The following is a 61,080-nucleotide window of genomic DNA, read 5'->3' on the forward strand; positions in this document are numbered from 1 at the left end:
TTGAATCAATTCATCAATGATTGCCATTAAAAAACTCAAGCCAGAACGACTATTACATACCTCTCCACTACCATTCAAAGATAGACAAGAGGTTGTGGAGGTATCACATGGTACATAGGACTAGACCATTCATTATACAACCAGTGCTCACTTATTCAAGTAAGCCTATCAACTACGATATACTAGGACATAGTTATAGGCTAATGTAAAGAAAGATTACATTTTTTTCTTGCCCTTCAAGTTAGGGCTAGGAGGTTTCCCCGAGTACAGGACACTTAGAACATCTTCAGCTGGTACCTTTTTTTATTTAGATGGGTTTTTGTTCTTCAACCCTAGAGGCCTGCCTTTTTTCTTTTTATGCTCCACCGTGACATTTTCTTTTGTCATAGCAGCCAGAGGCAACATCACCTCCTTTGGTTCCAACATACCCCCTGGAGTCTCAACTAGGCCCAATGATTTGGCCGTAAATTTGGTATGGAATTCAGGCACTATTACCTTTTTTGTCACCATGTCATGCACTTGGTTGCCTTGGCTTTCTTCAAAGAGAAGTTTCAACTTCTTTGGGGATGAGAATGAGGATGTTGGAAGTTCTTTTTTTGAACTGTGCTACATATCTTCAACATGTACCAAAGCCAAGTCCTTACTGCTACTGTTCAAGGCCACGACATTTCTGCTTCTAGGCAGACTGTACTACTCTTCCAGACATTTAGCTGTAGGTTTGATAACCACAGCCTTGCGGCTTTTATGAGGGCCACCATTGCCAAACAGATTCCTTGCCACAGACGGCAGTACAGGAGTTTGTATACCCTGAAACCTAAAAGGCCCATTAATGAAGTAGGGTTTGAAACCAGTAAAAAGACTTAGCAACTCTAACTGGGCCACATCAGACTTCTCCGATTTGGTACTTTGCGCAGTTTCAGTTGTTGTAGCTATGCATGCTCCATGGTCATGGAAGATGAGGTTACAGGCCTTGCACTTGCCAATCAGATTTTCAAAGAAGAAGAAAATTTGTTCGATCACTCCCGACGCTAGCTTTAGGGTTTTCTTCAGACATAAAGGTTTTCTGATATCATGCTTCGCATGCACACAAATCAGACTTCTATTATCAAACAGTTTCTGATCGATTTCCAGGTATTTGCCCGCAATAGATGCAACATTCATGATGGTTTCTTTCACCTCAAGGTGTGGGATGTTTGTAATCCTCACCCAGAAGAACAGGGAGTTAAGTGGGATGGAATGAAGAGCAGCCAAATCATCATATTCTTGCAGAATGACCGGTGCCTTATTAAAATACCAAGGACCGTCTTTGATCACCTTGTTTCGGTCCTTTATGAGATCAAAAGAAAAAACAAAATCTGTGTTGTGATCTGTCTTGGACTTTGAAATCCTTGTCCAGCACCCATATCCTCTTGAAATGACGACGTTGCAGATCTGCAGCAGCGTAGGGTTTTGTTGTCAGTAGACGTGCAAGCAGATATGTTTGTGATCCACGGCGGACGCCGGCGCAGTTCATAAGCGACAAATCAACCACCTCATTCCTTGCAAGGGCTAGAGAGGCGGCGAAGCTGGCGGTGAAATCCTCAATCGACATCAGTGTGGCTGGGGAGGACGATCTAGTAGAGATTGTGAATTCGGGTTTTTGGGTTGGGAGGCGGTAGCAGTCGCCTTCGGGTTTTTCTCAAGATTTACCAACCTTCTATGATAGTTTTCTCTTTGCCAAAGAAAATTAACCTAATTCAATGAGATAGATCTTTTATGAATTAGGCTTGATAGCTTAAAATCGACCATATAAATGTCTCAACTTATCTACACAGAATACGAGATGCACATGCATCAGCACCAAAAAGTTGTAACCTCTACAACCTAACGTTCTAAAAAGCGCTAGGTGCTAGTCGGGCGGTCGACAAGGGACTAGCGCCCAAACGCCTAGGCGGGTGCTTAGGCGGCGACTAGGCGGTTTTGTATTTTTTTATTTTAATTTTAATTTGAATTTTTATAGCATTTAAGTAAATATTTATTTAGTTAACTATTTTTTTAATTAAGTAGATGTAGCATTGCCGTAGTATTCAATTATCCAACACAAAAGAGAAGAAGAAGCAGTATTAAATATTAATTATGCTTCTTATTGGCCTGACCACTTTTGTGCCTATCTGATCTTTTTTCTCTCTCCCGACTTAACAGCAACCACACAGTTTTTAATTCTATTCTACTTTCTCTCGCCTTGAAACAATAAACTACCCCATTCATTTTCATTCCCTTCTCGTCCTCTCTTTCGCGAAACCAGTAGGTAGTAGCCATCAGCACCGCATTCTCTCTCATATCTCTTCAATAACCATTCAAAAGAACTAGACACAATAACGACGACGGTGACGATCATATTCTGACTTTGTGGTTTAGCTACTCTCTCTCTCTCTCTCTCTCTCTCCCCCTCTCTCTTTCCTGTCAAACTCCATGAAACAACCTGCAGATCCACCTAGAAAGGCCGCCTAGCGCCCAACCACCCCCGCCCAGGAGCCTAGTCGCCCGCCTAGGCGGCCGTCCAACCCTAGTTCGCCCACAAGAGCCGATTTGTGATTAATCGAGTCGGAGAGCAGCCGCCTAGCGCCTAGGCGCCACCTAAGCGGCTTGGGTGGCCGAGTTTTAGAACACTGCTAGTACAACCTAAGTTTTGCTCTCAAGAAATAATAACTGGTTTTTGTTATTATTTTTTTTTTATGGTTAAATTATAGGAATCGAATTTTTGCAGATGGAGGGGATAACGACGGAGAGCCGGGTGGACGGGATTGGCATCGCCAGTATTTTTGCAGATGGAGTATCCTTTTGTGGTTGGACCCTGGCAGCAGGCACTGCTATCCGATCAGACCATACGGTGGAGAGATCGATGACGGCAAAGGGTATCATGGTCGCCGGTGAGAGGAACCCTACTTCTGGTGGGGTGTCCAAATCATTTGGGTGGCCCCTTTCTTGTGGGTTGCCTAACTCAAACAGGCATGTTCATGTTGTTGGGTTCTGGACCCAAGTGTGGCCCAAATTGAAAAGTTTGGGTCCTTTAGGGTTTCATATTTGGCACCCCGGAGAAGTCTTCCACTTCACTAATGGGCTCAGTTCTTTCGGGTTTCGTCTTTGGAATCTAGGAGGATCGGCTCAGAGAATCACATTTACAGTCTTTCCAAACCTCCCAGCCCTAACTGTTATGGGAAAGGAGAAATTTATTTTTGTTTTTTTCTTTCGAACTATGCCTAATTACTATGTTTTACTTTCATAGTTCTTAGGCTCGCTTTTGAATAAGTGAACACTGGTTATCTAATGGGTGGTGCTAGCATACCACGTCCTAAACTTGTCCTTGGTATGGCAAGGGAATGTATGTATCCGTGCCATTCTGGCTTGAGTTGAATGAAATTGATGATTTGGATCAAAAAAAGAAATAAAGGAATCGAATCCCTAATCTAGTTTAATTTTAATTCTAATTCATTTTCGGATTCCCGCTCACATGCCACTTGGAAGAGATTATAAGTTACATTCCCCCTCTCCCTCCCCCTCACCAAAATGACATAACAAGTGACGTTTGCTTGTGAAACACCTTATTGATAACAATCATTATTCTTTTTTTTTTTTTTTTTTAGAAGAGATAACAATCATCATTTAAACCTGGAAACTGACATAATTTGGAATATGACTAAGGTCATAAGCGGCATTGAACGCAAGAGAAGAATATGATATGTCTTTTTGGTAAAGGAAAATGAGAGATTGTTGTACCAAATGGAAAAGGTATTATATTTGAGAAAAAGATAGACAAACCAAACGTCCAAATCCATAGGGAGCCTATATCTCTCACTGACTGACTGCACTAATTAAGTCACTACTTACTTACTCACCTGCCCACACGTTTCTATTTCCCACTTGAAAAAGGTGGCAGCGCCTCTATCTTCTCTTTCCGCGCTTTCGTCTTTGGCTATGTTGACGTCGGAGTTGATTCCCATGCGGCTTGCTGTTCATGACCAAGTCATGCACCTAGGTAAGGTAAATTGAGGACTCTTTCTTTGCGTGTGTTTTAGCAACAAAAGTGAGTGATTAGTAGGTCCACTTTGTTAACATAACCCATCCAATTATCGTCGAACAAGGTAAGGTAAAATTGAAGACTTTTTCGTTGTATGTTTTATGAACAAAAATGACAAATTCGTATACTTGTTAATCGATCTAATCATAGAATATCATCGTTCGACCATATTCGTAGATTTTTTTTAATTTTTAATTTTTTGTCTATGAGTAATTGAAGAAAAGCTGTTCGAATATAATGAAAGTTGAATTGCCAAAAAAAAAAAAAAAGTGTTTGAAATAGTATCGGCTCAAATCGTCTTAACAATTGTTTTTTTTTTTTTGAAGACTGGCAAAGGCTCCCGCTAGGTTGGATTAGTGCTACTCCCTCCTATATTATTATTGCTAATACTGGGAAAACATAACGAGGGGGACATAGAGCCTAAACCTTGTGACATAATACAATCATCTTCGATAAGCACATCCTGAATAATATCGGGAGTTTCATTCTCCCAAAATACATTCATAGCGGATGTCCTAATAAGATGTGCAAACTTATTTGCAACACCATTTGCTTCACGATTGATATGTATAATAAGAACAAAATGGAAGGCGTGTAGATAATCTCGGCAATCATTTACAATAGTACTAACCTCAGACAAATCAATATCATCTTTTGCTAGAGCATTCATCAGCAAGGCACAGTCGCTTTCAAACTCCACTTCATCCCAGCCTTGGTGTATGGCAATAAATAGACGGGCCCGAAATGCCTCAGCCTTGGTGTATGGCAATAATCGTCTTAACAATTTAACAAGACAATGAATATGAATTGTCTGGGATTAAGTAACCAAATTCATTTCTTATTTAAAACATCAATTCAAAATCCTAAATCCAACATGTTTACTTGCGTGAAATGGAGAAGTGATGAGTGCGAATAAATTTGTAAAGGTATTACTCACACGCTCGGCTCTAATTGAAGAAATCAGAGAACTTTCTGTTTTTAATGTCAGATTTCTTTAAATTCTGATTCCCTTTTCAAGTTTTCATTCCTCAAAGATACAAATACTAGTATGATCTGTATTGTACCACTTGTTTCAATACGCAATGCGTGCAAGTAAAGAAAAGTTCTATTGATCAAAAAAAAAAAAAAAAAAAAGCTCTAATATCAAAAGATGATAGCCATTTATCGTTTCAAAAAAAAGAAAGATGGCCATTTATTTGCACTATGCACAGACAAACTCGTAGACTATACGCAGTCACGTACGTAGACCACGCGGGTATTAGTACTATAGTATTTTAGTATTTCAGAATAGTATAATACCACAACTAGTACAACGCCACGTCACGTCCCCCGATTTATCCAACCACCGGCTGCCGTCCCCAAAACACTCTCTCTCTCTCTCTTGTCCTAAGCCTCTCCGCTGAGCTGTGCCTCACTGTTCTCCTCTCTGGGCCCCACTCCCCCCTCTTCTCTTCTCTCTCTCTCTCTCTCTCTCTAAAAAGTCTTCGCTTCTTCTTCTCCCATATAAAATCAATCCCCAACCCCAAAATCTGAAGCCTTTTCCTTCTCTCTCTCTCAAATTCTCCCCCAAAATCCCCAATCCTCTCTCTCTCTATTTTTCCTCCATTAAATTCTAGAAATTTCTTAGGTATGCCTGCTTGGTGGGGAAGGAAGTCAAGCAAGACCAAAGCGGACCCGCCGGAGAAGTCACTCAACCCTTACAGCAACCGCTACGCCGTCACCGCCGCCGTCAAGTCGCCGCCGATCAAGACCAATAGAGACAGGAGCTTCGATGAGCCGACGCCGCGTGGCTCGCCGAGAGTCAGTAAGGATTTGGGGACGGTTATAAACGGGTCGTCGTCCGGCTTCTCGGGTTTCGATTCCGATGGCGGCGGCTCCAAGGGACATCCGCTGCCGCGGCCGTCGGTGTCGTCGCCGCAGGGAGTGGGAAATGATCAGGGGATTGGGTTGGGATCTGCGACGGGATCGGTTTCCAGTGGGACTTCGTCGGTGTCGTCCTCCGATGAGCAGCCAATTGTGCACGACCCCAGTCAATTTGGGGCTTTCAGGTTGGTTTGGATTTTTGGGGCTTTTTGCTTGTTTTTGATCAAATTGAGTTTCGCTGAATTTGATTCAATTGAAGTGAGTAAGATGTGCAGAAATGAACAGTTTTGGCTAAAAAGCAGTTGTGAATTTATTGGATTTGGTTACTGTCAAAATTAGTAATTTGTTGGCTGAAACCTGAAAGTAATGGGTTTTCGCTGTCAAATTTGGATTTCCGACTTACTTACTTTTTCTGAGTTAGCAAAATTAGTAATTTACTACTGGAAAAATCGAGTCTTTTGCTTTAGAATTGGTTTGGTCCTTATATGGGGATTTGTTATCAGTTACAGTCCAACTCCCCTTGTTTCCGATTTTTGTTTTGGCCTTTTTCAACTGATTTTTCCTTCTTTCTGCAATTGGTGTGTCTTCATTCGAAAACAACATCATCTGATCCCGCTTTATTTTCTTCTTTTTGAGCGTCTTATACTGATTTCAGTCTCAATATGGTTGTCTCTAGACTACGGATAGGCTTTGTTTGTTTGTTTTCTTCTCTATTCCCACAGAAGGTTGAAATGTAATGGAACAATGAGTGGAAGAAGTATTTTTGTATTTTGTGCATTGCTGAATGTTTACCAATGTCAAATATTTTTCCCAGAGTTAATGCTGAACCCAAGTTCAGCATGATGCCGAGGAGTCCAGGTCCAGGGTCTAGGGGGCCGACTAGCCCAACATCTCCTCTTCATGCACGGTTGGGGGGCATGAGTTTGGAGTCTCCAACAGGGAAGCTAGATGATGGGAAGAGTGTATGTCATCCACTTCCTCTCCCTCCAGGTTCTCCTACCAGCCCTTCTTCCTTGCCCAACAATAGAACTAGTGGAATCACTGAAAGCATAGCTTCTGCCCTATCAAAGTGGAAGAAGGGAAGGCTTCTTGGAAGGGGGACTTTTGGTCATGTTTATGTCGGATTTAACAGGTAAGTTTTGTTTTCTATGAGGATCATGTAGAGCTTGATTGATAGGGGTGCTAACTTGGATAATCCTCTGTTGGACATGAAATATGTAACACTAGGCATAAAAATGATTATACAGTTGGCTACACTATGCAATTACACTGGAAAGTTTAAAGGAAATTAAAATGGATTGTAAATTGTGGGTATCAGAATAACCATGTGTAATTACCTGGAATTTAGACATGCCCTCTATTTTCCTTTTATATCTTTATTTATTAATTTATAATTATTATGTATAAGATAATCTTTTCCTGAATTTTCATTTGCAACTTTGACAGTGAAAGTGGGCAAATGTGTGCAATTAAAGAAGTCAGGCTTGTTGAAGATCAGTCATTAAAAGAATGTCTTAAGCAACTGAACCAGGTAATCTAACTCTGCATATGTCATGCATAAACATTATGCTTTGCTCCCATTCAGTTTCAATTCTAAGTTGGCAATAAGCACTTACTATCTTAGTTTTTTTTGTTGTTGTCAACAGGAAATAAATTTGCTAAGTCAGCTCTCACATCCAAACATTGTTCGATATCACGGAAGTGAATTGGTAAGAATTGATGTGAATGTTGGTTTCTGCTTAATACTAAAGAGATTATAATTGGTTCTGAATATTTGTTTCTGCTCAATACTAACTCTGATGTGTCACGTTTTCAGGGTGACGAGGCACTTTCAGTTTATTTGGAGTATGTCTCTGGTGGCTCAATTCATAAATTGCTTCAAGAATATGGTGCCTTTAAGGAACCTGTCATTCAAAATTACACCAGACAGATATTATCTGGTCTTGCCTACTTACATGGCAGAAATACAGTTCATAGGTATGTCGTTTACAATACCAATAGTATCATCTTTGCCTTTTTTTTTTACCTCGCTCAGTCATAGGGTTGACCATAAGTCTTAATTTTTTTCTATATTTATGATATGCAATCTTATATATATATATATATATATATTTTTTTTTTTTCAAAATCTCTTGACTTGACTTAAATTTTTTTTTTGTTGATTTTCTGTCTGGTCTTATTTATTATAGCTTTTTAATTAAATTACTGGTTCTGTTATCCCTTTATAACTTTTTTAGCTTTTTCCTTGCAGGGACATTAAAGGTGCAAACATATTAGTGGACCCTAATGGTGAAATCAAGTTGGCAGACTTTGGCATGGCTAAACATGTAAGTTTTATCCACCTTCTGTGCAATACATTCTTAATGAAAGTAAGAGGGTATAAACTTGACAAGGAAGTCAAACATAAATGTCCCTAGGAAGAGTAAGTAGGAAAGTTTTAGCTATATTATGCTCCATTTGGTATTCAAGAAAACATGGGGGAGGTTATACAGTTCTCTTCAGAACAATCATTTGGATCCTATATTTCTTTCATTCTGTATGTTGGATATTGACTAATTAAATATAAGATTACTGTGTGATTGTTATTCATCCTTCGTAGTGCTCTTAACTCAAAGTTTGAGAAACCTGATGATTTTCTGTTCTGAATTAGATTACAAATGTTGCTTCGATGCTGTCATTCAAAGGAAGTCCTTACTGGATGGCCCCTGAGGTACTCTCTTCCACAAAATTGGTTCTCCCTAATGCATCGTCACTTCCCACTTCTGCCTTCCTTTCTTTGGTAGTACAAGTATCCGGTTCAATAGGGTGGGAGTTTCTCATGGTTCATGTAATCTTGACTTCAGGTTGTCATGAATACAAATGGCTATAATCTCGCAGTGGATATATGGAGCTTGGGATGTACTATTCTTGAAATGGCGACTTCAAAACCTCCATGGAGCCAGTATGAAGGGGTGAGATATACTGTTCAGAACCTATTTCTTTGCAAAATTTCTTTTCTATCACCAGTCATGAAGTCTTTGATGGAGCAAAAATTGTTTCCTTATGATGGATTCAACAGGTGGCTGCAATATTTAAGATTGGAAACAGCAAAGATATGCCAGATATTCCTGATTATCTTTCCCATGATGCAAAGAATTTTGTGAGGCTGTGCTTGCAACGTAACCCATCTGACCGTCCTACTGCTTCTAAACTGCTAGACCACCCTTTCATTAGAGAGCAAATGACAACAAGAAGTTCGAACATCAAGCTAACCAAGGATGCCTTCCCATACGCCTTTGATGGAAGCAGGACTCCGGTAAAGCCTTTAGATCTTGTCTCCTAAAATTTAAAATAGATTTAAATGAGGGGCCAAATCTGAAATTGTATGATTAACCCCATTCTAACTATTAATACAATGTATATCTTTTTTTGTTCATCCCTCCATGCTTCTTTACACTACATGCTATCTGTTGACCTCTCTTCCCCTTTGGTATGAGACTTTTGTAATATTCAAGATCACATCTTAAAACCGAAGGTTTCTAATTTTTTTTCTTTTTTTCTTTGCCATCAAGAACATCCGGAAAAAGAATAGTAAATATAATTGTTTCCTAACTATTTATTCTACAAATTATTGGCATATTGTAAATAATGCTGACTTCTAGAATGATAGACTGTTATCTTTAATAACTTTTTATCAGAGTTGGGACATGTCTAACCTGATTTCTTTGCATAATCATTTTTGAGCAGCCAATACTAGAACTGCATTCAAACAGAACGAGCACCTTGTGTGATGCAGATCATACAACAAAACCTGCAGTAACAAGTTCAAGGGCTATATGGAGCCCCAGGTAAAGATACTCAGCTTTTATATCCTCATTCTGAAGTCTCCACTGCTGATGTTATAATGTACATAACTTCTTATCATTTCTATGTATGCAGAGAGAATGCGAGGATGATTACATCTTTGCCCGTATCTCCTTGTTCTAGCCCTTTACGACAATATGGACCGGCACACAAGAGCTGTTTTCTTTCTCCTCCTCACCCAACTTATGCCTTGATGGGACAGAGTAGTTACAATTTGAATGAGTATTCATCATATACAACAAGACCAAACACATCATACACTCTCGAACCTTGGCGGGAATCACCTATGCTTAGACCCCAAACACCGAGTGGATCACCAAGAACAAGACCCATTTGAATGTACATACCATGAAGACAAAACGTTTTCCACTGTCTCCCCACAATGCTTGATGAACTGGAGTCAATACTAATTTTAGAAGGAAATCTCTTTCATGCTCCCCATTTAGCGATTTTGTTTGTATATGCTACATTCCCTAGGAGCTACAGGATTGTTATGTAAGGGAAAGATGGGAGAGATGCTGGAGGAGGCATGGGGATATGCTGGATTAACAAATCCAGCAACCGACATATATATCATCCTCATTGTTGTAAAATGTAAATGGAAGCTGGTCTAGTTTGTAACATTTATGTCTTATATTGATGTTAATGATAAAAGATACTGCATACCAGCGGTTAATTGTTAGACACATGAAATCTTATTGTGCAGCTACAGCAATATTTGTTTTTCTGATTACTTTGACGCTAAAGCAAGTCCACCCGTTGAAGTTGGCTAGTCAAGACTATTCACTGTTTTTTGTCTTTTATTTCCATCCTTTTTCTTGACCAGTTAGATACTGTTCACAAAAAGTCGTCAATTGGCAGGTCAAGAAATTGACCCAGAAAGTGACCCAGAGTGACTTTTTGTGAACAGTATCTGACTGGTCAAGAAAAAAAGTGGAAATGAAAGGCAAAAAGCAGTGAATAGTTTTGACCAGCCAACCTCAACGGGTGGACTTGCTAACAGGAGTAAGGTGAATTCAGATATTGTACCAATGTGATGTGTGATTGTGAAGTCGGCTCACTAAATAAGAAAGTGGTAGAAGTGGGTATAAAAAAATCATTCAGTAATGCCTCCAATTTCTCCTACTCCTTCACCTCTTTTTGTAGATAGATTGAAGTCTTCTCTCATGGAAGGCTTCTTCAAGTGTCCCATAAAAACCTATGTCAAATCTCAGTTGCAGATTAAAGAGAGTTCTACCAGTTTACCTTGCTCATTGTGTATTAAGGAGGAAAGGTTATATCAAACAGTCATAAAGCAAACTTTGCTTCTTTCCTAGACAATTTCATATTACTCTACTAGCAGTGCTCCTTTTTAAATCCAAACGATGTCCTCAAGGAAAAAATCACAATGCTTCAATCAAATGCCTGTCTTTTCTATGTTCAATTTCCAAATTAAACCATATTTCTTCAAAATATCTTGTGGATAAGACCATATCATGCATCACAAAGACACAAGTTCGAGTGGTTAGGGTTAGGTCGTTCCCAACTTAATTAGGAAGGTAATTAACAGATTCAGTAATTGATGGAGCCTTCGCCGTTACAGTGTCTACGCCAATCACTGATCTGGTATCTACTCTTTCATGATATTTTGGATTGTTAGTTATTTCAAATGATCTTGCTCGGTGGGTCTGCTTGAAACACATGAACGTAATATATCCAATACAAATGGTATTGCACCAACAGACCAACTGCGTTTCAAATTGCTTTGTTTTTCTTCATTGTTGAAGTTTTAGTTTTTGAGATCACATGCTTCAGTTGAGTTATATATTTTCTCTTATATGATTGTTGGGGCTCCAACTCTTCATAGACCTCTCTCATGAAGTCGGTCACTGAGTGGCTTGAAAACCAGTCAGTGATTCAAGAATAGCTTTTGCTTTAACTGATACCCCATATTGTATGCATCTGTTCAGGAGCTGCATGTGATGTTCTTGTTTGAAGGCAATTTCGATAGTATTTTCCACACATAACTGAGCATCTGCAACGTCTACCATCGGAGCAAAAAAGGCAAGGTGTCCACTTGATTATGTTTTTTATAATTGCACAATTGAAAAATCCTATCAGAGCTTCCTCCGTGCATTCATTCATTCAGCGGTTAAAAGTGCAGTCACTTATGTATCTGCTGATTTCTTTTGACCAAAACCTCAACTGAGATACATGGACGAAGCACATTGAAGCGCATAGCTAGGTTTATAATGGCGTTGGAGTTGTCAAGATGACAATGAGGTGCTACGGTAAGCAACCGGTATCGAAGATGCATGTTCATGACTATTTCCTGCATATTACAGTTTCACCAGATTAGTTACATGATCTTCCCAAGTTTTTCTATTTCTTTCAAAGACTCTATGCATTGCCAGCCTAGCCTGTAACAAAATTAAGTTCGAGAGAATCCAAGAACTGATGAACTTAAAACCAAATCTTAGCAATCTATGCCTTCATCAAAGCTCTTGTTTTATTTTTAGGATTAATTCCTGTTTACCTACTTGAACTTTCACTCCTTCATCATGTTAGTCCCTGAACTTCCAATTTCATCTACAACACCCATGAACTCCTAATTTTCATCAGCCATATCCAATTTCTTGAGCTCCGTCCAAATTGGACATTAAATCTGATGTTCGGACCCCACTGTAAGGGCTAAAATGGTAATTTCAAGCCTCCTTTCTTCTTGTCTGTTTTTTTTTTCTTCTTCTTACTCTGCTCTATATTCCAATATAGTTTAGTTTAGAGCCAAGCTCCCCCACAAAATTCCTCCACCTCTCCAAATTCACACTCCCAAACCCATGATTAACCCCACACCCAAACCCACCTTGGCCACCTCTTCTTCTTCCGCACTTCTCCTCCAACTACCATGATTCACCCCAAAGCCAAATCCCCTTTTTACTTGAACAAGCTTCATAGTAAGCAGGGAGAGAATAAGAAGACCATACTTTTAAAGCTACATGCTGAAGAACCCAGAAGACCTCGTTTAGAATATCCCCTTGGCTCCCGGCTCCTTCTTTTCCGTCCCATCTCGACAATCGCCATTCGGAGTGAACGACTTCGTCGGAAAATTGGCAAGCTCTCTGATGAGGAGTCTCTCTCTGGCGCCACCGACCAGATGGATAGGTGCCTAGGTGGCCATGCTCTGATTTTTTGATCAATGGTATGCTTGATTAAACCTAGGGCTGCCATTTGGTTTGATAATTACTGAACCGACCCAAATTGTTTGGTAAACCGAATCTTGGTAACCGAAATCGAAAAGACTGAAATAAAAAAAAAACTGAAAAAGTTGGTTTGGTTTTGGTAAATACCGAAATGCTAGTTTTATATATATATATATATATATATATATATATATATATATATATATATAATTATGTAGTCATTTATTTTAATATGGAAGATATATTTAAGGGATAATGATAAAAGAGGTCATTTTGAAGTGCCTTATTATAATTCAAACACCACAAATGTCCCCATGATAATTAAGGTCACTTGTTCACAACCTACCACTATAGTTCAATTTAATTACAAAAATTGCCACTGACAGCTCTCTCTCCCTCCCGTTACCCAAGCCCGTCTGAACCCCTTACCTATTCGGACTCTCGACCCTTAAAAAAAAATCTCTCTCTGTGAGATCGGAGCCAGCCATGTCCGACGAGGAGCACCACTTCGAGTCTAAGGCTGACGCCGGAGCCTCCAAGACCTCTCCTCAGCATTTCGTAGTTTGATTGAATGGGACGAGAGGGATTCGATTCCCTCCAAACGGTGCGTTTCTTCAGCTCCAATATCTCTCTTTCTCAGATCTGAATTCCTCAATTCTCTTATACCGCTCATCTTCGTCACCGATCATCTTCTCTATTATTGTTTTTCTTTTGTCTTAATTAAGTTTCCTGAAATCGTTTTCAGTAACTCAAATTCAAAGATCAAAGCAGCAGCGAAGGAATTGGGTTGCTATTGTTTTGCTATTTTTCTCTTCGGTTGATAAATTTTTCTCCTACCATCAAGGTTTACAATATATATATATATATATATATATATATATATATATATATATATATATATATATATATATATTTCCTAGTTTGAGAGTTAGCCCAGCTAGGCTTTAACTCTCGGTTCCGCCACTGAATACGGTGTTCTTTTGATTTGTATGAATTCAAACTTAAAAAGCTTTTTCCATTTAATTAGGTATGGCAGGGGAGAAGTTGGATGAAAATATTCCTTGCGAGGAAAATGGGACTGTAGAATCTTCGAATGGCAATGGTAATGGAGAAGCCGCTCAACAATCTCCAACTGTTCAGAAAGATGAGGATGAAGACAAAGGTTATATTTTCATATTCAATACCACTACCATGCAACTCTTATTTCCTCTTTTTCTCTGTAACTTAGACTGATGGATCACTAGGAGAGTGCAGGTGGACCTTTGTGAAATCATAGAAACGTAAAGGATGGGCTAAATGATACTAGTTGTACTAGGATGTTAATAGTCAAACTCGGCAATGTATCCTGCCTCAGATAGCAACTTTTCTGATTGGGTTTGATAATCAAGTAACTTGAGTACATCCTAATAAGCTATCAGTTTAATGAGCAGGAATACCGCTGGTTTTGTGTACTTGAGAGATTTGAGAACACATAAGCTGCAATAAATGCTCGACAAGTTCTCCATGGAAGATGGTTTGCTGGAAGATGATCACAGCGACTTTCATGGTAATTTCATGTCATCACGGCTGTTGGTAGACTGTTGATATTGCTCCATATTCTCTCTGATAAAAATTACTTCATTCATGCAGTTGCCTCATATCTGTGAGACTAAATTCCCTGAGAGCCGATAGGATTATGCACATTAGGAATGTGAAGAAGGCAGCTGGTATGCCTGTTAGGTCCAATTTCCAGATGATGGAGTATTTAATTGTCCTCGTGGCTTTGTGTAACAAGAAAGAATGTAATGTTGAGATGAGAAAGTTGCATGTACATCACTTGGAATTTTTCAGTCAATGCAACGTGAAATTACATATACTATTTATAGACTAATTTTTCAATGTATGTAACTGACCATGTAACTGACCAGGTAACTAACTATGTAACTGACCATGTAACTGATCATGTCACTTACAATGTATGTGACTGACCATGTAACTGACGTTGTCAGTGACATGGCCTGTGACTTCACTGGCCAGATCACTAGCTGGCCTGTGACGTCGCTATCAATTCCTAGCCAAGTTACTGGCCACATGTCACTAACTATGTCATTGGTCAAGTTACTATTAGCCTTAAATCACCGACAAAGTCACTGACCATGTCACTAGCCAAGTTGCATGTCACTTTCCATGTCATTGTTATACACGTCACTGACCATGTCACTTACAATGTATGTAACTGACCATGTAACTGAACATGTAACTGACCATGTAACTGATTATGTAACTGACCATGTCACTTACAATGTATGTGACTGACCATGTAACTGAACATGTAACTGATTATGTAACTGATCATGTCACTTACAATGTATGTGACTGACCATGTAACTGACGTTGTCAGTGACATGGCCTGTGACTTCACTAGCCAGATCAATAGTTTTTTTTTTTTTGTTGTGTTTATGGTTTGGTAATGGATTCTCTTGAAATATATCCGTGTCTGTTTGCTTGTTTTCATCCCACAATCTGTGAAAAGTAGGACATTTGGAAACCAGTAAGAGGTAGTTTTGTTCAAATTGTGAGATTAAATATGCTGTAGTTGGTTTTCTTTTTTGTTTTGGTTTTTTTACATGCTGTGGGGGTGAAAATTTCGAGAATAAGATCCGGGAAGGAGCAAGGACGAGTATCTCATCAAGAGAATAAATATCTAGCTAAGGAAGAAATATCCCGCCGAGAGAGATTTGGTTATGGCGAAAACCTCTCAAGGAGGAATTCGGTTATGGCGGAATCCCTCAAGAAGGAATTAGCTCGAGGAGGGATTCGGTTACGGCGGAATCCCTCAAGGAAGGATTAGCTCAAGGAGAGATTAGGTTAGGACGGATTCCCTCAAGGAAGAATTAGCTCAAGGAGAGATTAGGTTGCGGCAGATTCCCTCAAGGAAGGATTAGCTCAAGGAGAGATTAGGCTACTGACAGTTACTTGGTTAGTGACATGGTCAGTTACTTAATTAGTGATGTGATTAACAGTGACTTGGCTTCTGACAGTTACTTGGTTAGTGACATTGTCAGTGACATGTAATGTGACATGGTCAGTTACTTAGTTAGTGACATGTGATTAACAGTGACTTGGCTATTAACTTGTGACTTGGCTACTGACAGTTACTTGGTGGTGACATGGTCAGTTACTTAGTTAGTGACATGTGATTAACAGTGACTTGGCTATTAACTTGTGACTTGGCAACTGACAGTTACTTGGTTAGTGACATGGTCAGTTACTTAGTTAGTGACATGTGATTAACAGTGACTTGGCTATTAACTTGTGACTTGGCTACTGACAGTTACTTGGTTAGTGACATAGTCAGTTACTTAGTGTGCCCAGAAAACTGTTAAGTATTTATTTGGGCCAACACAAGAACATACAGTCTTGTTCTAAGTACTAATTACCAAGTGTAGACAACAAAGAAAGACTCAGAATCAATAAAGCATAAAAATTGTAGTGACTAACAACACAAAGTTATCTATTTAATGTTCTACATGGATGTGTACGAAAAAGAGGAAACAACTGTAACATTTGATTTTCAGGGAAAGAAGAGGACCAAATATCATAACTGTGTACATATAGCAAACATATTACTCATCATCTTTGTACGGGTACTCCTCCGGAACTTGCTTCAGGAGTTTAACTTGCAACTCGAATGCATCATCACCTCTAAGCATATCCCGGATCCAGGTGATTTCAGTTTTCATTGATACCTGATAATGGAATACACGTAGCAGAGCAACACTATAAGGCAAAAAAGAGCAAGAGATAAAGTACACAGTTTATGCCCTCAAAGTAACATTTAGCCTTTCCACCAGCCTCTTAACTTTTTCAGTTTTCTAAGAACCTCATCATAAAGTAACCTCCATCCTTAAGAACCATGTAGGTCTTCCCTCAAGCTACAGTATTATTTAAGGTCTTCTTACATGCTACAATAGTTGATAAGAGAATAGAAAGTAGATATTATTCCCTCCGCAAAAAAGGAAAAGCTTCCAATCCTTCCAAATATGTATTGGGAAGTTAGACCGACGGAGGTACTTGTTTCTAGTGTTTTTTGAGTCTGGGTACCAATTTGATGATTTGCAAGTTCAGGGATGAAATAGTCTGGTGGTTTGAATTCCAAGATACTACACATGATAAGAACCCTATTAATTTTCAAATTGGTTTTCGCTTGAAGGAGAAAGAGTACTCAAGCCACAATGAGTTAAATAAATGACATATCTGGCAGCATCAAATACGGGCTTTCCATTCCATCTATGGTTTACACAGTTTCGAAGCCACAATCTCAGACAGTAACCAAGAGGCAGAGCATGCCAATACAAAGAAACTTGTTGATAAATTATAACAAAAATCTCATCCACAAGGGAAGCAAGACCATACAATTTTCATGCGTTATAGCTAAGATTCAATCATCTTAACACATATAACAAGGAAATCAATCATCCTAAGATTCAATTAAACAACAATTAAATGAATGATTAATGTAATGACTCAATTAAGCAGCTAAAGAATTCAAACTTCTGATCCGAAACACAATAATTCAGGATCGCGAAACCAGATCAAACAAGCTGAATCAAATTGAAGAGAGAAGCGAGCTTACGTTGATGTCATCGCCGGAGGAGATCTCCTTGGTGGCCTTCTGGCTAAACCAGTAGGACCCTGCCTTATTCAGAATCTGATCCCTGCAATTTCAATCCTTCCATTCTTGCCGATGACGACGTGTTTCGGCTTGATCGCGGCGGAAGACGAAGAAGAAGAAGTGACGTGATTAAGGCGAAGAGCGACGAAGCCAGAGATCGAGAAAAAGAGAACAAAGCTGTAGATTGAAGCTCCAAAACCGAGATTACATATCGTCGTAGACAGACAAAGCGCAATCGGAAGTTGGCGGCGGAGAGAGAATCTCCGATCAAATCGAATCAAGCTTTTTGATCAAAAGAGCGAGAAAATTTGAGATCTAAAATTTTGATTGAACAGTTATAAACGTTTGTTACCTTTAAGGGCATAATCGGAATCAAAAAAAATTAAAAACTGACATTTTTTAACATCACCTCATTATTCATAAGGACTAAATTAATATTATTGACAATTCATTATGGACCTTTTTATCAAGTGGGAAACTAGCTGACCTTTTTATTATTTCACTATCTAATGTGACCTTTTCCCTCATTTCCCTTATATGTAATTTGACAAAGTAAGTATTTTTTATAATTAAAGATTATTATCTATTTGTGATATTTTGCTATTATATGATCTATTTAATTTGTCAGTTTCAATTTTAATAAGATTTGACTACATTTCTTAATAAGATTTTTAATTTGTTAGTTAATTGAAATTTAATCATATACGTTTTATTTATATTTTTAATTGATTTGGATGTTTATATCATTTTATCTTAAGTTATTGTGTTTCTACTTTCTAAGGGTAACAGAACCGCAATGATTTTTCTCCTCCAAATTTTCTACCCAAGTAAACGTATATTGATCCCATAAGAGGGTAGGGGTGAATCTTGTCCTTGGTAGGATTTGTGATAGATTGACTATTGGTGTTTTAGTTGTAAGGGTATTAATGCCATTACAATTGACCACATGGATCGAGGTCAATACGAAGATGAAATCGGCTTATATTTTTACCATAGGCGTATCTTATCCCATTCTTTATATCCACCGGTCGGTTATATATCCAATGTATTGTTTTTTTAACTTGTTGGTTTTGATAGGTATACATTTCTAATGGCTTGCTCACCTAAGAGACAGTTTTTAAGGGACTGTGAGGGACAAGTGAATCTGACAGCTGAAAATAAATGCACAGTTTTAAGTTGTTATAATTTCTGCTTTTATATTTAATACATGTGGTTGAGATGCATTTGTCCCTCACAGTCCCTTAGGTGAGCAAATCTGCATACAATAAATTTAAATTGAACTTCAACAATTTAAAATACAAAAGTCCAAATATCCTATGGTTTTAATAAAAATCTGCCAGGACAATGTAATATGCTTTAATTTAAACCTTAGCCTAGTTTGAATGGGTTTGATGTTGGACCGGACGGTGTTCCATCAGCAAGGCGGCTGTCAACTAGTAGACACAGGCTTCGTCCCCATTGCCGGTTTGGAGGTCAAGTTTGTCATGCAAGATGTGTGGTCGAAAGATAGTATATATAGTGAGTGATTGAAGGTTATTGATATTCAGGTTGTTTGATTTTTCGGTTTTGATATTGAAAATGGTTTGGGTGATGGTGCTGAAGCGCCGGATTGGTGAAGCATGTGGTGGTGAAGCGCCGGATCGGTTTGGAAGATCTTGAGGATGTAGAAGGCGGCGTCGATGGAGCTGCGGCAGAGGTTTGTTTTGGCGGTGTGCTTTTTGATTTTGGAATATAATTAGCATTGTTATGGTAGAGGTAGAAAAGTTTGGGGATTGGGACTCTAGGGTTTGGAGTTTTTGGGTGAGGGAGTTTTGCAGGGACGTGAAATGATAATCGATCAAATCATGTCAGAGAGGAGAGAGAGGACGTTGGAGTGGGATTGAAGGAAGAGGAAGATACATCTTTTTGTTTTGATTTTTTTTTTTTGTATTGAAATGATCATTTTAGCCCTTATAGTGGGTCCTGAACGTCAGATTTAACGTCTAATTTGGACGAAACTCAAGAAATTGGACACGGTTGATGAAAATTGGAAGTTCAGGGGTGTTGTTGATGAAATTGAAAGTTCAAGGACTAACATGAAGAATCAGTGAAAGTTCAGGTAGGTAAAATTAAATTAATCCTTTATTTTATTTTATTTATTTTTGTTGTTAAATCAAAGCTGAAATTACATTATTCTCATAATTGTTGAGCTCTCTCTCCTCTCTAAACTTTTGATGATTAAAGATCACAAACCTTATAATAGATATCAAGATTTCAAGACAAATTTAGAAAATGAATGTACAAACGTACATCCCTCTTTTTTCTGTCAAAGCATAATGTACATTCTTATCCTCTATTAGAATCATATTTTTCACCGATATCAATGGTAATCAAAAGAACATAATTTGGAAGAAAATAACAATTTGGTCGTGTAAAAAAGTGAACATATTACATTTTTGATGAGTTAACTTTAGTAAAATTACACCAATCGTGGATATTAGTAATTTGATTACATAAATGAATTAGTTTTCAATGAGGAGTAAGATTGGCATTAGTAATTTGACTAGAAAAATGAATTAGTTTTCAGTGAGGACTAGGATTGTCCCCCTTTCTAGTCTATAAATACTGCATGCATTCCCATCAGATTCTATATCTTACAACTAATTATTATTTCTTTCTCCTCCTACACACGAAAAAACCTCCTCATCTGTTTATTCTCTCTGTCTTTGAGTGATTGAAGATGACTAATGAGAAGGGTCTGATCGTGAGTTTCGGGGAGATGCTGATCGACTTTGTGCCCACCGTTTCCGGTGTTTCGCTGGCGGATGCTCCGGCTTTCTTGAAAGCCCCCGGTGGCGCCCCCGCCAACGTGGCAATCGCGGTGGCTCGGCTCGGCGGCAACTCCTCATTCGTCGGGAAGCTTGGTGCCGACGAGTTCGGGCACATGCTCGCTGGAATCTTGAAGGAGAACGGGGTCTCCAACCAGGGCATCCTGTTCGACCAAGGCGCACGCACTGCTCTGGCCTTCGTGACCCTACGCGCCGATGGAGAGCGCGAGTTCATGTTCTATCGTAACCCTAGCGCAGATATGCTGCTCAACCCCGAAGAGCTCAATTTCGAGCTGATCAGATCCGCCAAAGTGTTCCATTATGGATCAATAAGCTTGATAGTAGAACCATGCAGGTCGGCACATCTAAAGGCAATGGAGGTGGCTAAAGATGCCGGTGCCCTGCTTTCCTACGACCCGAATCTCCGTCTACCACTGTGGCCCTCACCGGAGGAGGCACGCGAGCAGATAATGAGTATATGGGAAAAGGCAGAAGTGATCAAGGTCAGTGATGTGGAGCTTGAATTCCTCACAGGAAATCCCAACATTGATGATGAATCTGCAATGACTCTGTGGCACTCTAACTTGAAGCTCCTCCTCGTCACTCTTGGCGAAAAGGGTTGCAGATACTACGCGAAGAATTTCCGTGGATGTGTGGAAGCTTTTCATGTAACTGCGGTAGATACTACTGGTGCTGGTGATTCATTTGTGGGTGCTCTGCTTGCAAAGATTGTTGATGACCAATCTGTTCTTGATGATGAGCAAAGGTTGAGGGAAGTACTCAAATTCGCTAATGCATGTGGAGCAATAACAACTACTAAGAAGGGAGCAATTCCTGCACTCCCCACGGAGTCTGAAGTCCTCGCCCTAATCAAAGGGGCATAGATTTTTTTTTTTTTTTTTAATATTTATTTTTGGTAATAGCATATATTCTTTTTTGTTGTTCATCCATCTTTCTAGGACTTCTGTTTTAAAGTTCATTGTCTTTGATCGGAGAGTGTTTTCCAACCTCTGTAATTCATCTCTTCTTGCATGTATCGACATTGAACTTACTTTTCAAGCAAGCATCATCGGATAAAATGTTAATTTTTGGCGCTATTTAAATTTTTTGTTTTGTTTATAACATTTTTGTATTAGGAAAAAAACAAAACAGCAATATTCAGGATCAATATTCCTAGAGCAGTTTACATAACTGATTCTAGATGATCAATTCCTACTCTCCTTAGGTAATCAATTCCTATCGCTTTTTGTTGATAAACAAATGAGAAGTTATGTATCAAAAAAGACGAAGTCAAGCATTTGCTGCGCAAGCTTTCCCGACATGCAGAAGAAGAAGAAGAAGGTCGTTTTGTGAAAGTGGAGCTGAGGTCTATGTTGTTTGAGCTGACCTTCAACAACATAATGACCATGGTGGCGGGGAAGAGGTATGTGGGGGACTGTGTTGCGAACAAGGAAGAGGGGAAGGAGTTCAGTGAGATCATGGATGAGGCTTTTTCGTACGGTGGGGGAACCAACCCCGGAGAATTCATGCCCTTTTTGAGATGGTTTGGCGGTAATGGTTATGAGAGGAAGTTGAAGAAGTTGGGCTGGAGAGCAGATTTGTTCTTGCAGCGTCTAATTGATGAGCACCGGAACAAGAGTGCTTCGGAGAGTAAAAATACCATGATCGACCATTTGCTTTCTCAGCAGGAGTCACAACCTGAGTATTACACTGATGAGATTATCAATGGACTTATACTGGTTAGTAAAAATTATTATATCCCAGCCTCGCTTTTTTCTATTATGTCCAAAATTACGGTCATAGTGGTTCACCATTTAGTGTAAAGTATTTACTTTATAAGAGTCTGCAACGATCTAATTTAAGTATCTTTTTTTGTCAAAGTTATTGATTAACTCGGGTTAGCTTTCAGATTCTATTATTGGCTGGCACTGATACATCGGCAGTGACACTAGAATGGGCTATGTCTAATTTGCTAAATGCATCCAGATGCATTAGAGAAGGCTAGAGCTGAACTGGATGCTCAACTTGGTCAAGAACGCATAGTAGACGAAACAGACATCTCCAAGCTTCACTAGCTACAGAGTATTATCTCCGAGACTCTTCGATTGTGCCCGGCGGCATCAATGCTAGTACCACATTTTGCATCAGATGATTGCATTGTAGGTGGATTTAATATACCACGTGACACATTGGTATTGGTCAATGCATGTGCTATACATAGAGACTCGAAGTTGTGGGATGATCCTGAAAGCTTCAAACCTGAGAGGTTTGAAACTGACAACAAGGACAAGGCACACAAATTTATGCAATTTGGAATGGGAAGAAGGGCATGCCCCGGAGCAGGATTGGCCCAACGTGAGGTCGGCTTGACTTTGGCCTCATTGATTCAATGCTTTGAGTGGGAGAGGGTCAGTAAGGAGGAGGTTGATATGACTGAAGGGACAGGACTCACCATGCCTAAACATGTGCCATTAGAGGCCATGTACAAACCACGCTCATTTTTGAACAAGGTTTTCCATTGATCGGTGGACAATTTTGATACTAAAATGTATTATTAAATGTCATTAAGTTATGAGTTATTGGTTATTTAGAATAATCAACACCGTGGAGATTACATACACAGACATGACAGGGTAGATGAGATGGGGAAAATATTATCGATTGTACTAAATAAATGTATTAATAAATTATAAGCTATATAACTATTGTTATTGTATGGTGCATATTGATGCCTTTGTTTTGGGCTTCGGTCTTCAATTTATTAATTATTCTTTATATACAAATGACATTGAAAGATGAATATCGAGGTATATTTTCCCACTTTTATAATTTTTACTAAATTTGTTCAGACACTTTAATTTATAATAGAGAGTATGAGATAGGTCTAATATATTATGAAATTTATTTTTCTGCATAAAAAGCCCAAAGAGAGAGGTGGAAGTTCTAACTCTAGCATTTATTTAAATGGTATGGCCATCTCCAATGAGGAGCGTTTTAATGTGGCCTTTAGTAAATAATATACCACGTGACACAGTGGTACTGACCAATGAGTGGGCAATAGATACAAATCCTATGTTTTGGGTGATTTTGACAGCAAACCTGAGAGGTTGCTGAAACCAGCAGTAAGGATGAGGCGCACAAGCTTATGCTGTTTGAAATGGGAAGAAGGGCTTGCTTAGCAGGCTTGGATAGATGTGAAGTTGGTTGGACTTTGGCTTCTCGACCCTTATACACACCGCCCGTCACACTATCGAAATTGGCCATGCCCAAAGTCGTAACATACCTTAACCGCAAGGGGGTGGATGCTAATTAATGCTTTGAGTGGGAGAGGGTTAGTGAGAAATAGATTGATATGATTAAAGGTAAAAGGCTTACCATACTTAAAATTGTGTCTTTGGAAGCCTTGTACACATGGCCGGTCCTGACTTTTTGGAACCCTGAGGTACACAACTAAAATGTGGCTTCATATCAATGTCGAACTATAGGAGGAGAGTTTCAACTTTGTGTTATGTTAGTTTGTATTTGGGACAAAGTTTCAACTAAGAAAATTTACCACTTTAAGGACTCATTTTACTACTTTGAGGACTAATATTACTATTTTGAGGACTCATTTTACCACTTTAAGGCAATTGTATGCATGTCATACGTTAACATATTGTAGAATTTCCCTTTACTTATTAGAGATAAATGGGATCCAACCAATTGATAATTGAGATTAATTTCCAACTATGCTTTGCAATTTTGCATTTGATGGAAATTTCGGTATTTTTAAAATTATAGAAATATGAACGAAAATTTTAGATATAATAATACCAATAATTCTCAATAAATACTCTTTCCTCGATGATGACTGTTGGATCATAATTCATATATATATATATATATATTTGTGCCATAAAACATGAAAATTACTTGTTCTAAAAGTTCAATTTAGTGTTGACTAATCTAATTCTATGTTTTATAGAAAATCTTGACAAGAGGAGAAAAAGTGAAATTCCGGTGAATTTTCCTTGCATCACCACTTTTGGCGGCACAAGTACTCTGTGAAGCAATCCCAGAAAAATAAGAGTTTAAATGGAGCTATGAAGCCATGGAACATGAAGTACTGATGCAAAGGACTAAGTTTGATCACTCTTTTGGTCGGAAATTACAAGGGAAGTCCACGGAAATCGTTGTGCAAAACAGTTGCTGTAAAGCAGGAAACTGCAGTTTCAGAATCATCTTTTCGGGAACAGTTTTAGAGAGCGTTTCTTTCATTCTTCCAGCTGCACCTTTATAGAAAGGGCTAACATTCTTCAAATATATGATGTTGTAGTTCAACATGAGCTAAATAACTGGTCAGAATCATCAATGAGGCAGCAGGAAATCAAGTGCAAAATAGGCTTCTCGATAAGGCATAAACTGTCAGCTTTTCATGAAGCTTTTTGGGAGATCTTTTTTGGTGACTTACTTAGAGCTTTTCTAGAAACTTACTGATCATTCTTGAAGATATAATGTCATAGATCATGGATAAGTCGATAACCCTCCAGAAACATGGCAGTAGCAAGTCAAACATAGTCCAAGAATGATGCTTCAAAAGCAAAAAATGAATCCTAGTCAAATAAGGGTAACTTGGCCTAGAATCCTTTTTGGACGGTATTGTTGTGCATTTTTAGAAGGCTTATGATGCTGAGATTATCAAGGAAAGTCCTAAAAGAATCTTACAGGATTATGGCAAGATTAATCCATCATATTATCTTTTGGATAATAGGCATCTCTTGCACACTTTCGCTCCCATGCTTGTCACCTTGACTTTGGTGACCCAAAACCACTCCAACACTCTGCTCTCTTTAATAGCTATATATGTTATGATATAATGTTTAGAGCTTGGTAACCTTTGAATGTTAAAGCATGAAAGCACACTAGGTATGCATGTAGGGGTTGTGAATTACAATCACTTAGAGATAAGATTGGTTGGTTTTGCATGATTTCTTCATCTCCAAACTTTATGCATTTAGGGTAATGCACTAGATACCTAACCACATTGAAATGCATGACTTAAGTAGTTAAGTACTACAGTCGAGAAGTGTTGCTTGATATCACAAAAGGACCATGTCCCTTGTTATACCCGAGAGGGACGCAAGGAGAAAAATTGGTTAATTAATTTAGCATTATTCATATTGAAATGCATCAATACTTGCAAAAGGAGTTAAGGGTAATGCACTAGATACCTAACCACATTGAAATGCATGACTTAAGTAGTTAAGTACTACAGTCGAGAAGTGTTGCTTGATATCACAAAAGGAGCATGTCCCTTGTTATACCCGAGAGGGACGCAAGGAGAAAAATTGGTTAATTAATTTAGCATTATTCATATTGAAATGCATCAATACTTGCAAGGGAGGTTAGTGGTAGACAATCTAAATCCTAACTTTCATCCATTTGATCACTAGTTTAGTTTAGAGTAATTTAGTTTATATGCATCCAGTTGTTTTCAATTCAAAACTGTCTTCAAAAATTAAAGTCAAATCACTACCCTATCTAGCACATACTCACCATGTGCCTAGATTTCCTTGTGAATTTAGGTTTGTGATTGTACATTTGCATATTCTAGCTCTTCTTAGGTTCACACCCTAGTTAGTGAAAGGAATGCAATCCTCGTGGGTTCGATAACATTTCTTAAATCCCTATACTATTACTTGTACCCCTCATACTTGAGGGTGACTATTTGGCTAACAATGACGTAGTCTCAATTAATTTTGATGTAGATATCACTACATTGCAGCCACTCTTCATGCTATACATGGTAGCTCTCTTATCAAAATAGCACATATATTGGACAATTTGTCATTTATTCGTCCGACGTTAAGATGAATCTGAAAAATCAATTCTACCTCCTCTTTTGATAAAAACTCTTGAAGAAACTTAGTCATCTACTTGTTTGTTTCGCTAACAGTTAATTAAGGGGATTGAAATTTACACTCCTTATTTTATAAACCACATTCCATGTTTCCTTTTTTGGTAACTTTAATTTTGTCTTTAATAGCTTAACTTTTGTATCTTTATAAGAACTACAACAAAAAATGGAAATAGAGTGTGGATTGTAAAATGGAGAGTGTGGATTTCACTCCCCTTAATCAATATACACATTACATTTTCTTTGGAAAGCATATTTATAATGTCAATTCTAAAGGTTTTTCTTTTAATTATAGGTTTATTCGAAAACTTATGTTGGATACCATTTTCTGGGTAAGTATGGTTATTAGGTCTTGTCAAGATTACAAAATAAATTTCTAAGCATTGGGTTCACTTAACCACATGGTGTGGTAATGTTCGTTGAGCTGCCTAGTATGAAACCCCCATGTCTAGAGTTCGAGTCCCAACTCCCACCAGTTTATGACCAGCAGGTTTGAGGGGTTTTTGGGTTTGTGCGCCTGCGGCGGGAGATTAGTCTGATTTTACTGGGATACTCTCGTGGGCCTTGGTCCGAATATACAATAAGCTTAACCTACCCTGAGGCGGTACCATAAATACAAAGTTTGCAGTTCCCTCTCTATTTCTTCCCCAAATCATTTCATTTCCCTCTCTTTCTTTCTCTCTGCGGAAGCTTTCTCTCTCAAACCCAAATAGATTCTTGAGAGAAAGAAAGAGAGCCAAGCATGTCGATCGAAATGCCCAAAGGGCTCCCCTTTTCGGTTGATACATGGAGCCCTTCTTCAAAGAGAAAGAGGCACCATTTCTTAACCCACGCCCACAAAGACCACTCCATTGGCATCTCCTCCCACTTTTCTTACCCAATTTACTCCACCCATCTCACCAAAACCCTCCTTCTTCAACACTACCCCAAGGTTTGTCTTTCAATTTCTGAACCTTTTTACAGTAGCCCATTTCATTTTTTTGGGTTAAAGTTTCAATCTTTAATTGGGGTTTTGCAGCTTGATGAATCTTTGTTTCGGGGCATTGAGGTTGGGCAATCTGTGGTCATTGATGACCCGGATGGAGTCTTCACTGTTACGGCTTTCAATGCCAATCACTGTCCTGGTATCTATCTTTTATGGTATTTCTTATTTGGATTGGTTTCTTTTGTGTTATTTGAAATTGATATTGCTCTGTGGGTTTGGTTGAAGCATATGAATGCAATAGATTCAGTACAGTTGGGTATTATAGAACTGTGTTCAAGTTTTACTGTTTGAGCTCACATGCTTGAGTGGAATTATGTTCTCTTATTTTTTGTTGTGGCTTGAAAACCAATCAGTGTTTTAGATGGATTTTTCTTTACTGATGTACTGTGTGAATCTCTTTAGGAGCTGTGATGTTCTTGTTTGAAGGCGATTTTGGTAATGTCCTCCACACCGGAGATTGCAGACTCACACCCGAATATCTGCAACGTTTACCAGACAAGTACCTTGGTAAGAAAGGGAAAAAGCCTAGGTGTCAACTCAATTATGTTTTTCTAGATTGCACGTTTGGAAAATACTATCAAAGTTTTCCCAGCAAACATTCAGCAATCCAGCAGGTACTTCTCTTCGGTTCACCCACACATTACTCTTTTTTTTCTTCCCCCCCCCCCATTTTCCAAGGCTACTTGGTCTTAAAGATGATGCTGAAAATGGGAAACATCAGTCTATTATTCAAGATTCAAGACTAGACCCTTTATATACATATCATGATAGATTTATATAAGCATTTTATGAAAAATATGTCATACTAAGATACCAATTTATAGATTATGCCTACTAGAGAGGAGGAAGAGGAATAGGCTTTAATCTGAGTGTGTGTGTTTGTAGATTATGCCTACACGTGTGTGTATGTTTGGACTTAAGTAGGAGTACTGATGCATGAACCTGTGTGTGTGAGTAAGGCAGCAGTGAGGAAGATGAAATACAAGACTACATTTGGACTTAAGTAGGAGTACTGATGCATGAACCTTGTTCAAACTAGGAGAAATGAGCTACAAAGAACCAAATACTACTGATTGAGAGTCCTTTTACTTCTTGTGTAATTACTGCAATTTACACATCTTTAGGTGCATTATTTTGAATTATCATATTTGTACTGTATGAGTCCCTTGTGTTCATGATTAGGTGTCATGAATTATATCTCATACAATTCCTAATGGTATATATCTGGGAATTCATATACCAATCCCTTAAAAGCCACCACTAGTAATTTTGAAAATTAATGAAAGCTGGACGATATTAAAGCTTTGAGAGTTTTACTCACGCGCGAAGTGCAAGTGAGTTGACTAAGTTACATACGCCTTCAGTGAGGTGCTAAAATACTTGTAACCAACCTCGGACTGATTTGAAGGATCTCTCCTTCTCCATTTTCCTTACTCTGTCCTATGCCAACATCCATTCATTGTCTTCTCTCTCGTCTAGTCTATTCTTGATTCCCCAACACATGATATACCAAGTTATGTACGAACTGACATATACTATGATCACCTATAACCAATAGCCAATAAGTAGGTTTCAAGTGTACTCTTGTGCTAATCTTCTCTCCTTTTCCGATGGAAGGATGTGCACCATGATCACCTATGAGGCTATGACCAATATCAATGTTTTCAAGTGCACTCTACACTTTTGCTTGTCTTTCTTTATCCAAGGCACAAGTCCCAACTCGTTGTCTTGTTCATGGCATGAGCTTCATGCATATTTGTCTTGGACTATCTAAAACACTTTGTCAATTGTGTGGTAATTTGTTTTTGCAATTGATCTCCAGGCACAAGCTTAACTTATTATCTCTTGGTGTCTATAAGATTTAAGTTTTATCTCTATAAATCAAAGTAAAGGGGTGATATAAGTTTGAATTTTGAGCAAAACAAGCTCATAATCATGAATCAAAACATCAACAGTGAATGAAGGCCTTGCTACTTTTTCTAGGCTTGGTACTTTGACTTGGGCACCAAAGATACATCTGAAAGCACTAGTAACCACTTTGCCTAGATGAGTGATTCAAAGCATTTTGGTGTTTTAATGGTTTTTCATTCTAGCTTTTGTTTTGAACTCATCAAACTGCTTTCTTGTGTTGTCGAACTGTAGATTGCAATGTTAAATCTGTTCTGGTTATGGAATGGGCCGACAAAAATATATGTCCTGATGTACTTTCCTTTCAGCTGATTATAAGTTTTTATTGACTTCTTGTTAGTTATTATAACTTCTACTTCCCACTGTATCTGTACAACAAAGCATTCTATAGATGAAAATAAAGAAAAATTACTTTCTTTCAATCACCATTTGGTCATATGAATAAGAAATCTATTGGCCTCCGTTGAATATGGTAGTTGGAGTTGCAAAAGAACTACAAAGTCTACTTTAGAATCTTAGTTATAGATATCATCTTCCTTTGGGTGTACATGTGAAGATGCGAACTTAGTTGACCCTTATGCAAGAGCCATTTTGTGATCTTGTCATACCCCGTTCTCTTTTTCCTGTGATTTACCTTTCCTTACATCTTCTGTAGTTTGGCCATTGTTTTCCATCTGTTCAGTGAATATGAAAATCGTTCATATGACTTTTGTTGATGGAGACCTCTAGTAGTAGTTACTTTGTATTCCCTTCCCTTTTAGTTTATGTGCCTTAGCAGATGCAATCACTTCAGTGTATTCTCTCTTTCTCTCTGTGTGCTGGTTTTAATTCTTTTATTACTGTTTTTATTTTATTTATGTAGGTCATTAATTGTATATGGAAGCATCCTGATGCAACTGAGGTGTATTTAGCCTGTGATCTCCTCGGTCAGGAAGAGATATTGGTTGATGTGTCCCGTACATTTGGATCAAAGATATATGTTGACAAAGTCTCCAATCCTGAGTATTTTGATGCTCTGACAGTCATAGCTCCTGAAATCATATCCCAAGATCCGTCTTCACGCTTCCAGGTGCTTGATGCATTTCCAAAACTCAACGAGAGAGCCAAAGCAAAGCTTGCAGAGGCCCATGTTAACTTAAAGCCTGAGCCTCTCATAATCCGTCCTTCAGCACAGTGGTATGCTTGTGAGGTAGAATTGATAGATAACGAAAGTCAAAGAAAACTGAGATTCAATGAAGCAGTAAGGGACCAATTTGGTGTTTGGCATGTTTGTTACTCAATGCACTCGTCCAGGGATGAATTAGAGTGGGCTCTGCAGCTTCTATTACCTAAATGGGTTGTTTCAACCACCCCCAGTTGCAGGGCTATGGAGCTGAATTATGTTAAGAAGCACTGTTTGACCTCTCGAATATCTCCGACTGATCCTCTTTGGAAACTTCTAGACATTAGTATGGAACCTTCTTCAGTTGCAGAAGTATCAATTGATTGTGGGGGATCTCCAGTGTCTGAAGAGCTCAATCAAAGTCCTGCAGATTCTCAATTGCAACTGATAAGTAAATCTGCTTCCCCGAAAAAGTTCTTCAGTTTCTCTCGTCCTAGGAAAAGACCGTTTGTCACATTATTTGGTAGAGCTAGGTTTGGTTTCCAAGAATTGGCTATTCAGCACAAAGAGGCAAAAATTTTATACCTAAAAGATAAACCTTTTCAAGAAGTGGGCAACAGAGTTGGAGCAAATTTGTCTGGTGAGGGGGAAGAAAACAGTGAACACAGATGCTGCAGCAAGAATTTGGTGAAAAAGGTAGAGGAAAATGCTAATGAATTACAATGTGAAAAGCCAGGGGAGAGAAAGTCTGAACTGGAGCATGTACAACTCACTTCATGGGATGAACGTAATCAGAAGTATGAGCTGGAAAAGAAAAGACCAATTGAACCAGAAGCTCAAAATGTTTCTTGTTCTTTGATTGGGTCGTCAAAGTGCTTCAATGAAAGATTCAGAAAATTATACAGGTCAATGAATGTGGCTGTGCCTCAGCCGCTTCCTTCTCTAGTCGAACTTATGAATGCCCGCAAGCGTGCTAAGAGGAGAGTTGATTTCTCTTCTTTTAATTAAGTCACAAGTCCAGTCTCTGATTATCAGACTGGCAAGAAAAGAACAGTATAGTTGTATAGCACATATTTATGTTTCCCGTCGGCCAGATGAAGATAGTTATTGTGGTGGGTATGGAGAAAGATACACCAGTTGGGTGCCCTGGTTATAGAAATTGCAGAATAAGAGATTTGCCTGTTGTAAAAGTTCATGGCATAGCCGCACCATATAGGACATGAAATTTTACAGCAGTTAATTTATGTCCAATTGTGCAAGTCAAAACATGACTTGTAATAATTAAATATTCAAAATTGTAGCATTGGATGGTTAATGTCATTGCAAGAGCCGATTCATTATCACATAGATATGGTCTTCATATCTGTTCAAATATTTTGTAATTTAAATGAGAAAGGAAGTCTTTTCTTCTTCAACTGATCAGTGTTCTTGGTCTGCTTGACTGCTCAATTAAATCCATTACATTGATTTTTTTTTTTTCACAGAATTACAACAAACATTGCAAAATGGTGATAAGGCTATAATTTTCTTTTTTGACAAATGTACAGAAAGGTTTCAGATGTTGAGTTCTAGTATTCCTCAGCATTGTCAAGTCATTACGATCCTCTCCTCCTGCATTTGAAGCCTTCCTTGCCTGCCTGCTTGTATCACAATCTCTCATAATCGAGTTTCTCTGACTGCAAGAGAAGACAGAAGTCAACTACAAGATCAATCTGAAATGTGCCAAGCAGAAAGCCTAAAGGACAATGATGAATCTCAAATACAAATGTTTAACTAAGTAGTTACTTATTTAATAAGCATGATTGGGAATGAGAACAGTTGAGATTTAATGAGCTCAAGCTTGATCAGAGTTTGAAGCCTGAGCATCATTGTGATCGACGTTAAGAAGAGTCATCGAGTAAGTACCTTGATGAGCATGTCTGTTGGAAGCCATGCCGGTGCAGTAGGTACCCCAACCCATGCTATCTATTAACATATATAGGTTTACATAGTTGCTGTTTATTCAACTACATCTGCAGTTACTGCAAAATGAATGAAAAGGCATTGAAGCCAGACGGAATTGAAGTTTCTTACCAGTGCATACTCTCCAGTCTCAAATATGCGCAAATCCAATACCTGAAAGAGTTTCTTTTAGTCGTACTTTGCAATTCAAACTGACTCTTTTCAGTCTTTCTTCCAAAGCATATCATAATTACTTGGCATTATTTCGATTAGTTGGTTATGTGAAGAAGTTTGAAGAGGCTACTTACCTCACCACGGTCTTCATAAATATAGTCCAGCCCTTTGTAATAAGGTGGATGTCCAACAGATAGATACTGAAATGAAATTATGCAGAACATCTCAGCATTCCAATGGAGAATTTCAGGAATGCCAAAAGAATCACATTCGATTTTAAGAATCAAAGTTCACTAGTACTTACATTAACACTATTAAGATACTTCTCTTTGTCCACCCTCACAATCTGACCCTTCTTCACTGCCCATATAGAAAGTTACTAACTAGCAAGCAAAATACACACACATTTTAAAGAAAATGGTCTGATATATAGATACTCACTGGAATAGACAGGCTTCTTTGGAAGCTTAACAGTAGGTGTGCCTTTGCTTGGACTTGAAGGCTGAGCATTGGAACTAGACTCTTTGGGAGTTTTGTCCTGTTTGAGTTTCTCCTTTTCTGGTTCTGCAGCAGCTTTTACAGCTCTAATGGGCAAAAGGTGAAGAGGGCTTCTTCTCAAAGTCTGCGGGAAGGGAGAGAAGGATGAGAATGAGTTGTGAGACAGAGTTGGAGAGAGAGCCATGGGAGTCTGAGAGAGCTTTAATATTGTGTTTATTCGAGTTTCAGAAACCTCTACTATATATTGAGAACAGATAAGAGATGATGAGTAGCTAGTCTTTTATTTCCAACGGCCAGCGTTTTAAGACAGTAGTCTTCTCAGTTACAACATCCCTAAAAGTGAGAAATCATAAAACAACGACAACAAGCTAGAATTACAAAAAGTTATAAACAACCACAAAAAAGAAACAAATTTTTTTAATTTGTTTCCCCATGGTTCGATTCATGGACTAGTTTTTAAGTTTTTTTTTTTTTTTTTTTGTTGGAGAAAAGGTAAAATTCCATTCATTAATTTAAGCTTAACATCGATGAGAATGACTATGTAATCGGAATAGTGAAGAGAAATTAAATTACTCATATCCCAAAAATTCATCTTTTTTTTTTTTTAGGGGAAAGCAAGATATTCCTGTGATCGGAAAGATCATACGACCGTACAAGGTCAAGTTAGGGGATCCGAAGATCAACCATTACATTCATTGCTCAAGTAGTGCACTGACTGCACATTAAAAACTGACTACTAGCCTAGACTACTACGCCTTGAACAATAAGAAGCTACAATACCAAAAAATCAGTACATCCGCCTAAGATCCTCTTGGTATACATCAGTACTGACCCTTGGCCACATTGTAACGTCCTAAAGAAATAAGGTATACCGGGCCAAGACCCACTGCACTCACCCGTAAAAGATGGAGCATTATTAGACAAAAAGAAATAACAACAAGTAATAAAATTGGGCCCAAAGCAAAGCCCAAACCCAAGCGCACTCAAACCCTTGTCAAACTCCAAGCTGCAGCAACCACCACGCCTTCACCACAGTTACGAGACCCTAGCCATTACCACGAGTAGCCGTCGGCGACCATCCACCCCTCCATCATCGCCAGCATGTCGATGAGAAGCACTACCTCCCCCAAAACACCTTTTCCCTGCATGGTTCCAAAGCAACCATACTAGATCAGGAAACTTCGATCCAAAATGGGCCCATCGAAACCCTACCTCACACCATCCTACTAGCCGCCGCCGATCAAGGGGACCAAACGCCGGTACCACCAGTCTGCTCCTGCCAGAGCCTCCAAACGATAAGAAGACGCAGGACCATCACATGGCTTGCAAGCTCGTCAAGGTTCAAGCCACATCGCCGCAACACATGCTAAGAAACGGCCATAAAAACATCCCCTCTCGGCTGCACTTACCATTCACTGACAAGGCTAAAAGCCTGGCACACCACGGGCGCCGCCGTACGAGAGCCTAGCCTCCAAGCTTACCCAAGGAACCCTAGCCGCCCTCTTCTTGAGAGAGAGAGAGAGAGAGAGAGAGAGAGAGAGAGAGAGAGAGAGAGAGAGAGAGAGAGAGAGAGAGAGAGAGAGAGAGAGAGAGAGAGAGAGAGAGAGAATATTGAAATGTAAAGTACTCTTAATTGTTATGTAATCCGGAAAAAAAAAAGTTCTATTTGCAGCCTTATAGTATTTGGACCAAGTAATATTAGGGGATTTAATTGTTTTTTTTCCTTTTGCTAAACAGATTGGGAAAGGATGGTTCCAGTTGGACCTCCAAATTTGTTATTTGGACCTCCCATACTTAATTAGTACACCTGAATAGCTAAGTAGACCTCCTTATTTTTACCAAAACACCCTTGAACATGAGATTCAACAATCTGTTACTCAACGTTTTATCTGTATCTTCAACCATGAGAAGAAAAATGAATCAAAATCACATGATATTGCTGTCTTATGAGTAGGTCTCTCCTCCACCAAAATTAATCAGAGGGTTGGTTCTCGATCTTGATATATTGCTGGAATCTCTTTGAATTTGGTTAAAGAAAGATTTCAAGGGTTTTTGGTTAGAAGATCGAGTAATAACTATATCATAATATTCAATGAATTTAGTTTAAGAAAATTCCAAATCAAATTGCTTTGAATTTACTTTTATATTAAATGATGGGTCATCTATAGAAAGTAAATTGTTTTAGCCGTTTAGGTAAATTATAAAACTATATAGGCAATATAAAGAAATTCCAAGGAAAAAGAAAAACAATTTAATTTAATGTTATATTTGGGGAAGGTAAGAAGAATATTTTTTTTTTTCATTTTTCTCTGTTTGTCCTTATTTGTCTTTTCATATCACTTGATAAAGTCTATTAATAATTAAAAAAAATTGGAGGTCCAAATATCAAATTTGGAAATCCAAGTAGAACCACCCATTGAGAAATGAAATTTATTTTTTTATATATTGGTTTGGATAACGTAATTTTTACTTTCATTGAACTTAATTTTCTACATGACATACGCCATTATGCATTAGACTTCCATTAATGTCATTAATATTAGAGTGTTTTTTCACTCAAATCATTGTAACTTTTGTGTGCATGTTTTTTTTTTCTTCTTGAAAGGATGTGTATCTTATAAATATTAATAATATCAGTCAGATCAGAGGCGGAACTAGAATTCAATCTCAGATGGGCGTCCTTTTATTATGATGCCCTAGCCTCCAGAACAAGTGGGACAAATTGGTATTTTGGTCTCGTTGTCTACACCATGTTCTCTCTTTGGGGCAGAAGGATATGGTGTGAGTATGAGTACTTGATTATTATATCTCCCAAGAACAAGTCATTTTTTTTCCGACAAGGAGAACAAGTCATTAATTTGTGTTGTTGAAGAGCTGAGTGGAGTAATGCATGTAGTGTTTTTTCTTTTTTGGCGGGGAGTTTGTGGATCTGTTTTTGTCCTTAACCTCAAAGTTTCTAAATAAGTGGTTTGATCGAGCTTGTCATTAACTTTTTTTGAAAGGAAGACGACAAACTATATTAAGTGAAAACTGAGGAGTACATGGAGCGATGCACAAAACATCGAAAGAACGCAATAAACATAACGAGATGCACAAACACATCTGTAATGAAGAAAAAACAATAAAACATAATTAGATGCACAATCGCATCAAGAATAAAAGGTAACCAGGTAACCATGTGACTTAATGTCGTAAGGCATTGTTGCACTGCATATGTCACTGAAGCAGTGTAATTAGGAGAGTAACCGTAACTGTAACGGATGATAGGACCACCTAGGAGAGGCGATTCGCTCACCAAGCGATCGAAAGCGACCAAGGGTACCAATACCAGAACCTCGGATTTAGGCAGACGAACTCTTAAGAACCAGAACCAATACCATAACAATATGAGCAGCTGTTTCGGATCCAAAATCCGAATTAGGGAAACACCCGGGTCCCAAATGCGGATCCAAATCCGACCTGAATCCAAAATCAAGTCTGCCAAAGCAAACATGACCAACATCCAGGCCCAATTGAAACAGCCACAAAACCAAGCCCATACGAAAACACTCTGGGCACCCGAGCTGCTGGGCACCCTTCCTGAGCCACTCCTCCACGCCGCCGAGCCGCACAGCCGGGCCGCCGAGACAGACCGCCGCGCCTTCAGGGTAGCATGGTAGCGACTAACCCGAGAACACTGCAACCAGATGGCCTGATCGAGATGCCTCTCGCCGAACGAACCTGAACTCAGTGCCTTTATCCACCAGAGGTCAAATCGCCGCCGCCGGAGATGGTCTGATCGCCGTGACTCCAACCAACGTCGAAACCACACGGCATCAACCCTACTAGCCAGAGAGCATACCGGAAAAAGAGAGCCTGGATCCCAAATGCGATTTGGATCCACAGATCCGCAAAGGATTCTCCTTCTCGAACCTGCCGGAGGACGAGCAATATCACGCCAACCAGAAGGCGACCACAAAGCCCAGATCGAATCAATCTGAGGAGGAGTGAACGACCTCGCTTCAACACGGGTCGAGGACCTCGACTTCTGGAGAAGAGCAGAGAAAAAGAGGGAGACGGCCTGGACCGTGCTCGATAGCTGCGACACCAGGGGAAGTGCCGGAATTTTGTTCCATCGGAGATGGAGGAAGTTGCAGAGGCGCATACCCATGGCGGCGGTCTCTCTAGGGTTTTTTTTGGAATCAGCTTGTCATTAACTTAATCCTTTTGAGATTATGTAATACAACCCAAAATTTTAATAAATATTTTTTATTTACAAATTTGTGTACATATATATGTGTTGTTCCTTATATATACTTGTTTATGAAGAAAGATAAATACCAGTTCACTATTTAGTCCTCGTATACAAGTATGTAAATTCTAATTACAAATACTAATTCGATGACAATATAGTTGGATTGTTGTGCTTGCATGTGAACTTGTATTGCATTGATAAATTTAGATGTTGTGCTTAGGTAATATATTTAAGATTATGGTATACTTGTACACATACGTTAGACACAGTCATTAGGAATTTATACATTCCCCCCCCCCCCCCCCCCCCCCCCCCACACACACACACACATACACACACACACACTAGTTTAACGACCTTTATATGTATATGTGAAGAACTAGAGTGCAACTACAGCTTAATTGACCAATGAATAAATCTTTGGGAGCCATGTATCTACCCGATATTATATGACCTATTGTTAAGTTTATAGTCCAAAGTAACTAGATCTTGATAGTATGAGTAGAATTGGAGGTGGCCGACATTTCCTAATCTAAAAGAGTGATATGATCCTAGTGTTGGTAGCACAATGAAAGATTGAAGTTTGGGATGATGAATCTCTTATTAGTCATTATTGTTCATATCCAAGTGTGAGTAAGTATTCTATTTGGGTGATTATGCAAAGTTAGGAATTATAGGTGTTGATAAATCTGTAAACTAAGTTAGCTAGTACCTGGAGGTGGCATATCACTCAATTTCTAGTCTACTGCTATAACCTGGATATCCCCAGATTATAGAAATAAAGCTTATCTTCTTCATAATGTTTTTATATATAACCTTGGTCATTAAGTTATATAGGGATAAGAGCTTTCATACCTATCTCTGCAATACTTACTGATGAAGGTTTCCATTAAGAGATAGGACTGCACAAGTATATCTATTGAATGCTTGGTGATCAAATCATTAAGTGATAGGTATGGACAAACACATCTTTATGCAGATTTAATTATGATTGTTTTGCTTGATGGCCAAGAACCTGACTAGTATAAATAGTAGCTATCTACTTGATTCATACCCACAGTACAATGAGCAATAGAACAGAAAGAACGTGAGAGTGAGGGAGATAGAGAGAAGGGCTACAGTAGAATAGAAAGAAAGAAATAAACAGAAAGGAAACAAAAGAGAGAGAGAAAAGTACGTGAGTAATAGGAGCATGAAAGAAAAGAAGAAAATAAAAGAGAGAGATCAAGATAGAAGAGTCTAAAGGAGATTAGAGGAAAAGAAAGAAGAAACAGAATTAGGATTGGAAGAGAAATATGAGACGTGAGAGAGATACCTGAAGTGAAGGAAGGAGGAATTAACAAGAGTAGTTTGATTTATACTCTGAATGGAATTCAAAGGTGAATTCAATCCTATAAGCTATTTCAATTGTTATTCTTGTTCTTACGTTTAGCTTAGTTCCTGTCTAAGCTGGCTTAAGTTTATGCACAGTTAGTAACCTAAATGATTTTCAAACAGAATGTAAGCATAGAAACAAATCAAGATGATTAGAGAACTGATTCCATAAGAATGGGTGTCCTGAGTAATTCTTAGGTTGCTGTTTGGGTTAGAATTCTTATTTTGTCTTAACAACAAGAGGTTAGAGTGATCAAAGAACCTATATGCATCAGTTTAACAACTTTAGACTGAGCAGTAACCTCAAACATGTAAAACAACAAAAGACAGATTTGCTCGTGATGATCTTTACTCTATTGATCTGTATAACATATATACAAGAATACATCTTGATTCTAGGATACAAAAAGGAAAGCTATTCTAGGCCTATTAATGTCTAATAATATAGAATCAATGTGATGATACATAATGAATGTGTTAAAGGTTGACAGCTATACCAAGCTAATTTTGCTCTACTTTCCAACACTCCCCCTCAAGTTGGAGAGTGGATATCTTGCACACCCAACTTGCGAATCATAAGCTTGAAGTCCTCCTTGCCAAGAGCTTTAGTCAGAACATCAGCCAGTTGATTTTCAGAACTCAAAAACCGTGTCTCCACTAAACCATCTTGGATCTTATCCCTGATATAGTGACAATCAATTTCTATATGCCTTGTTCGTTCATGAAACATTGGATTTGCTGCTATATGTAAAGCAGCCTTGTTGTCACAATAGAGAAATGCCATTTCCTGGTGTAAAATCCCCAAGTCTTGAAGCAAATAACGTAGCCAAGTCAATTCACAACAAGCTCCTATCATAGCACGATACTCTGCTTCAGCTGAAGAAAGAGAGACTGTTTTCTGACGTTTTGACCTCCATGAAATTAAAGAAGGCCCTAAGAACACACAATACCCTGTAGTAGACCTTCTTGTAAGTGGACATCCTGCCTAATCTGAGTCATAAAAGGCTCGTAGCCGAAGATCACTATTTGAGGAAAAGAACAAGCCTTGACCAGGAGCTGACTTGAGATAGCGTACCACTCGCAAGGTTGTCTCCCAATGAGCTTTTCGAGGCTGATGCATAAACCTGCTTAATATATGAACATGATATGTAATATCACTACAAAAAAAATTCAAATTGCCACGGCGCTGTGCCGTCGCGGAAAGTGAAATTGCCGTCGCGAAAGACCAATGGCGACGGCTAGGCGACGGCAATTGCGCCGATGTCGTTGGGGGCGTCGCCATTGATATTAGCGACGGCTAATGCACCGTCGCAAGCTTATTAGCGACGGCAAGACGTTGCCGTCGCAAGCATTTTGCGACTAAAAAATGCCGTCACAAGTATCTATAGCGACGCCACCGACGGCTACCAAAGCTTTGCGACGGTGAAATTGCCGTCGCAAAATTTTATTTATGAATAAAAAAAAAATCTGGCATGCAAATATGCATTGCCAGATTTTTTTTTCTTTTTTAATAAAAGATGTACAAAAAGGAATTAAACATATATTGAAAAGGGAATGTTACATTTTGATTTTTCTCATGAATGTTACAAAAGAAATGAAGCTCTTATACAAGAGTTTACAAGATAATACAAGGTACTTTTCTTCCTCTACTTCAAGAAAAGCTTTGCAGGGATCTTCCTCCATCTTCCTCAAGATATGTGTCCGTTTTCTATCTACATAGATAAGTGAAAAGTTTTCAGATAGAGAAACATAAATCAAGTGAAGAGAGGGAGGATGAGCATGAGACTTGGGACTACACTTACTGATATGAAAGTTCAGGCAAATTGATATTGAAATAAAGTCAAGTAACTAGTAAAAGATGGGTAATACCATAGAAGTTCAAATCCCCTGCAAAAGATGCCTTATTGTTGGAATAGGAACGTTGATACCAACCTGTTTCATACTCAAAATTAATTACAAATTGATATAAAATGTATTTAACTTTTTTTGCCAGGTTGTTCTTCTTAAGTTGACCATCACAATTCATCAGTAATATAGCTAGAAGGGAAACTGTAAACACTGCCCAGCAGAGCCAAGAAAAATTTGTGATATAGGTTCTTGTTTGAACTTTTTATCAGTCCAATTATTATTCTTGTCTGAAATTTCCGTGCAGCTACCCTGATGTAGTAAATATAGACGCGCTATTGCCATATCTGTTACAAAAAAAAAAGAGTACAACAATAATGAACCCCACAGAATACTTGGGAATTTGTTCAATTAAGGAAATAAGGGAAGCAACAATGAGTACCTATTTCTGTTAACAATGCTTATTGCCTCTTCTAGACTGTCAGCCTGGCATTAAGAAGAAGAAAAAGTATGTTAGCATCTCCATGCCAGGAAAAGAAAAGAGGTGACTCTCCATGTAGTCATCTATATACCTCCAAGCAAAGAAGAACTGGACCAAAAATCTCTTCCTGCACAGAAGGTAGAAGATAATAGAGGGTTGTGGTAATAATGACAATTACCATTATTAGTCTCGTCATCATTTGTCCAAGGGTTATCTGTCTCAATCCAGCCTCTGAAAGCCCTACTGTCTAGAGTGCGGTCAACACAACCCTGCAGCTTGTCATCTTGACAAACCAAACTGTCGGATGGAAGGCCACGGTGAAAGGGCCTCTTGAAAGGTTTCGAAAATTCATTTTCCGGGCATTCGTAGACGCTGCAGTCACGCAGGAGGCACATACCATCTTCAGTCCAGAAGGGACGGTCACACCACAGCTTGGCCTATCAAATGAACCAAGTACGTATATAAGCTCCCACAATGTAAACACAGAGACTGACAATCAGAAACATAGCATTATAGGCTTATAGCAAGGCAGTAAGCAAAGTCCAATCAACAAACAAGTCCAGAACACAATCACCACCATACACATCCTCTAAACTAGTCGACAACATAAGACCCCTAGTTGACCAAAAAGGAATCTTTACAATCTTTGATGCTAAATTGCCAGAACTACGAAACTGGGTCATCCCTATTTTCTCCTACTTACTACTAAACACAGATTTAGCATCCAATATGCAAACAAATATTCAATTCCCATCCAAAACAGATGCAAAATCATCAAAAGTTCAAACAGATAAGTCAGATACAGAGCAAGGCAGTAAGCTAACTTCAAATTCCAAAACTGGAAAACATTCAAACAGCCAACTATCCAACCTGTCAACAGCTCAATAATACAATTTGATCATAGTAAAACTCGTACATTCATTATTCGAACCAAGAGAAACTGAGAAAGGCAGCGAACAACTTACCAAGCTTGAAGATTTTTGAATCGAACCAAGAGTCCAAGAGCAAGACCAGTTGACCAAAAGCTCGAGACTTCAATTGAAAACCCAGAAATCCATGATAGAGTGAGAACCCAGATAGATCGATTGAAAAAAATAAACCCAGAAATTCAACTTACCAAATTCCAATATCTTCAACCCAGAAATTCATGAGGGAGTGAGTCAGCAAGGAGAGATCGTGCGTCCACAGAACTACGCCAAAATCCGAACGGAACTCAGCCGCCTAGGCCGATTTTTAGAACCTTACTTTGCACTGAGACTCCTTGCAAGGCCGCGATTTCTTCTCCTGCTACAAGGGATGCATGGTTTTGAGCAAACCCAAGATGTCCTTGACATTCATTCTGATTTTCCCCAAAAATCTAGGGTTTTCTTTTTTCGTTGTGAAATTGGATGCACAGAGAATAGTCGTGATAAGGATGGGGGGGGGGGGGGGAGATTGGAGGCTTATCATTTAGCAAACCAGAGTGAAAGGGGAATTCGCAGTGAAACCCAGCCAACGAAATTGAAGCATGTTAGTTGACTAGAGTTCAACAATAATGGAAAAGGAACGATAGGAGATCGAGAAAATTAATTGAAATACACAAACAAGAATAAGCCCTGGATCTGGATCCAGATCAACCCAATGGCAACCAAGTTCTTCGAACCTCAATTTGGTGAGTTGGAGCAAGAACAGAGAAAAGGATATAGAGGGTTGTGGGAGAGGAGGAGGGTTGAAGAAAATGAGGCTTTTTCGATTCTTAAAAGAATCCCGTAGCATCGTAGCCTTCTTAAGTTCTTATGCGACGGCATGTATGTTGCAGTGGCAAACTTTTCATACCTTGCGACAGCTGATCTTTGCCGAAGCCAAGTTCTAATCTTTAGCTACCCCCATGCGACGGCATATCTACTCGGTCGTAAGACGTGCGACGGTGTAGCTTTGCCGAAGCAAAATGCCAGTCTTTGGCGACGGCAAAAGTGTGCCGACACAAACTTCCGAAGCTAATGTAATTCTTTTTTGTAGTGTATCTGGCCTTGACACTGTGAGATAAATCAATCTTCCAACCAAACGCCTATACTTCTCTGGATCTTTGAGTAACTCAGTCTTATCTGACAACTTTAATCCACGTTCCATGATCAACAGGGGCAGCACCCAATAATCCTGCATCTTTTATAATTTCTAACGCATACTGCGCTGACAAATAAAAATCCCTTTCTTAGATGCAGAAACCTCAATGCCAAGAAAATACTTTAAACTGCCAAGATCTTTCAAACGGAATGTTTTATGCAAAAAATTCTTGACATCAGCTATACTCACAGGATCATTGCCAGTAATTAATATGTCATCAACATATATCAACAAGACTGTAAAAGACTTGCCTTGGTTTTTGGTAAAAAGAGAGTAGTCCACTCTAGATTGCACAAAACCAGTAGACCGAATAACTTCTGAAAATCTAGAAAACCACTGCCTTGAAGCCTGTTTCAGACTGTACAAGGATTTATGCAAACGACAAACCAAATGCTCCTCCCCCTGTCTCCGGAGCCCTGGCGGTGGAGACATATAAATTTCTTCATCCAGATTGCCATGGAGAAAGGCATTGTTGACATCGAGTTGAGAAAGGGACCAGCCACGAGACGCAGCTAAGGCAAGGAGACAACGGACGGTAACAATCTTAGCAGAAGGAGAGAAGGTGTCCTGATAGTCAATACCTGCCAATTGCGTGAAGCCCTTGGCCACCAACCTGGCCTTGTATCATTCAATCGAACCATCAGGCTTGTGCTTGACTTTGTAAACCCATCTATAGCCAATTGGGGTCTTCCCAGGGGGCAGCGTGGTGAGGGTCCACGTACCATTGGCCTGCAAGGCCTCCAACTCGGATTGCATGGCATCCCTCCATTCTGGAACAGCAGCCGCCTCAGAATAGGAGGTCGATTCATTGACGGCACTAAGCTGAGCAACAAAAGAGGAGTATGCAGGAGTGTAGCGATGATAAGAAACATAATTTGCCAATGGATACCAAGTACCTTTGGTAGGACCTGGCGGGAAGAAGGGCGATTGGTAAGTGCAAGCATGGGATTGAGGCTTGTAGAAGTCGAAATAGGCGAACCGAGCCGACAGTGCAGTGGAGCGGCTGGAGCAACGGAACCGAGGTGGGCCAGGAGGAGACGGGTTTGGAACAGCGTCGGGTGGAGGCGAGGGAGGAGGAGACGGGGAAGACGGCGGTGACGGTGACCAACCTGGCACCGGGGACGACAGTGGGGTAGGAGAAGGACGAAGGAGGAGGGACGATGGGTGGTGGGGCAGGCGTTTTGGGTCGGCGTGAATACTGACGAAGGGGCACAGGGGGCCGGACGAGAGGAGGCAGAGGCGTGGTGGTGAAGAGGAAGCGCCAAGATCGGTGCCTATGGAAGAACGGGCAGGTGAAGAAGAAGAAGGAGGCGTGGGAGTGACCTGGGAGTCAAAAACGGAATAAAAAAGGGAATTAGTGAGAAGGGGAATTGGGCCTGGGTCATGGGCCAACGGAGCAGAAGGAAGAGTGGGCTGAGTAGAGGCATAAGGAAACACAATTTCATGAAATCTAACATCTCGACTTGCAAAAATTTTCTTAGTCGATAAGTTAAACAATTTGAAGGTTTTTTGTCCCACCAGGTAACCAATGAAAATGGAAGGAATTGCTCGGGTGTCAAATTTATGAGTAGGGTGAACATTAGTGGCATAAGCTAAGCATCCAAAAACCCGAAGATGAGAAAAAGAAGGTGGTTTTGAGTAAAGAAGCTCAAAAGGAGTTACTCAACTTCATTCCTACTTGTCATTATTGTGGAAAATTAGGACACATTCGTCCTAGGTGCAATATGCTTCGCAGGGTTACTCAAAATCAGAGGAAAACGTTGAGAATTAACTCACTTGCCTCGTTGCAAGCTGAGTTGAAAGATGGTCTGAATCTGATCGCCAGGATTGCAAAGCTGGCTTCAATCCCCGTGGATCTGGAAACAAAAACAAAGCAGAAGCAAATCTGGATTAAAAAAGGTTCAAATAATCATTCTTCTGCTTATACAGATAATCTTGATAATATGCTTGAGCTTGCTTTCGTTCCTACTGAACACAAATTGGCTAATTCGTTTACTAGGCCTTTAGACAGAACTCAATTTGAATCACTTAGAAGCACCATTGGTGGATGCTCTAAGTATTGATACTCTCACTTCGCTTGATCCATTTTGCATGCATTCATCTTGTATGTTTTCATCGTAATATAGGTGCATTATTATCTTTATCATAGTATAGGTGCATTATTATTTACATTTCTGCATTGTTAGGTTCAGTTTCTGGAAATTCAGGATTGAAATGGTGGCTTGTATCCCCGAGTGTCTGACATATTATTTTGAACTTAGATTGACAAGGGTTGTACTCTTTTCCTTAAATCTGTGTGCAATGAGGTGTCTAGCACGTTTTGATTTTTCTCTTGCATCACTCTGTAATTGTGAGCCTGAACAACATATTCTCTATCACCTTGAATCCTCACATGCACACATACTCTAAGTGGTGGTAAGTCATTTTTGTTGGTTGACCTGTTCTCAATACTCTTGTACGAAATATTTCCTTATTTTTGCTGCTCCTTGAAAAAAAAAAATGAATAATTTATGGAGCATGGCCAGGCTATTCCCAAAGTAAACAGGCCTCGGTCGTGACAAACAATATGAGCATTGGGAAGAAACGGGAATGGTTTGGTCACCCTGGTGGATTGTGAAACTATTGACTCGAGTAGATGTGCTCTTTGGGATGTCCTTGTTACATCTAGTACCCTAAAGTCATCTGACTTGGGAGCTGCTAGCATAATACTCGTTACATGGGTCGTAGTCTTCTTGAGCAAAAATGTTACTTTGTGTGAAAGGCCAAAAGAAAAATTCAAAATCATGCCCACACGGTTTTATAAGGGGCAATATAGTTTACGTGCTTAAATTTGTTTCGTATGTGAGCCTTGCTTTTCAGGTTTCCACAAATATTACACACCCCATTTTCAGATATGTTCACTCTTCATAACAAGAGGTATAGAATACTCGATCACCCTCTATCTTACCTTGTGATTGTCGGAATGAATTCACTCGTGTGAACTTATTTTGTTGCACTCTTGTTTATGGTTAAGTGGTATTGCTCTTGTTGGAAAAGCTATGCGAATTAAATCTGTTCTTAGCATTTGGATACAACCTACTCATTGTGTGTTTGCATTTCATTCTTGCATCTCTCATCACATGATCACACTTAGGGGGAGTATTAATACTTGGACTATCTTTCTCTGATTGATTCGACTTGGGCTAGTGTCTACTGTGCAACATCTATTTGTGATCCTCCTTCTACATAGCTTCCGTTGCATAAGTCCTTTGGCATTCTATTCAAAAAGGGGGAGAAATGTGATGTGTGATCTGTTGGATTTACATGCTTTGTTTAAACAGTGGTAACATTATTCTATCTTGTGTATTTTACCAATTGTGTGATAAGTATTTCAGGAATGAATGGATGAAGAGTTGTGATGTTCTTCTTGTACTTGTTGAGGGGGAGAGTTTGTCCTGATTTATGTTTTGTATAGGAATGCCAAAGGGGGAGATTGTAGGTACAAGTATTGACATTCCCATACAAAATAGGAAAGTATCTTTGAGGTTTAATGGGTTTAATATATTTTATTTATTTAAAGATATTTTTCTGTGTACAAAATTGTGTTATTGATTGCCTAAGTATTTAAGGTTTTGGTGTCCTTATTTGTTAATTATCTTTAACACAAAAGAAGGTTTCCTTGCAGAAGTGGAATTAGGTTAGAAATATGTTTTATTAGGTTTTGCACGGCATCTATTGAGAGATTGGAGAATGTATGCAGCCATATAGAGGACCATGCACGCAAGAATTAGTTGGAGTCTTGCTTGGTGAATATTTGGTATTGAAAGTTTCTTTCCTAATTAAAAGTCAATTAGGGTAGAATATTTTTATATTAAAAAGATTGTGTTGGTCTCATATAAGGGGTGGCAGATGCATGGTCAGTGGGGTGAGTTTCTGAAACGCAAGAATATTTTAGGTGTCTTGCATGTTTGCTAAGTATTGAGTATTCACATGAGTCAAAAACACTTGGTCCATGTTTAAGTGTTCTTGATCATTGTTTCATATGTATAACTTCTCTTGAGATCAGTAGAGGAGATGTGAAGGAAGAAGAGCGATATTTGGAGATCGTTCACGGGAAGAAGGAGTTCAAGACCAGGGGCGGAGACACGTTGGGGCACGGTGGGTCCCGTGCCCCAGTGAGTTTTTTCAAAAATATATATAATCTGGTTTCACATTATAACTAAGTGCTGCTTTGTCATGGTGGTTGAAGTACATACATGTGTTTGGCTAGTCCTTGGTTCGATTGCTGGTAGCAGCAATGTGCTTATTTTATTTTATTTTTTTTTGTTTTTTTAAACATTAATACTATTTTTCTTCTCAGCAATGTGCTAATATTTTTTTTTATTTCTTTCTTTTTTCTAACATTAGTACTAGTATTTCTTCTCAGAAAACAAAAACATTAATAGTATTCTTTCATATAATTTCAAAGTTCAAAGATAAATTATATTTCCATTATGAAAAATTGTCTAAAATCTAAAAACTATAAGTTTTATTAATAAAATATGTCATTTTAAAATAATATTGATCTTTTTTAGCACAAAAATAGATATTGATCTTTCCCTAACCTTATTCTAATTATTATTTTTATTACAATTTTGATATATTTTAAGTTTAAGTTTAAGTTTCATTTTTTTTTTTAACTTTCGAGTGCCGCAGTTGAGACAATTTTCTGGCTCCGCCACTGCTCAAGATGGAAGACAAACTTCGGAATAGTTTTTGCCTAAACATTGTAGCCGAGCTAGTGCTATTCAAGTTTGTAAAAGAACATATCCTTTTGAATAAGATGATTCTTATTTTGGGTTCTCAAGAGTAAGAGCCCCGCAGTGTTTTTAATTTAAAAATTTGAGGTTTTCACTGCGTAACCAAAAATCTGGTGTTCTGTTCGTTATTTTTGGTTTCTGCCCAGTAAGGATTGATACGTGCCTTGCAATCCTCGTTTTCCAGAAAACACATTCTGTCCTTGTATTTTCACATATCCTTTGATCTAGACCTTCATTTTAGAAACCATTTGCATGTGTTGAAAGCTTATAATGTAAGCTTGATATCTGTACAGTTTCATACAATTTCATGTAAGATTTAGTGGTTAATTTTGAGGCTAAAAACAGAGGTCTGCAATCTGTTATTTTTGACCCAGTTTTCTTTTTACTAAAGACTGTACATTTAGGCTGGGTATTTGAAGTTGGTATCTTCATGAAGGTTTCAGTAGACATCTCAAAGATCATTTCAGAATTGAAATCTCATGAAAAAGACTTTTCTAGAGTAAGTTATGATTTTTCGAAGTTGAGGGTCTGCATCAGGAAATTCTTCAATTGTCACTATGTTTCTGTTTGTTTCATATTCCTTTATTCAAACTTGTTCACACACTGAACATAGGCATTCTTAATTTTCCAACAAAACTTATGACTCCACTTTCAGACTTTATTTCAGATAGTTATGTCATTGTGAAATTGGCTATCCATATCTGTTTTTCGTCATAAGAAATCTGCAAGACATTTTTGGTTGGTTAGTTAGCACTTCAAATGAAATCTAAATGGTTTGAGATTTCAGGTACCATTTTCTTAAGACATAAGCTCGATATTGAAGTATGTTCTTAAGGAAGAATCATAGTTTTGTGTTTAAAATAAATTATGTGCTTATGCATAGGAAATGTGAATTGTAGTACTTGGATATTTATTTTTTATGCAGGAACATGTATCTATACAATAGCTTGGAATCCAGGTAGGGGGATCTGGGGAACCTCTACTCAACTGTATTGTATGCATATATGTTGCCTAACATGTTTGTTATGGAATGAATGAATATTTGATGCAATTACATTGCGAAGTATATATTATCAATTGATGCATCATCCATTGAGTACATATGAAGTATAAGGGTGGCGATGGTGATATGTGTAATGTTATCGGTATAAGAAAGTTTGAAATTTATTTTTTGCGTAGTTGAGTCCATAACCTCAGCAGGTACCAGATCCCAGGTATGCCCATTGTTAATGCGCAATTAGTATAGGATTGAAAGGGTAATTCAGGACTGGCGAAAGGGGCATGGACAAGATGACTAGCAAAAGAGGGTTAGGGGGATTGATTTTGGGTGGGGGTTAGTTCATATAGTTGAGTACTCTAAGTCACCTTCGTGGTAAAATACATGGTATGAGACATGTAGGCTCAATTTATTCTGCTGTGTGAATTAACGGAAAAAGAACATGCATTCATGCATACCATATGATGATTGTGTGGTTATCATTGGTTTGAAGAGGAATAGCTCCCTACTGAGCTGTAGATTGAGCTCACCCCTTAACAGTCTTGCAGGTTATTAAACACAAGAACTATGAAGATTAGTGATCGAAAGCAATTAGAGTTAGTTGGAGTATTGCATATGTAAGATCATTATTCCGGAAGTGAGTACTCTTAGTGATCTTGAGTTGGATTTATCCTTATATCGAAATGAGAAGTCAATTCCATTAACAAAGTGTCGATTTTATTTTCTATTCGTTTATTTTTATTTTTACTCACACCTCGGATTTCGGGAAATATTTTAAAAAAAATTGACCCGGGTTCGGGGCGTGACACAAACCCTCCAGACGGTGTGATCTGATTTGAAGCGTGGAGTCGGAATCAAGCATTTGAAATTCTAAGGTTATTGATTTCTTTTGAGTTATTTTCTGAATTTTTCTCTTGTTTCTAGGATTTTTTGTAGTTAGAAAAGTTGTTGGGATGTTGTAAGGAAGATTTGGCGTAGGTCTTGCAGCCCAAAGGGGTGGTCAAACTGGTGGCGTGTGAGGCCCACATGCAGCTAGGTGGCGCGTGAGAGTGTGTTGCCTCTTCTGGCTTTCTACTTTAGCTCATTAGGTAAAGCAATTTATTACGAGCTTGTGGGTACAATTTGGTATGTATACATGGAAGTTTGGTTCGATAGGAATTTTTGAAGTTTCAGGAATTCAGGTATGAATTCACGTTAATCTGACCGTTAGATTGCTTTGATTTTTTTATTAAAATAATTAAGTTGGCGAAACTCTTAAAGTTTGGGTCGATTCCGATGTGATTTAGGAACTTTGAGAAATTTATTTAAGTGGGATTTTCGGGTTTCGTTTTAGAAATTCATATTTAACTTCATATCCTTCGATTTGTCGTTTACGAGTAATAATTGTGCAGGACGACATATCGAGCCATTGCTCAACAATGAATCCTTACGCTTGGCTGCTTTAGCTGTATTGTGAGTGAACTTTTATTTTAAAATAAATGCATGTAATTCTTTTTCTAAATGAATGTTTTATCTTCTTTATGAGCATGTTGGTTTTGGGTTTTGGATATGATTTATGATTGGTGCCTTGGAAGATTTTTCAAGAAGATTTTAGTTTTAAATTACTTTAGTGAATTTACATGCTTCCGAATTGAACTTGTGAATTTAGTCATGACATATGATTTTTGGCAAATAATTTGGATTTGATTTTTCAGTCATGATTTACAATTTTGAATATTTGTTTCTGAGAAGTATTCTGGATTTAAGTTTGTTTATATTTACGATATGGAAGATGATTTCCAATGGATATTTGAAATGTGATTTCATTTGTTACTTCAGGAATTTCTTAAATCTCTCAATTTATGTTATCATTTATAGAATTCTTAAAGATGCTGATAATCGCATTGGCTCAATTTACGTTTCTTGAATATATGTTCGATCGTGAGCTTTTTTAGTACAAGTCACAAAAGAAAAAAAATATACACAAAACCCTAGGAGAGTATTTCTCTCAACCTAGTCTTCTATGGCACCCTAGCCTCTAGCCTCTTGCTATCGCTTCCTCCTCTCCATGGCCTCCATAGATGCCGTCACAGCAAGCTTTGGTGCTCTTCTTGCTCTCGCAGCGGGTGGTAGTGCCCTGGATCTGGGAAAGATTGGCGGTGGTTCTGTTTGCAGGTCCTCCCAATCTTTTCTACTTGGCAAACCTTTGATCGAGGATGACAATGATATGCCTCTTGTCACTCTGAAGAAGAAGACGGGTAGACCGCCGGAAGTAAGAACAAGAGCCAATGGCCCAATAACTGCAATTGGAGGTTCGGTTTCTAGCCCTAGAGATAAGGGCAAAGGAAAGCCTTAGGCTTTCTTGGTCTCTTGCCTACCACTTGAAATTGGGTCTTCTATTACTTTCTTCTTAGTTTACTCTAGTTGTACACCAATTGAGGTCTCTAGGCGACTAGGTTTACTTTTCAAAGAGGGGTTAGTAGTGAGGACTTGATTTCTTGTTGTTTAGGCTCAATAAGTGAGCGTATGTGTTAACAGTGAGGGTCACCTGTCTTTTGCTTGGCGGCTTGTGCCATTTAGTTTTTTTTTAGTATGAGACAACATCTGATGTACGTGCCTTCTGACCATGGATAAGTAATGAAGTTATCTATTTTCTAAAAAAATGAGCTTTTTTAGTACAATTGGGAATTAGACTCGTTTTACCAGCTATTAGTGATTACATGTGAGATTTTGGGGAAGTACTTTGTAATTTTTTCGGATTGTTTTCTCACCATACCTTGGTTATATTATTGCATTGCTAGCTAGCTTGTTTATTATCCGCCTTTGTGGCCAGATGAACCATTGCCTTGGTGGCAACAGCATTATAGCTCATCTGCTTTTGTGGTGAGGTGAATAGCTTACCTTATTGGCAAGCTCAGCGCAGCCTCGTATTCACTCCGTCTTAGTGGCGTGACAATACCATGAAAGTAAAGGAAATATTAATCTGGGAGGCTCATTATCGTATGGTGACTCTTCTTCCCTTGTTTTACTTCTTCTATTTGACCAATGGAGCGAGCTTGTCCAAACTTATGAGTTCTCGGTTTTCAAATCTTGTTTGAAAGTATTAAAATCTTGGGAAAGTATCTTGTTAATTTTTTTTTATTTAAGAATGTTATTTTTGTCCACTTATGCTAATGTTTTTAAAATACTTTACCTTGAACCATTCGGTTTTAAATGCCCAGTTTGCAAACTAGACTAGTTGAGGTCGGCGTATTTAGAGTCGAGGCATAGATAGCGATACCACTTCCATCTTGTTTGAAATTGGTGATCTTATTTCTATATTATTATATATCTTGTGAATTTGATTGCTCTGATTACCAACCGCTTGTGTAAATTGTAAATTTGAGATTATTCAGATTTTTATTGTGTTATATGATGGTTCTGGAGTATGGTTGTGAACAGTCCATGTAGGCTTCAGGTGTTAAGGATGGATTGTATTATTTTAAAGTGTTAAATTGTTTCTACAGGTTTTGGGTAGCTCATCTTTATGGATGATTCTATTGAATTTTCGATAAAGTTATTCCTAAGGTGGCCCTAGAGGCTCAACTTGAATTTCAGGATGAAATCTAGAAGGGTTACTGTCACCTAAACCATAAGATAATTCATTTACTCGTCTGTGAATTTACTTCTCCCTGACGGTGCTTAGACAAGGATGTCAATAATGAGTGGGGCGGGCAGTTTGGACAATTCGGAGATAATATTGGCCAAAATGACAACGTAAATTGTAGTGGCTGCTTGTTATGCCGCTCGAGTGCAATGGCGGAGGCCGAGATAAGGGCTATTATGTTAAGATAGAGGTTAGATGAGGTTGTGGTGGAATCAGATGCAGAAGGCTTAAGTTCAAGGCTGTCTACAGAGGCAGAATTAAATTGAGGGGATGATTCATGGTATTCAATCTCTTCCGAGTTAACTAGATATCACAATATCTTGATCCCAATATCAAACTAGGGACTGAGGGCCTTTGATCCCACGTCGTAACATTTACATTTTTTTTTTTCTAACTCTAAATTTGCTAACTTTTTTTTTTTTTTGATGATTCAATTAGCTAACGTTGATTTTGACATCAATGTAGACATGTAGTACTAAAATGGAGTTTGGATAGAGATTGCAATGGTTAAGTTGAAGGCTGCCAAATTTGGTTTGGTGAGCCACTACTTCAGTAGTGGATCTTTGCTAAACTTATTCCTCCATTTTGTCCAAACTTTTTGGTGGTGTCTTACATACTGTTTTCCATTAGCAATGACATATCAATTTCAATAGAAAACAATAACATGTGCTTATATTATTGCTAGTAGCTGCCATATGCCCCTTATCCCTTGCTAATGATTCATGAATAGGTCATACCTATGCTTCCATCACAATGGATACAATAGGGAAGCCATAGTTGAACAGTTCAAGAAGTTGACCAACGTACGTACTACCTCAAGTGAGTTCAACTTCAACATCAACTTAATAACATGCAGGAATAAAGATTATGGAGTAATGTTCTTTTTGGCAAAACACGTTTATATATTAAAAGCAAACTAACACATAATATCATACTACCGGCTTTTCCTTCAACTTTGGGGTAAGGGCTTTGCTTGCGCAAGTGTCAGGGGTATGGTGGAGTTGTTCTGACCGTCGTCATTCATGATTTGAATGTAACTCCACTGCCGTACATTCCAGATCTCAATGCCCCGAATTCGCCGCCATGTCACATTTCAGATTATTCAGATGCTTACGCTAGATGAAATGTCCTTAACAGTTTGCTTTATATATGAAACTAACAAAAACACATAATGAAATATTCAAGAGGCACGATAAAAGATCTACCTCAGTTCACATACTCATTTTGATGTTAGTACATGCAAAATAAGAATGCCAATCAGGAACTTGGAGACAGTGGAAGTTTGAAACTCAAGATAGCATCTTGTGATGTTTTTCGGACTCAGCTTCAATACGTAATTGAGTATTTATGCAACGAAACACAAACTTTTGTAGTTATGGAGTAGTTACACATATAGAATAATTCCTTTGAGCAAATAATAGCCAAAAAACTAAAACTAAAGCTAGTTGCATATAGAATTTCCAGCAATTATGCATGATCAATTATTTAAAATGGCATATGAAAAATTATAATAAAAGCATATGATAAAAAAGAAAAAGAGAAGAATTATTTAGGAAAAAACAACCTTTAACTGGCTTAAGAATTGCCAAAGAATAGTCCAACTTATTCAACTTCAAGGCAGCGCAAAACGTCAAATTAACTTCCAACTTTCCAAGTCTTCAACGGAAGAAAAAAGAAAGGAAGAAGATTTAAATGTTCTGGGTTTCCCAACTCATCTTTCTTCATAAAGACTTCACCTTTCTATTTCTCTCCCTTCCAATTCAATACCCTTTTGATTCTTCTTCACCTTTCGCGCCACTGTTGCTCTGAAACTTTGATGGGTTCTTTCTAATTCCAACTCTCTTGGGGTCTTTCTGGAGCTTCTGAGCTTTTTGACTTGAGGGGGGCTCAAAGGTGATCAAACTCCGTCTCTTTTTGTTGTTGCAAGAATCATGCTTTATGTATTAGATTTTGATTATTCAGTGGCTAAATTCAAATGGGTAGTTGTTGTTATTGTTTCTGCATCAGTAGTTTGGTTTGCTTTTCATATCTCGATCACCTGTTTTTGAGCATGAGTTGAGATTTTGCTTGATTGAATCGAGTGAAACTGTGGAAGCTAGAAATCATGACATGTTTTCTTTTCTCTTTTCCATGGAATTTTGTATCTTAAGCTACGAAATTGTTATCAGCCTTTAGCCATCTATATTGGTTTGATTGGAGACACACAGGTTAAATGTTAGTGTGATTAGAAATGCTAAATATCTTTTCATTGATTCTATCAGTTCAGTATTGATAAAGGTGGCTAAGGGCAACATTTCTGGTTTTATGTAGGGTCCTCGACCAATAAGATCAAATGGGCATCCAATCTGGTTTTATAATTTCATTGTTAGGTTAGTTTTTGAGTTGGGTGATCCTAGCTGGGAGTCTTACTTTACTAAGTGCTAGACTTTGGAAAAGTACAGAAGGCTAAACCTCTCTGGTGCAGCAGTGTGTTAGTCGTCATCTGGGTGTTTTCCTCTGTTTTTTTTTTTTTTTTAGATTATAAAGGTGCAGGGTTGGAGGAGCTTCGGGGTAGAGTGTAGTTCTTGGCAGCTTTATGGGCTTCTCTGCTTTGGTATAATTTAGAGACTATAGCATTGGTTATATTTTGCTTGACTAGAGGGCAGCTGTAGTCTATGCATAGGGATTATTGGGTGGTTCATATGCATAATTTGCTCATATTTTGTTTTGGTATAGATTTCTGGTCTCTGCTGTTTTTCTTTCTTTTTGCTTGTGAACCACTTGTCCACTTTTATGGTTTCATTCTTTCTAATCTAGAAAATTATTTCTTTTCAAACAAAAGAAAAGACTCTCAACTAGCTAGTGTAGAACTTCCTTTCTTGTTGGATAAATGTACACATGGCATAACTCCTGTATGCCATTATTTATGTATTATTATTTTTCACGTAGCCCTTGTATCCTGTGAAATATGTTTGGAACCAGTCCGTGTGTTGTCTCATAAGGTTTTTTCTCCAATGTGGGAATTTCAGTCTGGGATCAATGCAGGAAGTCAGAGAGCATTCAAATGTTCATGGTTTGTCCTGGATGCTCTCTCCAACTTGGCATTGATTCCTCACTGGAGTCCGGCTGAAGAATATCTCTTTTCATCATAAACATTTCCATCTCTCTGTCTCCCTTTCCTGGTCTTTCCTCTTATCATTGAATTTAGCATAAGCCATAAGTAGTAATTAACTTTTCTTGTATTGCATATAGGTTTTGATTTTCAATGAAGCCTTTTGAAAAGAATGAAGCTGATTTGGAAGATGGAAAGTTAGACAAAGACAGAGATAAAACACCACGAAGTAATAAGGTGGTCAAAATACAAAACCAGGCCCTGTTGTCTGGTCTCGCATATTGCATATCTTCCTGCAGCATGATACTAGTTAACAAATTCGTGCTTTCCAGCTATGATTTTAATGCTGGAATTTCTTTGATGCTGTACCAGGTAACTATCATTATTAATTTTGTTACTAGAAGTACAGGTCATATTATTTTTCTCTTTGCTCAACTCTATTTAATCAAAAACAATACGAAAGTGTTTATAAATTTAACAATATTGTTCTTCTGTGGATGCAGAACCTCATCTCAGTTATTATTGTGTCTACATTGAGTTTGCTGGGAATAATATCAACGGAACCACTAACATGGAGATTGGTTAAGGTCTGGTTGCCTGTGAATGTTATATTTGTTGGGATGCTCATTACAAGCATGTTTAGGTATGAAGTGGGTACATATTTTTATCTATTAAAGGCCATCTTGATGCTTAATGATGTTTAGAAATGGTCTATGACAGTTTATCACTTATTACAATTAGTGCCAGCATCCATCTTGTTCTATGTAAAAGTTTTCATTCGTCCTTTATACAAGAACACTTCAAAAGCAAGCTATGCAGCTCTCTGATACTTTTCAGTTCCAAACCACATACCTAACAGGTCACAAACTGAAAATATCATGTTTTTGATGCATATATGATAGGTTTGCTGCATTGCATCATATCTATTCTACAGTTCGGCGATGGATATATCTTCTTTTAATCTCTGGCTGATGAGTCTCTTAGATAGGGTTTGCTCATTACTGGGTTATAATCGTGGTGCTGTTCTGATTTTATATATATGTACCCGCTTTTTGAGTCTCCGTATTTGGTCACTACTTAAAACTTCATGCCTTTTCCTTTCTCAATTTTTACTTGCATACTTGTCATGTTTGCAGCTTGAAGTACATCAATGTAGCGATGGTCACAGTCCTGAAGAATGTTACTAATGTGATCACTGCTGTTGGTGAAATGTATCTCTTTCAGAAGCACCATGACAGCAGAGTATGGACTGCTCTGTTTCTAATGGTATGTTGTTCCGATTCACTTGACAAATGTTTAAATTGTGATTCAAAATTCAAAGTCAACTGTTAGTTTTTCATCTTGTAGTTTTTTGGCTTGTTGCTGCCACTTGAGAGCGCTTGTCATATCTTGCCTTTCTTGGTCATTATTTGCCTCATCATATCCTTTCCGTTATTAAAATATAAAATTTACATTCAATCTTAATTTGTCACATGGATGTCAAAAACAAAATTGTGTATAGGTAAAAAAATCAGTTTCTCAAAATATTTATCATACTACATATTAGTACAATAGTAATTCTTTTTCCCTTTTGTTAAATTAACCTGGATTACAATACACCTTATATACCCTACAATAAAACTAGATACTATGGTAGAAAGGTTCAGATATTTCTTTCTACCATACTATTGTATTTCATAGAATACGGCTAATTCTAGTCTGCCCATTTCATTTAAGACGCGAAATTTGAATCCCTTTCTTTTCTTCAATTAGCCGTATTCTATGAAATACGATAAGTGGTTGCATTTCCTCATACGATAACTGGTTTAATTTTTTTCTAAGAAAGAAGAGAAAGAACTGGGAGTTGGTGCCTACATAACTGGTTGCTTGCTTACCAAGCCATGCTAGCAAGCTCTTCCAGTTCAAATATTATTCTTGACTGATTTTTAGGCCACATCAGTGCACTGGGATAAAATTTGTTCTGTTGATGAAAATATTAAAATACTGCCGTAATTCTCTAATTGTGAGGGGTTGAGTATCCCTCAGGAAGGATGATGTTGTGTGGGTCCACGTGCATACTCATGCATACACTGTGATATAGATAAATTGTATTGCCAAGATAGACTACTACACAGAGAACTCTTTGGACTTGTAAAAAGTAAAAACTGTTACCAACTTAATGTCGGTCATGCCTGCAGCTGCTGCAACTCACTATAAACTTATTTGAAGATGTTCTTTTGTGTGATACAGATACATTTGTGAGTTCTCATGATTTTGATAATGGCATGGTTGGGCTCTAACTTTTGCAGATAATTTCAGCAATTTCGGGAGGGGTGACTGATTTATCTTTTCATGCAGTCGGCTATGCGTGGCAACTTACTAACTGTTTCTTAACTGCATCTTATTCTGTAAGTACATAACTGCATCTTATGCGTGGCAACTTACTAACTGTTTCTTAACTGCGTGGCAACTTACTAACTGTTTCTTAACTGCATCTTATTCTGTAAGTACATAACATGAGGCTTCAATCTGTTCTGTACACATTTAGCATCTAATTTTTTTTTTTAAATCCTGATTCTTTTCCGTTATGCATATAAGCTCCTATGCTGAACTTGATAAATTAGATTCCTTCATCTGTTATGTTGTTGATAGCTAATAATTGTTAGTTCATTCTCATGGTGATAAAATTATGCTTTTAGTGGTGAAAAATATTTGAAGAACACCATTAGAATTCTTGTTTATACACATACAAATTGAATCGGTTGCTTTGACATATTAATTTTCTTGTACAATCGAAAATTATTTAGTTACATGTTAGAACGCAAAATCAACAAGATGTCATAGTCTGCATCTAAAATCTGAAGTAATGTTATAGTTCCATGGTCTGTTTACTGGATTTCTGTTGACATATGCTTCAACTGAATCACTGATAATTATATTGTTTGTGCAGCTGACTCTGCGGAGGGTCATGGATACAGCAAAGCTTGTTACAAAATCTGGAACATTGAACGAGTTTTCTATGGTCCTGCTAAATAACTCCCTTTCTTTCCCCCTGGGGATTCTGCTTATTTTTCTTTTCAATGAGGTTGATTATCTCTTTACCACGTGAGTATTCTGTTTTCTTTTTTTGATATTATTTAACCTTCTAGTAGCAGCAGATAACATCTGTATGGTAAATGCTCTAAATTTTAGGGTTGTGTTATTGAGGCAATCAATGGTTTTAGTGATGAATGTCCCTTTGGGGACATCTGATAAAAATGGAATGATGAATATGGATGGTTGGAGTTTACATGCTATACTTGTGAGCCATGACTTTATTCCGGTTTACAAGTGTGTCGGAGCATTAACTAAGTACTGTTTGTTCATTCACGGTACTTTTGGTCAATGTGATTTAGCTTCAATATATAAAGGTTTATGAATAACACAAAGGCATGTGCAAATGCAAAGGAATGAAATTAGGCACGAGCGCACACAGAAGTCCTCGTTGGCAATTGTAATTGATAAACACTAAATCGGAAATCTAGATGATACGTGGGAAGAGAAAGTTTGCCCTGCTATTTTATGATGTGGTTCCAATGATTTTCCTATTCTTTCTTCTTCCTCCTTACTTGCCATTTATCATCATATGGTTTTAAAGAAATATGCATGTGAGGTACTTCAAAGTTTCTTTTGTCGTTGTTGCTTCTATTTGGTTATTGCTTTCAGCATGAAACTGTGATCACTAGCTAATAATTTGGAACCCAATTTTACCATTTGGCTATGAGCCAGACTCAGGTTGAGAATTCTCCTTTACTTGTTAAATGAAAAAAAAAAAAAAAGAAGAAGAAGAAGTTAGGATTATGTTTTACCATGTGTTTCTAATAAGTTCTTGTTTTCATTTATCCTATTAGACTAATGAATGTTCAATTAAAATGGCAGACCGCTTCTGAGATTGCCAAGCTTCTGGTTGGTAATAACACTAAGTGGATTTTTGGGTCTGGCAATCAGCTTCACTTCAATGTGGTTTCTTCATCAAACAGGTGCTACAACATACAGGTAAGATGATTGTGGCTGATGCACAGTATGATAAAATAGTAAGATTTTGATTGCTCTATTCAAAGCTGGATATAGTTTATTTGAAATTGACTTTGTCAAACTTGAGAGACCGAGAGCATAGTGCAAAAAATAACTTTGCTCCTTTTTTCTCCAGGCTTGATTATTTTGTAGCACAATCTGACCAGCTTGATAACTGCAGTTGTAGTTCATATAGTTTAGATATTGCCTGATCCTACTCTAGATGGAAATATAAAGTTGGAGTTTATGGACTTAAGAATGCTTATGTTCATATTATCCCGGGTCAGTCTCTGGCTTGTTCACTAGCCAGTGAACCCTTGCTAGTAAATTTAAGAGAAAGCCGTAATTCTATAGTATGTGAGAATCATATGATATTAATTTTGTGTTGAAACGAAGGTTTAGCATGTTAATACTGTCGGAATTTGGATGAGGTGTTAGTGATCTATGTAGACTGGACAACTCTAACCGCTGGTAAATATCTGCAGCCTTGTAGGTTCACTGAATAAGATCCCTCTATCCGTTGCTGGAATTGTACTTTTCAAGGTCCCAACCAGTTTAGAGAACTCCGCGAGCATATTCTTTGGTAAGTTCTTTCTCTCAAACTGGCTGAAGAGATTGGTATACTTCTGGATGACCTTGCAGAGACAACCTTGAATTTGTAGCATTACCAATGAAATTTTGCAATTTGTAGGTCTTTTGGCGGGAGTATTTTTCGCTAGAGCTAAAATGCGAGAGAGATCTCAATCCTGAACTGCTTCAACTTGTTTGAATTACTTAATGATGACCATGTTTTGCAATGGGAAAAACTGCATTCTGCTTTAACATCTCATGCTTCAACTCTTGGAAATCATTTAGATATTCTCATGAAGTCTTGTGAAGTGACTGATAAACGCGCAAGGAAGATTTTGCCTATTCGAATGTGCTGTGGTATAGTTTCTGGGTATCTGGTGGAGGGGATGAAAGTTTCCCTTTAACGTCAGCAGGCCTTCGGAGAAATGTTGTATTTTATCATATGAATACCTTATTACCTTACCACTAATTTTTTCACCAATTTGTATTGTGCTGCAATTCATTCCTATGTAATCATCTTTTCTAGTCTTACTGAAACAATAACTCTAATTCATCTGTGAAATTACTAGGAAAAAAAGAGCCTCGTGGTAAATAGTAATGATGAAAAATGGTTTTCCTTTATATTTGGATATTTCCTACTTTTTCTTTTTTGGTTACATAGATGCCTGAAAACAGTAAGAAAAAAAATCTAGCTTTCAGGATCTACACAAACTCTTCTATATCTGATGTGATCATCACTATCCTCCAAATAAGCTGCATAAGCATAGGTGGGAGGGTCATGAAAAGCTACCACACCCACCTCATGATCTTCTTGACAGAGTTAGGGTTTCGGGTTTAGAGTTTAAAGATTATGGTTTTGGGGTTTAGAGCTTTGGTAATATCTTTGTATTTTTCTTATTTTTAACAATTTAATGAGTTTTGAGTTTAATTTAAGGGCATTAATGTACCCCAAAACTTAATAGGTTCGTCTGCGGTGTATTAATGTATCGACACAGAGGTAGACTATTTTGAGATCAAGTCAAGCTAATTTACTTATGCATAGA

General features: G+C 38.2%; 6 protein-coding genes, 2 long non-coding RNA genes and 1 pseudogene across 14 annotated transcripts; 6 read left to right on the forward strand and 3 right to left on the reverse strand.

Annotated features, from left to right (window-relative positions):
- Positions 1 to 5,561: 5,561 nt before the first annotated feature.
- LOC133724556 (mitogen-activated protein kinase kinase kinase 3) lies at positions 5,562 to 10,456 on the forward strand. Its single transcript, XM_062151318.1, has 11 exons — positions 5,562 to 6,105; positions 6,735 to 7,052; positions 7,367 to 7,451; positions 7,567 to 7,629; positions 7,737 to 7,897; positions 8,172 to 8,247; positions 8,571 to 8,630; positions 8,764 to 8,871; positions 8,979 to 9,215; positions 9,647 to 9,747; positions 9,839 to 10,456. The coding sequence occupies exons 1-11, from the start codon at positions 5,687 to 5,689 to the stop codon at positions 10,098 to 10,100; spliced, it is 1,890 nt and encodes a 629-aa protein (XP_062007302.1). The 5' UTR covers positions 5,562 to 5,686; the 3' UTR covers positions 10,101 to 10,456.
- A 2,932-nt stretch (positions 10,457 to 13,388) lies between these two features.
- On the forward strand, positions 13,389 to 14,791 carry LOC133734808 (uncharacterized). The gene is made up of 5 exons (XR_009858594.1): positions 13,389 to 13,546; positions 13,688 to 13,786; positions 13,970 to 14,104; positions 14,373 to 14,488; positions 14,572 to 14,791. It is a non-coding gene; the product is annotated as an uncharacterized LOC133734808 (long non-coding RNA).
- Positions 14,792 to 16,367: 1,576 nt separating this feature from the next.
- LOC133724560 (uncharacterized) lies at positions 16,368 to 17,815 on the reverse strand. Its single transcript, XR_009853757.1, has 2 exons — positions 17,558 to 17,815; positions 16,368 to 16,670 (listed from the first exon to the last, which is right to left on the reverse strand). It is a non-coding gene; the product is annotated as an uncharacterized LOC133724560 (long non-coding RNA).
- A 2,500-nt stretch (positions 17,816 to 20,315) lies between these two features.
- On the forward strand, positions 20,316 to 21,287 carry LOC133724558 (probable fructokinase-4). The gene has a single exon (XM_062151320.1). The coding sequence runs from the start codon at positions 20,316 to 20,318 to the stop codon at positions 21,285 to 21,287; it is 972 nt and encodes a 323-aa protein (XP_062007304.1).
- Positions 21,288 to 21,481: 194 nt separating this feature from the next.
- LOC133725739 (cytochrome P450 81Q32-like) lies at positions 21,482 to 22,925 on the forward strand (annotated as a pseudogene).
- A 4,007-nt stretch (positions 22,926 to 26,932) lies between these two features.
- On the forward strand, positions 26,933 to 31,614 carry LOC133724557 (DNA ligase 6). Its single transcript, XM_062151319.1, has 4 exons — positions 26,933 to 27,230; positions 27,318 to 27,423; positions 27,687 to 27,898; positions 30,055 to 31,614. Exons 1-4 carry the CDS (start codon positions 27,042 to 27,044, stop codon positions 31,300 to 31,302), a joined length of 1,755 nt encoding a protein of 584 aa, XP_062007303.1. The 5' UTR covers positions 26,933 to 27,041; the 3' UTR covers positions 31,303 to 31,614.
- Positions 31,615 to 31,682: 68 nt separating this feature from the next.
- Positions 31,683 to 33,184, reverse strand: LOC133724559 (NAD(P)H-quinone oxidoreductase subunit O, chloroplastic). Its single transcript, XM_062151322.1, has 6 exons — positions 32,851 to 33,184; positions 32,714 to 32,769; positions 32,544 to 32,609; positions 32,368 to 32,409; positions 32,200 to 32,259; positions 31,683 to 31,970 (listed from the first exon to the last, which is right to left on the reverse strand). Exons 1-6 carry the CDS (start codon positions 33,089 to 33,091, stop codon positions 31,941 to 31,943), a joined length of 495 nt encoding a protein of 164 aa, XP_062007306.1. The 5' UTR covers positions 33,092 to 33,184; the 3' UTR covers positions 31,683 to 31,940.
- A 6,851-nt stretch (positions 33,185 to 40,035) lies between these two features.
- On the reverse strand, positions 40,036 to 42,034 carry LOC133734817 (endoplasmic reticulum oxidoreductin-1-like). 6 transcript variants are annotated; one of them, XR_009858610.1, is made up of 5 exons: positions 41,807 to 42,028; positions 40,933 to 41,278; positions 40,803 to 40,846; positions 40,385 to 40,447; positions 40,036 to 40,227 (listed from the first exon to the last, which is right to left on the reverse strand). XR_009858610.1 is itself a non-coding variant. In XM_062162442.1 (5 exons), exons 1-4 carry the CDS (start codon positions 41,988 to 41,990, stop codon positions 40,842 to 40,844), a joined length of 363 nt encoding a protein of 120 aa, XP_062018426.1. In that variant the 5' UTR covers positions 41,991 to 42,034; the 3' UTR covers positions 40,036 to 40,447; positions 40,803 to 40,841. The 6 variants fall into 6 exon arrangements, 4 of the variants coding, with proteins under 4 accessions (XP_062018426.1, XP_062018416.1, XP_062018424.1 ...); XR_009858611.1 differs by having other exon boundaries at positions 41,020 to 41,278; positions 41,807 to 42,025; XM_062162442.1 differs by having other exon boundaries at positions 40,036 to 40,447; positions 41,020 to 41,278; positions 41,807 to 41,873; positions 41,959 to 42,034.
- An 11,920-nt stretch (positions 42,035 to 53,954) lies between these two features.
- LOC133724564 (GDP-mannose transporter GONST1) lies at positions 53,955 to 60,660 on the forward strand. 2 transcript variants are annotated; one of them, XM_062151326.1, is made up of 9 exons: positions 53,955 to 54,237; positions 55,576 to 55,807; positions 55,939 to 56,078; positions 56,572 to 56,701; positions 57,724 to 57,822; positions 58,365 to 58,519; positions 59,333 to 59,449; positions 59,953 to 60,050; positions 60,159 to 60,660. In XM_062151326.1, the coding sequence occupies exons 2-9, from the start codon at positions 55,589 to 55,591 to the stop codon at positions 60,215 to 60,217; spliced, it is 1,017 nt and encodes a 338-aa protein (XP_062007310.1). In that variant the 5' UTR covers positions 53,955 to 54,237; positions 55,576 to 55,588; the 3' UTR covers positions 60,218 to 60,660. The 2 variants fall into 2 exon arrangements, with proteins under 2 accessions (XP_062007310.1, XP_062007311.1); XM_062151327.1 differs by lacking the exon at positions 53,955 to 54,237 and having other exon boundaries at positions 55,773 to 55,807; positions 55,939 to 56,022.
- Positions 60,661 to 61,080: the final 420 nt, after the last annotated feature.

This window comes from Rosa rugosa, chromosome 1 (genome assembly GCF_958449725.1).
Source record: "Rosa rugosa chromosome 1, drRosRugo1.1, whole genome shotgun sequence".
NCBI classification, from domain to species: domain Eukaryota; kingdom Viridiplantae; phylum Streptophyta; class Magnoliopsida; order Rosales; family Rosaceae; genus Rosa; species Rosa rugosa.

What these genes read in the sequence shown, in the direction of transcription:
- LOC133724557 (XM_062151319.1), top strand. Translation starts at nt 27,042, where the DNA reads ATGTCGATCGAAATGCCCAAAGGGCTCCCCTTTTCGGTTGATACATGG. An exon ending in TTCTTCAACACTACCCCAAG is followed by an intron (nt 27,231 to 27,317) that starts GTTTGTCTTTCA and finishes GGGGTTTTGCAG; the next exon opens with CTTGATGAATCTTTGTTTCG. An exon ending in AACATTCAGCAATCCAGCAG is followed by an intron (nt 27,899 to 30,054) that starts GTACTTCTCTTC and finishes TTATTTATGTAG; the next exon opens with GTCATTAATTGTATATGGAA.
- LOC133724556 (XM_062151318.1), top strand. Translation starts at nt 5,687, where the DNA reads ATGCCTGCTTGGTGGGGAAGGAAGTCAAGCAAGACCAAAGCGGACCCG. An exon ending in GTTTATGTCGGATTTAACAG is followed by an intron (nt 7,053 to 7,366) that starts GTAAGTTTTGTT and finishes CAACTTTGACAG; the next exon opens with TGAAAGTGGGCAAATGTGTG. An exon ending in CTTACTGGATGGCCCCTGAG is followed by an intron (nt 8,631 to 8,763) that starts GTACTCTCTTCC and finishes TCTTGACTTCAG; the next exon opens with GTTGTCATGAATACAAATGG.
- LOC133734817 (XM_062162432.1), bottom strand. Translation starts at nt 41,990, where the DNA reads ATGAATTTCTGGGTTGAAGATATTGGAATTTG. An exon ending in GTTGAAGATATTGGAATTTG is followed by an intron (nt 41,874 to 41,958) that starts GTAAGTTGAATT and finishes TTTCAATTGAAG; the next exon opens with TCTCGAGCTTTTGGTCAACT. An exon ending in TTCAAAAATCTTCAAGCTTG is followed by an intron (nt 41,279 to 41,806) that starts GTAAGTTGTTCG and finishes TTCATTTGATAG; the next exon opens with GCCAAGCTGTGGTGTGACCG.
- LOC133724559 (XM_062151322.1), bottom strand. Translation starts at nt 33,091, where the DNA reads ATGGCTCTCTCTCCAACTCTGTCTCACAACTCATTCTCATCCTTCTCT. An exon ending in AAAGAAGCCTGTCTATTCCA is followed by an intron (nt 32,770 to 32,850) that starts GTGAGTATCTAT and finishes CTATATGGGCAG; the next exon opens with TGAAGAAGGGTCAGATTGTG. An exon ending in TTTATGAAGACCGTGGTGAG is followed by an intron (nt 32,410 to 32,543) that starts GTAAGTAGCCTC and finishes AAACTCTTTCAG; the next exon opens with GTATTGGATTTGCGCATATT.
- LOC133724558 (XM_062151320.1), top strand. Translation starts at nt 20,316, where the DNA reads ATGACTAATGAGAAGGGTCTGATCGTGAGTTTCGGGGAGATGCTGATC.
- LOC133724564 (XM_062151326.1), top strand. Translation starts at nt 55,589, where the DNA reads ATGAAGCCTTTTGAAAAGAATGAAGCTGATTTGGAAGATGGAAAGTTA. An exon ending in GGACTGCTCTGTTTCTAATG is followed by an intron (nt 56,702 to 57,723) that starts GTATGTTGTTCC and finishes TAACTTTTGCAG; the next exon opens with ATAATTTCAGCAATTTCGGG. An exon ending in TCTTAACTGCATCTTATTCT is followed by an intron (nt 57,823 to 58,364) that starts GTAAGTACATAA and finishes TTGTTTGTGCAG; the next exon opens with CTGACTCTGCGGAGGGTCAT.